This window comes from Equus przewalskii, chromosome 1 (genome assembly GCF_037783145.1).
Source record: "Equus przewalskii isolate Varuska chromosome 1, EquPr2, whole genome shotgun sequence".
NCBI classification, from domain to species: Eukaryota; Metazoa; Chordata; class Mammalia; order Perissodactyla; family Equidae; genus Equus; species Equus przewalskii.
The window spans coordinates 109676487-109748575 of record NC_091831.1 but is presented as its reverse complement, the minus strand read 5'-3'; positions in this window follow the sequence as shown (position 1 = coordinate 109748575).

The following is a 72089-nucleotide window of genomic DNA, read 5'->3' as shown; positions in this document are numbered from 1 at the left end:
TGATTTGATCACCCACATGGAACTTAGCTTCTTGTAACCCATGTTTCAGATTCCTGTCTCGATGAATTGCCTTCTCATCCTGATCTCTCCAATCACTGCCAGCTGTAATATGTTGCTCACTTCTGAGGACTGTGTAAGTGCATAGATGGGACTTGAATTCTGGCCCCTGAATTTTACCATTACAATAGTTACCAACATCGTATGACTCATCTTTCTTCCTCTTAGAGACAGGCTGCTAGGAAAGAACTGAGAGAATAGAAGGATCCATTTTTGTCTTTCTCTTCAGGACAGGTGCCTGATTGGCAGAGCATCTCGAAAGATGAGAGCTACAAAATGAGATTTGTATCACAGCTGATAACAAGCACAAAGCCACATTTATGTCAACATGGAGGAAACCATAAAAAGTGTCAGGTTTTGAAGACTTTCAGACTCAAACAAGCCATATTCTTGGGAAGCAACATATAAAAAGGCATGGAGAAAATGGAAGAACTCTCTAGTAATTGGAAAGTAGAAGACAATGTGAACTTGGACACAATCTCCCATGAGAATCAAGACAGGGTCAGTTTCTGGTTGGCTAAAATCCTCACACTTACCTAGAAGAGCTGCCCATCGTAGTGACACTAAAGCTCACATCCTAGCCCTGTGGCACACTGTGTGGCCTCAAGCCTAGAGGAGGATAAGTAATCAGCATCCAGGGCATCAACCACCAAGTGCTTGGCATATATTAAACAGATGGTCAATGGAGCTGTTCCTCCAAGGAGACCACAAGAGAACATTCTGGCAGTCACTCTCTGTTAAAAAGTAATGTCCATCTTAGAGTCTCCTGGTTCCACTGAGTCTTCTTTGCCCTTTCTGCTGGGAGAGCTGTGTCTTCCTGAATCCCAAGGAGAAACTACAAACCGTTTTTGTTTTTGTGTGTGATGAAAGCAAAGATTTCTTTCACAGAGGGGTTCAGAGACCCCCTCTTCTCAAGGACACCGGTCAGCCTAGGACACCCACTATCTTTGAGTGGAGCAGGAGGCAGGTGCTATTTGATCATGAGCAAGCCACTTAATCTTTATGGTCCTCAGTGTCCTCACCCGTAAGGAGATTTGGATCAACGGAGTAGTCTTGTGTCCAGTGACTGCTATGGGGCAGCCACTGGCTTTTGTGCAGGTGGGAGGGAGGATAAGAGCCCGGTGATCAAGAAAGATGTGGCCATTTTCTCACGGAGCTCAAAGTCAGCAAATGGGATGCTCTTTCTTTAGTTCTGAGTCAAAGTCCACATTTCACCCAATATGCAAGAGTCCTCTTGTAGAAATGATGCTACAGTGAGATGTTCACTCCACCTCTGGAAACACACTGACCCAAAACTGCCGCAGAGTGGGCAGGTGCAAAATGACACTAAATGGTTTTCTCTTAATCCTTACAACAAAGTTGTAAGCAAAGTTAATCCAGGAAAAGAAGACAATTGATACTGTTTTTGCACATTATATTTTTTGGGGGGGGGGAGATTAACCTGAGCTAACTGCTGCCAATCCTCCTCATTTTGCTGAGGAAGACCGGCCCTGAGCTAACATCCGTGCCTATCTTCCTCTACTTTATAAGTGGGATGCCTGCCATAGCATTACTTGCCAAGGGTGCCATGTCCACACCCGGGATCTGAAGCGGTGAACCCTGGGCCGCCGAAGTGGAATGTGTGCACTTAACGGCTATGCCACTGGGCCAGCCCCTGCACATTAATTTTTAAAAAGACATTTTGATTATTCAAATACCCCGTGTTAAGTGCAGAATAATTTTGAGGTACAGTTAAACAATAAGAAGAAAATGAAAATCATGAAATTACTGGTATCTGGGAATACGTACTTCTAAATATAGCTCTGTCTCTCCACATGCATTTTCTCAAAACTGGAATAATGACACCCATGTTACTCTGCAGCCTGCTTTGGACTTAAATGGATTTTCCACATTCATACGAATGAATAAATCCCAACAGTGTTTTGTGTGTGTGTGTGTGTGTGTGTGTTTAATTTTTGATGAGGGAGATTGGCCCTGAGCTAACATCTGTTGCCAATCCTCTTCTTTTTGCTTGAGGAAGATTGTCCTTGAGCTAACATCTATGCCAATTTACCGCTATTTTTTGTATGCTGGATTCTACCACTGCTACAGCATGTCCTGATGAGCGATGTGTAGGTCCGCACCTGGGATCAGAATCCACAAACCGTGGGCTGCTGAAGTAGAGTGTGGGAACTTAAACACTAGGCCACTGTGCAACCCCCTACGCCGTCATTTTATTGAAGGAAGAGTGATTCAGTTTGGGCACACCGTGCCTGGATTTTCCGAAAGAAACTATAATAACCATCTTTATATATAAATATCTGTATACATCCTTATTTATTTAGAATAAATTCTTATAAATTGAATGGCTGAATCAAGACATGTTTCATACATATTGCCAAACTGATTAAGTTTTTTTGGCAATCTACTTTGCTGAGAATAAACATCAGTATGGCTCACTGAAACTTATTTTTACACACCACATCTCTGATCTGCTCACACGTTACCATTCCAACTTCAAATGACCAGCTCACACAAACTCACATGCATGACATTGACCCACCCATATAATTGTACCACAAAAGCTATAAAGTATATCATGTTTTTACACTAATTAGCATGGATAGTGGTAATCTTTTTTTCTCATTTTCACCACATTGACTTTTCCATAACTTCCTTGCAATGTAACATGCATATGCCAATCTATGTGAACTATAATAACAGAGAGAGGAAACAGAATGGAGGAGGTGGGGGGAAGGAAAAGAATAATATTCATTAAGATGTCTGCCACCGTATGCTTTAAATTTTTAAAATCTTTAACAAAAAGCATTAAGTTTTTTAAACCTTTCACATCAATCAGAGTCTATTTCCTCTCTGCTGGTCCTCGGAAAGGGCATGTGACCCGGTGGTGAGGACTTGGATCCCAGGGGTAAAGGCAGGGCTCTGGGTCTTGTTCAACACCTTAAAGCTTTGTGAACAAATTTGAATGAATCAATCAAGTTTCCCATCTGGAGCATGATGAAAGAGCTTACAGGCCCCCTTCACGTGATATTATAATTCTCTGTAAAGATTGCTATTAATTAAGGAGTTTTGGTTAAGGCCAACTGGCATATCTGCTTGGGTTTGGTTATCTTCCAGAAATGATTAATGTTTTACATGTTTAATTAGTTTTTCTTTCAATTATTTGAAATCCTACTTTCACTAGGATGTTGGAATACGATTACACTTAATGTTTGCCTGTGAGCAGAGAAGTCCATATCATGATCCGTCCAGCTTCATATGCCCAGAGCATCATCCATCAGATCTATCCAGAAAAAAAGCCCAGTGGAAAAATGATCACTTGGCTTAGCTAATTCTCAAAGCATAGGCTAAAATGAATTTTCACTACATACATACAAACACACTGAATGCATTAGGTTATTTTAAAATTGCAAACATTCTCATTTTCCATTTGTTTCATGGCTACCTCTGTGGACTAGGGTCAATGGAGCTAACTCAGATCCACAGAATATTTGGGTGACAGTCCCTCACTAGGCACAATTGTTCCTCGAGTTTTCAATAGCAAAATTAACAAATTAACAATCTCTACACCTCCTCATGGAGCAGCCAATGACTAGGAGAAAGAGAGTCCTGCATAACCGGTGAGGGACATAAGATGTGAAGACAGGAGGAGCTGGGGTTGGTGCTACGAAAGTGGAAATCACAGGCTGGAGGAAAGAGAGGGCAGCAGGAATTGTTAGGTGCTGACCCCCTCAAGGCACTGCACTCACTGCTTTAGAGCCAAACTTCTCAGTCTTCACCCTTCCTCATTTTACAGATTAGGAAGTAAAGGCTCAGAGATGAGTCACTTTTAGATGCTTACTTAGTCAATAGGTGTTTGAAGGAGGGTTTTCTGTGCTTTTTTTAATGCTGGATATTAAACCCTTTCTTCCACAAGAATGTGGAGATCTTAAAATCATGACATTCAATATCAGCCTAGACATAGCTAGGCCAAGCTTGAGCTGTTGGAAATATCAATATTTTTTCATGTTCTGTGCATGTGCCACATATGGAAGTCCACAGATAGCAACTGCAGTTTTTCCTAACTCTAAGATTTAAGAGCATGGCAGTGGGAAAAATTAAATAGCAGTGTGTCATTAAGTTTGAGAAACTTAATTAAAACAACTTGACTACTCAAAAGAAATTTGTTTTTGTTAATGCATACCTCATTTTAAAAAAGAATAAATTATTTTAAAAGAATACCACCAAAAAAAGAAAGAAAAAAGAAGAGACTGCACACAAAGGCAATGGCCAGCCCATAATTCCCCTCCATGAGGATTAGAAAACGTCACTCTTTCCTCCACACACCTTCTATCTCTTGAAATACTGTCATAATGCATTGATCTTGTCAGAATAAGACCCTCTACTGCCATCTGCTAGGGAATCCTAGTAAAATACATGCACGTCTAAGGTAGCTATTATGTGTATGGTGCCCCTAATGATGCGCACTAAACTGTTGTGTTGTCTCTTGGTGGTTTCAATTTGCATTTCTCTCATGACTAACGATGTTGAGCAACTTTTTATATAAACTTTGATCATTTGAATACCCTCCATTTGTGAAGTGCTGGTTCAAATATTTTCCCAATTTTTTAAGTCTTTTTTTCTTAATGATTGGTAGAGCACATTATATTAATCTAGATAGGGGGTATTTGTTGTGTGATTGAAGTATACTCTCCCACTCTGTGACTTACAATTTCATTATATTAATGCTATTCAGTGTAAATATATTCACAATTTTAATTTAGTATGATTTATCAGTCTTTTTTATGTTTAAAGCTTTTTAGGAAATGTTTTCCTAAACTAATACCCTTTAATATGCTAAATAAGAATATACTCTAAAGTGTTTATTGTTTACTTTTCACATTTAGATTTAAGGTCCATGAGGACATTATTTTGTGTGTGTGTGTGTGTATAAGTTGTCTAATAAGGATCAAGTTTTATATTTTCTGCAAGAATATTTAAGTGAATCATCACTATTATTTAAACAACAGTTCTTTCTGCATTTCTATACACTAATAACAAACTAGCAGAAAGAGAAATTAATAAAACAATCCCATTTACAATTGCATCAAAAGGAATAAAATATCTATCAATAAATTTAACCAAGGAGGTGAAAAACCTGTACATTGAAAACTACAAGTCTTTGATGAAAATAATTGAGAGAGACACAAATAAATGGAAATACATTGCATGCTTATGGATGAGAAGAATTAATATTCTTAAAATGTCCATGATACCCAAAGTGATCTACAGATTCAATGCAATCCCTACAAAAATTCCAATGGCATTTTTCACAGAAATAGAACAAACAATCAGAAATTTTTTATGGAATCACGAAAGACGCCAAATAGTCAAAGAAATCTGGAGAAAGGAGAACAAAGCTAGAGTCATCACTCTCCCAGATTTCAAACTATATTACGCAGCTATAGTAATCAAAATAGCATTGTATTGACATAAAAACAGACCGTTAGATCAGTGGAACAGAAGAGAGAGCCCAGAAATAAATCCACATATATATGGTCAACTAATTTATAACAAAGGATCCAAGAATAAATAATGGAAAAGAAAGTCTCTTCAACAAATGGTGTTGAGAAAACTGGACAACCACATGCAAAAGAATGAAACCGGACCACTATCTTATACCATATACAAAGATTAATTCAAAATGGATTAAATACTTAAATATAAGACTGAAAGTATAAAACTCCTAGAAGAAAACATAGGGGGAAGCTCAATGACATTGTCTTAGTCATGAGTACTTTAGATCTGACTTCAAAAGCAAAGGCAAAAAAAGCCAAAATAAACAAATGGGACTATGTCATATTAAAAGACTTCTGCACAGCAGAGAAAATCATCAACAAAATAAAAAGTCAACTTACTGAATGGGAGAAAATATTTGCAAATTATGTATCTGATAAGAGGTTAATATCCAAAATATACAGAGCACTCATACATCAATAGCAAAAAGACGAACAATCTGAGTACAAATAGGCATAAGATCTGAGTAGGTATTTTTCAAAAAAACATACGGATGGCCAACAAGCAACTGAAAAGACGCTCTACGTCACTAATCATCAGGGAAATGCAAATCAAAACTACAATGAGATATCACCTCACATCCGTTAGAATGGCTATTATCAAAAAGACAAGAAATAACAAGTGTTGGTGAGGATGTGGTGAAAAGAGAACCCTTGTGCGCTGCTGGTAGGAATGTAAATTGGTGCAGCCACTATGGAAAATAGGACAGAGGATCCTCAAAATTTGAGAAACAGAACTACCATATGATCCACCAATTCCACTTCTGGGTATTAATTTAAAGAAAATGAAAATGCTAACTCAAAAAGATATGGGTTTTGCAGCATTATTTACAGTAGTCAAGCATGGAAATAACCTATGTGTTCATCAGTGAATGAATAGATAAAGGAAATGTGACAATGGAATAGTATTCATCCATAAAAAATAATAAAATTTGCACCAACGTGGATGGACCTTAAGGGCATTATGCTAAGTGAAATAAGACAGAGAAAGACAAATACCGTCTGATCTAACTTATATGTGGAATCAAACAAACCCAAAGATCATAGATTCAGAGGGCTGATTGGTGGCTGCCAGAAGCTGTGGTGGAGGGTGGGTAAGATGGGTGTAGGGAGTGAGAAGGCACAAATTCCAGTTATTAAAAAAATAAGCCACAGGCATGTAATTACAACATAGTGACTACAGATAATAATACTGTATTCCATATTTGAAGGTTGCTAAGAGAGTAAACTTAAAAGTTCTCATCACAAGAAAAAAAATATGTAATTATGTAAAATGACAGATGTTACCTAGACTTACTATGGTGATCATTTCTCAATATATACAAATATTGAAACATTACATTGTACACCTGAAACCAATGTAATGCTGTATGTCAATTATACCTCAATAAAAACAAAAAACAACCAAAAAATGACAGCACTTTCTTCACTAATTGCAGTGTCACCTTTGTTCCAATCAAGTGCACGTGTGACTATTTTTGTACTTTCATCATATTCTGTTGCTTTCTTTCTCTATACTTTGTCCCTACCAAAATACCCTGCTTATCCGTTATTATAACTCTTCATGTTTAGTATTGACGCGTTTAGTCAGGCTACTTGAATTTCCATATAAGTTTTAAAATCACCTTACCCATTTTCTCAAAATTAGCAAGCAAACATATAGGCGGTTTATTGTGATTACATTAAATCAATATACCAATTTTGGGAGAACTGATTTCTTTACGAAACTGAGTCATTAACTCTGTTGACCCATGAACACACACATTTTATGTTTTATAATTTTAAATGGGGAGGTTTTGCAAATTTTGTTTTTATTGACTTCTTGATATTTGATAGTTTTTGATATTGTTTTTTGTTTCTTTGTTTGTGTGCATGTGTGTCTGTGGGAAAGATTGGCACTGAGCTAACGTCTGTGCCAATCTTCCTCTATTTTACGTGGGATGCTGCCACAGCATGGCTTGACGAGCGTGCCAGGTCCACGCCTGTGATCTGAGCCAGTGAACCCTGTGCTGCCAAAGCAGAGCACACAAACTTAATGGAGCACACGAACTTAACAACTACACCACTGGCCCAGCCCCTGATAGTGTTTTTTAAGTGGAATCTTTTTAAAATTTCATTTTATAATTATTGCTAATGAAATGAAACATAAATGAGTTTTCCATACTGACTTTGCTTTTAGTAATTTTTTAAAATTTGTTATCTGTGAGTCTTTTGAATTTTTTATATGTGCAGTCATGTCCCCTGGGGATAATATAAGAGCTTTGTTAATACTTCTTTCCAACCCTTATGTACAATAAGCATTTTACTTATGGAATAATTTTAGATTTACAGAAAAGTTACAAACATAATAAAGAGATTTCCTATCCAGCTTCCTCTAAAGTTAACATCTTTCATAACCATGGTGCATTTGTGAAAATTAAGAAACCAATAGTACACTACAGTTGACTAAAATCCAGAGTTTAGTCAAATTCTGCCAGGTTGCATCAGTGTTCTTACAGTGCTCTTTTTAGGTTCCCAGATCCAATCCAGGATATCATATGACATTTGATCATAATGTTTCCTTGATGTCCTTTGGTCCGTGACAGTTTCTTAGTCTCTTATTGTCTTTCATGACCTTGACGGTTTTGAGTAGTACTGGTCAAGTATTTAGTAGAATGTTCCTCAATCTGGATTTATCTGAGTTTTTAATTTTTTTTCATTAGATTGGGCTTATGAGTTTTTGGAAAGAACTCCACAGAGGTAAAGTTCTTTGCTTGCCACATCATGTCAAGAGTGCATGATATCAACATGACCTACCACTGGTGATGTTAACCTTGATCTTTGGTTAAGGTAGTGTTTGCTAGGTTTCTCTGCTGTAAAGTTATATTTCTCCCCTTTCAAGACTCATTCATTGCACATGAATCACTGAGTCCAGTCTACACTCAGGGTGGAGGGTGAGGATGGACATTAGGTCCACCTCCTGGAGAAGACAATAACTATTTGTGTTATTTGGAACACTTAAATAAAGACTTATCCCTTCTTCCTTATTTAATTGTTTATTTATAACAGTATAGAACCATGTGATTATTTTATACTTTGAATTGTAATCCAATACTATGCTATTTCTTTAATTTCAGGTTGGCACTTAGGTTTCTTTGATATGTCCCCATTCCTTTATTGTTTGAGCATTTCCTTGCTTTCTGGGACTACCAGATACTGCATGCAATCCTTATATCTTTCATGGTTATCTCTTGCCTTCGTGCACAGGCTGGGACCTCCAGAATAATATTGAAGATCATTAGTAACAGTGAGCTTTTATTCTTAATCTCAGAGGAGGATTTTAAAACATTTTGCTATTCACTATGAAATAGCTTTCATTATATTAAGAAATTTTCCTCTATTTCTAGTTTGTTGACCATTTTTTAAAAAAAATCATGACTAGATGGTTCAGATTTTAAAAATTATATTAATAATTTTCTTTTAACATGTAGAATTATGTTAATTGGTTTCATTTATTAAATCAAGCTTGAATTCCTAAAGAAACCCAATTTAGTCATATGTTTTTCTTTATGTATATATCTCTAGATTCCGTTTGTCAGTTTCTTCATTTTTATTTGTTTTTCCATCATGTTCAAGAGAAAGATTTTTTCGATCAAAAATTCAGAGTAACTTTTAGCTGTGGTAAAATTTATTCAGTTTGGACCTGGAGTTTGTTTATGACAAAGTGCTTAATTACAGATTCAATTTCATTAAGAATCATAGGAGTGTGAAGACTTTTTATTTCATTTTGGGTTGGTTCTAAGAAGACACAATTTTTAATAACTTGTCTATTTTTTAAAATTTTGACATAAATTCATTCATAATATTTATTAGCTATCTTTGTTATACTTGTAGAAAAGGAACTGTGGTAATATCTCCTTTTCATTCCTAATATTTGTTATTTCTTCCTTCTCTCATAAATATATATGTATATGTGCATAATATTGCATAAAATTATATATTTGTGTATTTAATCACTTATACATGTATTATTGTATAAAGTTTTATATTTATTATGAAATTATAATTTTTATAATTCTATTTATAAATTTATGTGAAATATATGCTTAATTACCTTTTATTTTTAATTATATTTTTATATATGTAAAAGTTTATATATGTGTACATGTAGAGAGAGAGAGAAAGAAAGAGACAGAATAGTTTAATAAACTGCTATTAACACAGCACCCAACTTCAAAAATTATCAACTCAAGTCTAAATCTTTTCTTTGAAGTGCTGTACATCCTCTTAAGGTGAACACACATGCAAAATTATCTTTAAGTTAGTTGTAGAGATCTTTTGGCCATTTAGTTAATTCAGTTGAGAATATATTTTTCTATTGGGTTATTTTCATTCTATGCTGACTCGTAGTCTGTTGGGTTCAAAAATAATTTCTTTACATTGGTCCTCCCTGAATAGCCTATCTAAAATAGCATTTCCCATCTCTTGCCAAGCTAAGTATTTCCTCACTTGCTTTATTTCTCTCTATGACACTAACTAAAATCTGAGGTTTATTAATATATTTACTCATTTATTTATTATTGTCTGTCTTTCCTATGAAAGAAGGCTGTCATCTATTTTGTTTTCTATAGTTTTCCTAGTGAATAGAACAGTACCTGGAACATAACTGACAATCAATAAGGATTTGTTGGAGGAACTAATTTATTTGTAGTAGATGGACGTATAGTCTGGGTATACTAATCTGAATAAACTAAGCCCTTGTCAGTTATATCACATATATCTAATCTCTGTAGGCTTATGATGCCTTATGGTGTACAGCTGTGTTTAATTTTAATACTGTCAAATTAATAAATGTTTTATTTTATGATCGTTTACTTTAATAAATCCATCCTTATCCTGATAATACAAAAATGCCATTTTATATGTTCTTTTTAAGGATTTATTTTATTTTGCTTTTCACATTTAGATGTTTCTATCTGAAACATTTTTATAAATGGTGTCTGATAGAAATCTAAAGGTTTTTCCTGAATGGAAAAGTCTGGATCAATTTGTTCAGTAGTTCACCTTTTACCTGCTGATCTGCAATCCCATTTCTTCACATTTAAGACTAGATTCTCTTTTAGTCTATTTGCTGTCTCTATGCCATTGCAACACTCTTTTAATTTCCATGGCTTCATAATAGGTTTTGATAGGTTTCAGGTAGTGAGTGCCCACTCACTTTGGTTCCTGTGTCACATCCCAGGTGTAACGATGTGATAGAAAGATGCACAGGACTCAGACAAGCTGTTATACACACATTTACTATTTATTACAGTGAAAGGATAGAGATTAGAATCAACAAAGGAAAAAGGTACATATGACAGAGACCAGTGGCAACTAGGCCTGAGCTTCCAGGCGTGTTCTCCAAGTGGGGCTGTATGGACAGCACTAATTCTCCCAGCCATGATGTGTGATAACCTGTACACAGTATTGCCAACCAGGGAGTTTACCCAAGGCTTAGTGTCCAGAGGTTTTATTGAGGTCAGTTATATAGACATGAAGCACTCACATGACTGACCTTAGCTACTCAGTCTCCCGTGACCCCACACCCATCCCAGAGGTCTACGTGATAAAACATGGCCAAAGTTGCAGGCATACAAAAACACATTTTACCATGAATCACATAGTGAGCATATACCATCTGGAATAGTCCACGATCTTAGGTATACAAAGTCCCTCACATCAGCCAGCATATTCCAAGGTCTCAGAGATTGTGTCTTAGGAGCCCATCAGGGGTCAGTCCAGGAGACCTTAGACCATGCAGGTTTGGGTGGTCCAGGCCTGCTGAGGTAAGCTTTTACTGCAGTTCTTCTTTTTCTAAATTATTTTAATTCTTCTTGGTCCAATGCTTATTCATATGAATTTTAGATTTGTCTTGTTCAGTTCAATAAAATATCCTGTTGGTATTTATATATGAATTGTGTTGTATTTAATGATTAAATATCTTTGTGATATTTAGACCTCTGAAGCAAATCTTTGACTGTCTTCCTATTTATTTTGGTTGTTTTGTATTTGACAGAAAATAATGCATTCATTTCTCCACAGAAGTATTCCACATCTATGTTGGATTTATTTTTTAGGTATATCAATTTTGTGGTCATTATAAATCACATACTCTAACTTTTTATTTAGGACATTTGCATCCCACTTCATTGGTGATCTTGGTCTATATGCTTTGTTCTCGTACTTTGCTTGTATTTTTCCACCTTTATTTCTGCTTCTATGCTTTGGAACAGATAATACAAGAATAGAAGTAGCTATTCCCTGAATATAATTTATTAGCTACAAAGTTTTGGCACTTTTCTTGAAGTTCATTTTTAAGTATTGATTTAATTAATTTAATTCTAATAGTTTTATTAAAGTTTCCTATCTTACATATTTACTTTAAGTAGTATATTTTTCTAGGAAAGAGACTGCTGAAGCTTTCAAATTTGTTTCACCCATTTATATTTCTTTATAATTTAAATACTTTTTGGATGCATCTTTAGGTTTGCAAAGGTTTTTAATCCAAATATTATTCCAATTGAGCCCTTTGTCTTTATTATAAGAGGACGTGACTACGATTTTCCTAATATATTATTTTTTTAAATATACAACTTTGTGGTTTTGTTTACATTTACTTATGAATCTTTTATTGTCTTTCTTTTCTATTTCATTAATACCAGCTCTCTTATGCATTTCATTCATCTAATGTTTCTGCGCTTACTGGGTTTTATTTTTACCTATTCTGAGATATCTATTTTACATCCTCGATGTGATGACTTATTTCTGTTTTGTTCTAAAATACTACAGTAGTTTTAAAGTATGTCTACAAGGTATTTGTCACAACTTCATCAAAGGTTGGAATCTAACCTTCTTCCCCATAAATGTCGGCTGCTGAAATTAATGAAGATCGTCTAACAAATAGAATGTGGTGAAAATGATGCTAAGCGACTTTGATTACTAGGTCATAAAAGGGATGGCTTGTGCCTGGCGCTTTCTGGCTCTTGAACCTCCCTGTTTCTGGGGAAAACCAGCCACCATCCTGAGAGGACACTTAAGCAGCCCTGTGGAGAGGCCCATGTGGAGAGGAATCAATTTATCAGCATCCACTTTTCAGAAATGTGAGTGAACTGCCTTGGGCGTGTATTCATTAGCTCAGGTCAAGTCTTTAAATGACTGCAGCCCCAGACAGCATCTGACTACAGCCTTATGAAAGCCCCCAAGCCAGGACCACAGAATTGAGCTGCTTTCAAATTCCTGACACCTCCACTCCAAAATAATAGATAATAAAACATTATTGTTTTGAAATCACTAAGGTTGGGGGTGACTTATTATTCAACGATATATTGCTAATGTAAATCTGTTCTATCATTATTACAAAACTTTTTGATTAATGAATAATCTAGAAGTATTTTTTGAATATTAACATATCATCTTTCTTTATATTTTTTATTTTGATTTCTAATGCTATTGCATTGTGATTGAAGAATGTTAGATAATTATGACTGTATATCTCTTTTTGAAAATTGTGTTGTGCCTATAGAACAATTTTTATAAGCGTTCCATGAATGAATGAATGTGTTATGTACTTTCCAATTACTTGTTGCATGGTTAAATACTGGCCCACATGACAAACATATGACCAATCTAATTACATGCCCATTTCTTTTTGTAATTCTGACTATATGTAGTTGATACTTTGTTATTAGATGTAAACAAGCTTATTATTGTGTCTATTTTTGATAAGTTGTATACTCGCCCCTCAAGTAGTGAATTTACTAATTCCTAAAAATGCTTTTTACCTTATGGTTTAATTCGCTTGATGTTAACTTTACCACAGGGGCTTTATTTTGCTTAGAAAACGTTTGCTATATATTTTCCATCTATTACTTTAATATTTTTCTTTCTTTACATTATATTCATCTTTAGTCTTGACAAAATTATTTTCTGCTATATATATGCCAATCTGAATATTTCTATCTTTTTATTATCATCTGTTTGATGCACTTTTTCTTCCCCCGTGTTGGTGAGGGAGTGATGCCTGTACTAGGCTATGGAAATGGGCAGACACCTGAGGGCAGCACTCAGGAACAGAGTGAACAAGCAGGATTGTGGGAGGCAGACTATGTAGCAACAAGAGGATGAGTTGGCACCTGCTTCTTGTGCCTGGTGCCGGAATAAGGTGGGTTATTTGTCTGGAGGATCTTCCATGGAGGCAGAGTGGGTATAGGGCTTGCAGTTAGGTTATTTGAGATCCACCAGATTCTAGATGTTAAGGTGGCACATATTATTAGTTTTAGGCCTTTTTGTTTTTTTACATCTATTATATTCACCAACATATTTAGGTTTGTTTCAATCGTTTTATTGTATGGTATATAATAAAATAAATAAATAAAATAAAGCTTTTCTGTTTTGTATTTTTAATGTATTTTGCCAGATAACTATAGATTATATTGTCTATTTTTTTAAAAAAAAATCCCTATTTATATTTTAATAGATATAGTTAACTATATAGTCTTAAATCAATCAGTTAACCAGAGAAATTCAAGGTCAACAGAACTCATTACCTTTAGTCAGCTCTTGTACGACTCCCATATTTTTCACATCTGTTGTTCCAGCCCCACTGTTTTTTATATACCCAGATTAGTTATTGCTGCTCTTATGATAACTACCATTATTTGATATCTTCATCCTTCTAGGATGGATCTATTGCAATCCTGGCTGGAAGATCTTCCCCTTCACAGCTGCTTTGTGTGTGCTTCTGCTAGACACCTGTGGTGAACACAGTGATGTCCACCCTGATATATCTTCAGGAACAAAGAGCTTATTGTCCCTGAGACTGACAGTGCCACCAGCAGACAGTCCTCAGCTTCCAGCCCCCTTCTGACATTGCCCTGCCACCCAAGGTTAGCACACTCTCCCAGTGCATCTAGAGGCTGGTCATATTGATGTACTAAAGGCCGCACTTCTTGCCATACTCTGAATAACTTTTAAAGGCCATTTCATCTTTTTACCACCCTGCAGGATTGGCTGAGGTTTGACCTTTCCCTTTGCTGAGTCTTGCTTTCTACTTTGCCCTTCCAGGTGAAGATTCCAAGAGCACTCTCTAATAAAATTCCTGCATATTAATTTCCGTCTCAGAATCTGCTTCCCATGACAATACCTCGGTGGAATTACCAGGAAAGGAGCAATTTCTATCAGCATCTTAGCTGTGTACTCCAAGACACCACAAAGAGTATAAATTGAGGGAAAATACACTGGAGACACCAGCCTTTTCCTAAAAATGCTTAGGGGAGACCTTGTTTTATCACCTAGAACCTGGGATCAGACAAATAGGCTCTGTTGTTTTCTTACATCCATGATAGTTTGATTGCTTTTCTATCCTCTTGTTCTTTGTGTGTGTGATTGGAGGTGGTGGGCAGGTTAGACTACACTTACTAGGTATAATTTCTGCCTGATGTATACCAAAGCACCATCATCTGCCATAAGATGAAGGTATCAGTTGGCTCTACTTATCTGCTTACAGTTCTGGTTTGCAGTTTCCTTTTAAATTTTGGTCTTGAGGATTTACCTTCCTTTGTTTTGAGCTCAGCTATCCATTTGAAAGTATGTTTGCTGCAGTATCAAGCATTTCTAAATGTTTTCCACTAAAGGGATATTAAAGTGTCTGCTCTACCCTATTGCTGGAATGAACATATCCTTATAAAACGTATCAGCATTTATTTAAACCTTGTTTTTTTTTTTTTTTCCTGAGTTTGTTTTGCAAAAATCATCCTTGCAAAGGACCTTGCAAAAGACCTTTAGTAGAGGTCTAGCTTTGTATGAACTGGTGCAATGAGGGTCCAAATCTGAAAAATAACCATGAAAACTCTTCCAAATTCAGAGACAACCTTGTGGATAGTGCCTGAGTAGCTATTATACCCACCTCAAAGAGATCTGTTTAGCTGAACATGTTCTCTACTAGAGAAATCAGGTCATTGGGTTTATTCCATTAAGGAAGTCTCTCTAGATTGAAGATTTACACTTATTTTTTTTTACTCCTATAACTCTGGAACCTGGCTCCAGGGCCTGGAGTCCATGTGGCCTCAACATATACATTTTTATGAATAAATTCAAAAGTGATTTTCCTCTTTCTGTGCTTTCTTCCAAAGAGTGAAGAGCAAATAGACATTAGTATGATTGTAGGAATAAAATTGACTATGTCACATAAAATTTTCCCACCACATGGAGGAGTAAGAGAACAGCAGTCAGCATCAGGCTTATCACCTGATGGCTTCAGTGTCACCAGCAGAGGAATTTCAATCCTTGCAAACAGAAGAGCATCACAGTCCAGACTTGCTTCTGTCTCAGCCTTGGAGCAACACAAGTGGCTGCTCTGACCTAGGCAGGAACTCTCCAGGACATCCTCCTTGAGTAATGATTTTCCAGCTCATAATGAGTGACACTTCTCAAGTGGACCTTAGAATATGTTACTTTAACTTTAAAAAGACTTGAATGTAAAGTTCCCCTGAATTACTGCACTGTGTAATGAATGTCTTTCTCTGCTAGCTAAAGTGTCTTTTCACTAAAGAAGTTTGTTTTGCACTAAAAAATTGTTTTGAACTAAAGACTTATATTGGAGTAAATGTACATGCTTAGCCTAGATGCACGTCGGCTCACTTTAAGATAAAGAACTCATGTTTTAAAGATTAATCTTCCACTTTCTTTTAATGAGTGATGCAGAGTCCTCTCCATGTGTCCTTCAATGAAGAAGATTAGCAGGAAAGTGAGTATTATTTATCAAGCTGGAAGAATCCCTTGAGGTCACTGAAGAGAAACTCTCACTTTATATGACTGTTGACATTGTAATAGATGGGAAAGAATGGGCTTTGGAGGAGGAAGGCATGGCTAATTTGAAACCAGGGCCACCCCTCATCACTTTTCTTTATCCTTAGCCCAAGTCTACCAACATAGTTCCTTCTTTTTTTCGTCCATCAAGGTATACATGACCTGTCCTACGTTTCATGCTAAATTGTTGCTGGCTGATAATGCCTTGATCAGATACCACTTTCCTGCTGAATGTTCACATGACATTAGGAAATATAACTTTCTATCAAAAATACGCTAGTTTGTAATAGAGATTTCTGGGGCACTGTGTAGGATATTGCATAGGGTCAAAGCAGATGATTTGGTTTGATATACTTTTAAATGCTCCTAAAGTCAGAAAGCTTACCATCTATCCATGAGGTCACTCCCAAAAGGCCCCATAGATGGATTACCCCATGACTGATATCCTGGAAAAGTTTTATTTCATATCACCCACCAGTTATTTGAATCTCCCTCAGTTTTGGATGGAGATTGAGCATCACTAATGAGTGCACAGTCCTTTTGTATTGAACACAAGCAGCCTAGGTAAGCATTTAAAAATCTGATCTTGGCAACATTGGTAATTCTAGGAATAATGCCCAATGTTTATAAACTATAAAATTATTTTGAATTTATCAGATCGACTTGCTTTTCACCATAGCATTCTAGAACACAGACTGGATCAAGGCTTTTTCTCTGGTATAATCTACCAAATTTTAGGAAAGGGAATCCAGAGATGCAAAAAGAAAACACAAACCATTAGATAATCTGAAATTGGAAGGGCTGGACTGTCAATCTGGAGCTTGTATGTCCATGCCCATTGTCACCTCAGCAAATCCAGACTCTGTTCCCCTACTTTCCTTTGCTCATGAATGCCGCCTCTAGATGATAGAATAGCATCCGAACCTGTTTCTCTGTTCTGTCCCTTCTGTCTCTGGTCCCACAGGCTGTTCTCTCACTGCCTTCAGACACATGCCCCCATTCTCTTTACCTGGTCTAGCTCCCTTCACACGTCATTTCTGTACCTGTTTCCATTTGCCCTCTTAGTCCTTCGAATACGGATTTCACAGATATCTCTAACCCAATGGTCATTATTATTTATTACATGAAAATCAAGCTTCACAATGACCCCTCATTACTCTGATACCTCCTGCAGATACACCCTTCACTCTGCTATCAAGGCACATCCTTGACCTCTGAGGAAAGTTCATCCTTTTTGCATTTTCAGACTGCCCTTTTTCCTCCAACCAGATAAAAGAGGCTTCCTCCAACCCTTCCATCTTTTAAATGTCCTCCACCACATGGGATCCTCTGGGTTCATCTCTCTTGGTTTCCAGGAGGAGCTACAGGCTGATACATTTCAATCTTGTTCCCCAGCTGCAATTTATCATCCAAGTTTGAGATCTGGCTTCTAACATTTGTAATTCATCATACCCTCATTCTAATTCCACATCTCCACAGCAAAGCTGTCCCTAAAATACATTCAACGCCTTCTCCACACATTTTAGCCTTATTCTCTTAGAACAAATTTTAAATGTCTTAAATTATATTTATTAATCACATCCTTTTATTCTGGTATAAATTTTGGATTCTTCTTGTTGCTTTGATAAAATCAGCTGGTGATGGGAATCAAAACTTTAGCATATACTAACCATTCACTCTTAGGCAAGGCACTTGAGCTCTAGGTCTCATATTTCTTATCTATAAAATAGGTATTCAGAATTGCTATGGATCAATGACTTCTTCAATCCTCCCAAAGTCATGCTTTTTGAGCAAGAGAGTCTATAGCAGTTATCATATCCTGTCCCACAATTGTATGTTGAGTGTAGGTGTGGAGATAACTTGTTTCTTTACTTTCACAGATCTGCAGATCAAGAAAAACTGTACTGAAGGAGCTAGCTATATTTGAGGAATTACATCCAAGTATCCTCATCCACACATGGGACAGAGTTAGACAATGAGATCCTGGACTTTGAACTGATGCTATAATTGGATGAGACTTTGGAGGGATTTGAGAAGTGGTGAGTATATTCTTCATGTGAGAGGGACATGAATCCTGGGGATCCAAGAGCAGATTGTAGCAGGCAGCCTCTAACTTGGCCCCCTTTGATTCTTACCTCCTGGTGTTCATGTCCCTGTGTTATCCTCTTCCACGTGTATGAGCTGGACATGGTGACTCACTTCTAACATACAGAACACAGCAATAGAGAGATGTTGTTTCTGAGATTAGGTTACAAAAAGACTGCGGCTTCTGTCTCTCTCTCCTTCTCTTACTCTGTCTGAGGGAAACTATCTGCTATGTTGTGAGTTTCACTATGGGCAGGACCACAGGGGAAGCCTTGTAAAATAGCCAGCAAGGACCTGAGTCCCTCAGTCCAACAACCTGCAAGGAACTGAATCCTGCCTAGAGCTACATGAGTGAGTTTGGAAGTGGATCCTTGCTCAGCCAAGAATTGTGAGGAGACTATACTCCCAGCTGACAACTTGATTGTGGCCTTTTAAGAGACTGAGCTGGAAAATGCCTCTAAGCCATGTCCAGATGCCTGGCACACAGAAACGGTGAAACAACAGCTATTTTAAGCCACTAATTTTTGGGATGATATTTTATGCAGCAATAGACAACGAATATACAAGGTAAGTTAGATTAAATTAATCTAATCACTACTTCTGAATCTAAGCAAAGGGGGAAGTCAGTTCTGGTTGATAAGAAAGTTAAAAACTAGTGTGACAGCAATTGCTTTTTGGTATTTCTTTAAAATAATGCATTTTAAACATTATTACAGCAGCTGTGCTTATCTCAGTATGAGGCAAGATATGTTTACAATAGTGTTCACACTTCATTGCCAACATCCAGGTGCCATGGCCAATGATTGCAGTGGACTATTAATATTGAATGTTGTGCTTGCAAGTGCAGTGTTCTAAAATATCAAAATTGTGATGGGCACTACTGTTCTCCTAGGTTTCTAACTTGAAATTTGAGGCTTACCACGGATCCTCCTGCATCATTCTGTTTAAACATCTAAATGAATAATATCATCAATATTTTTCTAAAGTTATTTTAAAAAGTTCTTCTTAGTGATATTTGTAATAGACTTTCATCACCTGAACTCAAGTTAAAAAAAGAATCAAAAGAAAACTATGAACTGTGAACAATTGTCAACTAAAAGGCACTACTCCTCGTGTTTATAGAGGCAAAATGGAGTGGATTAGTCTCTGTGCTTGTGCAAATGGCAATAAATTAGGGATAAGAAGACGCTACACAAATGCATCTAATGTCAGGCAGAAGATGCCACATGCTACAGAGACATACCAGTAAGGTGACATGAGATTTGAAACCTGAGAGACTTCATAACTAGTGGAGAGGATCAGGGAAGATAACCCACAACAACTCAGAACCCTTATGAGCTCCTTCTCCACTAATGAATGGCTCTGCAATCTCAGGTGAAATGGATCCAGTACCTCAGGGGATGGCTCTCTTGAGGCCACGTCTTATTTCCTGCTGATTTGGCCCCAGGGTTCCTGTTCATTCATCTGGCCAAAATCCTTCTTTGGGTATGAAGTTCTGATTCTCATGCCCTTTGGGCCTGATCATATTTTATTCCCTATATATGATGTTGTGCTCATTCTCTGTGGCACATGTAGGCCACATTTCCCAAGCCAGCCCCAGCTGATTTCCCAGTCTTGAGTCTCTGCTTATTCTAGAAAGCAGTTCAGAATGAGGTGACATTTGTGATGTGTCTTGAAGCACAGTGTACATGGTGGGTGGCAGTGTAAAAGGAGGTGCTCAACAACACTGGAGTGAATTATGTCAGGTACACAGCTCAAAGGATACAGGTAAGTAATCACTGTACCTTCTTTTACTTTGTATTCAAATTAGGAAGCTTCCAGGGCCAAATAGCTTGGTTTACATAATTGCTTTTGCAATTGAAAGCTTTTTATAAGGAATAATATTTGTCTCTTGGAGAAGATCTGAGGAATCTGTCTATGACTGGTTTCATTCTCTGTAATTTAGGTGACACATCAGGAGTAACTGAAGGATGCACATTTTCAGTGTTTTTTTCATATAAAACCTACATAACCTTGGAATCGATGCATGTTATGAAGCAAAGAGGGGGTCTTACAATGGCTTGTAGAGTATGGGGCAGCAAAAGATGAGAAAAATACCAGAGGTTTCCCTCTTGTCCTCTTAGTAAATTCACTTCTTTGCAATGTGGGTTGCCATAGTAACAGGAAGGGATGTGGAGTTATGAGACTGGAGAAGATATTGTAATTTGGGGATCATTAAATTCATTATGAATTCTATTTCTTTCAGTTAAACAGGAGGAGGGGTATATTTGACTCCCAGGAGAAATTTGGGACATCACAAGGTTAATAAATTCTTCGAAGACCATTCTTTTATCTATTATGATGGAGTTTTAGGACAGGAGAAATGTGGGAATCCACAGTAGATGGATCGATTTGGGCAGCAGTGCAAATAATAGTGCCATGTTGGAAAAGAGTGAATTACAGTAAGGATGGGGATTTAAAGATATATTGAAGGACAATAAGACATTACAGTAGTTGGAGCAGGGTTGTGAGATGAATGGAATTGAGCCGAACATCAGAAAAAATCTTTGGACACAGTGCACCATAGAGAACGGATGAAAAAAAGATGGAGATGAGTCATTAGCAGGCTGCTGTAGTAGCTTATTATGAAGGAATAGAACATGTATTACTGTAAATTCCTGAGTCTAAGAAGAGCAATGATTTTAAGGAGCATTTAATGCACTAAATTGAGAATCCAGTAGGAGACTATTCCAAACTATCACTAAATTATTTGAACTATTATTATCACTAGTTATTTGAAATATAATTACTATAATTATTAAATTATGAGAAAGCATGCAACTCCTTTACTCAGGTTGTATTGGGATTTGAAATTTAGACAGAAGTATTTCTATATATCCCACAATCAATTCCAATTTTGCCAAGCTTCAAGGAGATGGCAATTCAATAAGGGCGTTAATCCTGCTGAGAATAAAGTGGAAACAGTCTACAGGAATTTAAGGCTGCTTTTCTGAATACTTGCAGACCTGTGTATAAGGTCTGTTAGCCTAGTGAGCTGCACAAAAACTCCTCAGACACCCAAAGGCAAGGAAAGGAATAAGCCACTGAAGAGACTAGAAAAGTATTTTTCGTGTAGCCACTGAGTATAAACCCAGTTCCTCAGCCCCGTGTGGCATGGTTGTCCATTTCCCCCCAACCTGTGCACATGCACACTTAAGGCCTCTGGTCCAGGGACCCTCTGCCCTGGGGAGCTCTCATTCTCCATGTGCTGCTGGGGCCTCTTGACATGGGTGTGTTCCAGAGAGCTATATCCATGCCATCATCTTTTTTTTTTTTTAAAGTTGACTTTTTTTTAACTTTTTGTTAAGATTATGATAGTTTACAAACTTGTGAAATTTCAGTTGTACATTATTGTTAAGCATGTTGTAGGTGCACCACTTCACCCTTTATGCCTTCCGCCCACCCCCCCTTCCCCCTGGTAACCCGCAATCAATTCTCTTTGTCTCTATGTTTAACTTCCACCTATGAGTGGAGTCATATAGAGCTCATCTTTCTCTGTCTGGCTTATTTCGCTTAACATAATACCTTCAAAGTCCATCCATGCTGTTGCAAATGGGACAATTTTGTCTTTTTATATGGATGAGTAGTATTCCATTGTACATATATACCGTATTTTCTTTATCCAATCATCAGTTGCTGGACACTTAGGTTGGTTCCACGTCTTGGCCATTGTAAATAATGCTGCAATGAACATAGGGGTGCATGGGACTTTTAGAATTGCTGATTTCAAGTTCTTTGAATACATACCCAGGAGTGGGATGGCTGGGTCATAAGGTATTTCTATTTTTAACTTTTTGAGAAATCTCCATAATGTTTTGCATAGTGGCTGCACCAGTTTGCATCCCCACCAACAATGCATGAGGGTTCATTTTTCTCCACAGCCTCTCCAACATTTCTCATTTTTTGGTGTGGTTATTTTTGCCATTCTAACAGGTGTAAGGTGAGATCTTAGTGTGGTTTTGATTTGCATTTCCCTGATGATTAGTGATGGTGAGCATCTTTTCATGTGTCTATTGGCCATCCATATATCTTCGTTGGAGAAATGTCTGTTCATGTCCCCTGCCCATTTTTTTATTGTGTTGTTTGATTTTTTGTTGTTGAGATGTGTGAATTCTTTATATATTAAGGAGATTTACCCTTTGTCAGATAAATAACTTGTAAATATTTTTCCCAATTAGTGGGTAGTTTTTTTTGTTTCAATCCTGTTTTCCCTTGCCTTGAAGGAGCTGTTAACTCTGATGAAGTCCCATTTGTTTATTCTTTCTATTGTTTCCCTCATCTGAGGAGTTATGCTATTTGAAAACATTCTTTTGAAACTGACGTCAGAGTGTACTGGTTATATTGTCTTCTAGAAGACTTATTGTTTCAGGCCTGATCTTTCGGTCTTTGATCCCTTTTGAGTTTATTTTTGTGAATGGTGAAAAAGAATGGTCAATTTTCATTCTTTTACATGTGGCTTTCCAGTTTTCCCAGCACCATTTGTTGAAGACACTTTCTTTTCTCCATGGTAAGCCCTCAGCTCCTTTGTCGAAGATGAACTGTCCATAGATATGTGGTTTTATTTCTTGGCTTTCAAGTCTGTTCTATTGATCTTTGCACCTGTTTTTGTACCAGTACTGTGCTGTTTTGATTAGTGTAGCTTTGTAGTATGCTTTGAATTCAGGGATTGTGATGCCTCTGGCTTTGTTCTTCTTTCTCAGGATTGCTTTAGCAATCCAGGGTCTTTTGTTGCCCCATATGAATTTTAGGATTCTTTGTTCAATTTCTGTAAAGAATGTCATTGGGATTCTGATTGGGATAGCGTTGAATCTGTAGATTGCTTTAGGTAGTATGGACAATTTAACTATGTTTATTCTTCCAGTCCATGTGCATGAAATGTCTGTCTTTCCATCTCTTTACGTCGTCATCAATTTCTTTCAGGAAAGTCTTGTAGTTTTCGTTGTATACATCTTTCACTTCCTTGGTTAAATTTATCCCAAGGTATTTCATTATTTCTGTTGCGATTGCGAATAGGATTGAGTTCTTGAGTTCTTTTTCTGTTAGTTCATTGTTAGCTTATAGAAATGCTACTGATTTATGTATGTTGATTTTATACCCTGCAACTTTGCTGTAGCTGTTGATTATTTCTAATAGTTTTCCTCTGGATTCTTTGGGGTTTTCTATATATAAGATCACGTCATCTGCAAACAGTGAGAGTTTTACTTCTTCATTGCCTATTTGGGTTCCTTTTATTTCTTTTTCCTGCTGAATTTCTCTAGCCAACACCTCCAGTACAACGTTGAATAAGAGTGATGACAGTGGGCACCCTTGTCTTGTTCCTGTTCTCAGAGGGATGGCTTCATTTTTTGTCCGTTGAGTATGATGTTGGCTGTGGCTTTGTCATATATGACCTTTATTATGTTGAGGTACTATCCTTCTATAGCCATTTTATTGAGGGTTTTTATCGTAAATGGATGTTGGATCTTGTTGAATGCTTTCTCTGCATATATTGAGATGATCATGTGGTTTTTGTTTCTCATTTTGTTAATGTAGTGTATCACGTTGATTGACTTGCAGATGTTGAATCATCCCCGTGTCCCTGGTATGAATCCAACTTGACTGTGGTGTATAATCTTTTTGATGTATTGCTGTATTCGATTTGCCAAAATTTTGTTGAGGATTTTTGCATCTATGTTCATCAGTGATATTGACCTGTAATTTTCCTTCTTTGTGTTGTCCTTATCAGGTTTTCGGATCAGGGTGATGTTGGCTTCATAGAATATGTTAGGGTGTTGTCCATCTTCCTCAATTTCCTGGAATAGTTTGAGAAGGATAGGTATTAAATCTTCTTTGAATGTTTGGTAGAATTCTCCAGAGAAGCCGTCTGGTCCTGGACTTTTATTTTTGGGGAGGTTTTGGGTTACTGTTTCAATTTCTTTACTTGTGATTGGTTTATTCAGATTCTCTATTTCTTCCTGCTTCAGTTTTGGGAGGTTGTAAGAGTCTAAGAAATTTTTCATGTCTTCTAGGTTGTCAAATTTGTTGACATATAGTTTTTCATAGTATTCTCTTATGATCCTTTGTATTTCTGTGGTATCCATTGTGATTTCTCCTCTCTCATTTCTAATTTTATTTATTTGAGTCTTCTTTCTTTTTTTCTTGGTGAGTCTGGCTATGAGTTTGTCAATTTTGTTTATTTTCTTGAGGAACCAACTCTTCATTTCATTGATCCTTTCTACTGTCTTTTTTGTTTCAATATCATTTATTTCTGCTCGAATTTTTACTGTTTATCTCCTTCTACTGACTTTGGGCTTGGTTTGTTCTTTTTCTAATTCTGTTATGTGTCATTTGAGATTGCTTACCTGAGATTTTTCTTGTTTATTGAGGTGAGCCTGTATTGCAATGAAGTTCCCTCTTAGGAACGCCTTTGCTGCGTCCCAAATGAGTTGGTACAGCATGTTTTCGTTTGCATTTGTCTCCAGATAATATTTGATTTCTTCTTTAATTTCTTCAATAATCCGTTTTTTGTTCAGTAGCATGTTGTTTAGTCTCCACATTTTTCCCCTTTCCCAGCTTTATTCTTGTAGTTGATTTCTAGTTTCATAGCATTATGGTTGGAAAAGATGCTTGATATTATTTTAACCCTCTTGAATTTGTTGAGGCTTGCTTTGTTTCCCAAGATATGGTCTATCCTTCAGGATGTTCCATGCGCACTTGAGAAGAATGTGTAGCCTGCTGTTTTTGGATGGAGTGTTCTATAAATATTTATTAGGTCCATCTGGTCTAGTTTTTCATTTAATTCTATAATTTCCTTGTGGACTTTCTGTCTGGATGATCTATCCATTGGTATTAATGGGGAGTTGAGGTTCCCTTACTATTATTTTATTGTTCTTGATGTCTCCTTTTAGTTTTGTTAATAGTTGCATTACAAATTTCGGTGCTCCTGTGTTGGGTGCGTATATATTTACAAGTGTTATGTCATCTTGGTTAAGTGTCCCTTTTATCATTATAAACTGCCCCTCTTGTCTTTCTTTATCTGTTTTGCTTCAAAGTCTACTTTGTCTGATATAAGTATAGTGACATCTCCTTTCTTATGTTCATTATTAGCTTGGAGTATCATGTTCCATCCCTTCACTCTGAGTCTGTGTTTGTCTTTGGGGCTGAGGTGTGTTTCCTGGAGGCAGCCTATTGTTGGATCTTGTTCTTTAATCCATCCTGCCACTCTGTGTCTTTTGATTGGAGAGTTCAATCCATGTACATTTAGAGTGATTATTGAAATGTGGGGGCCTAACACTGCCATTTTATCACTTGTTTTCTGGTTCTTTTGCATTTCCTTTGTTTCTCCTCTCATGATTTTTGGACTACTAATTCAGGTAGGTAGATTTCTGTATTGGTTTACTTCTTATTTGTAATTTGTGTGTTTATTCTTGTTATTTGTTTAGTGGTTACCAAGTGGTTTGTATAAAACATCTCATAGATGAGATAGTCCATTTTCTGATAGCCTCTTATTTCCTTGGATTCAGACTGTCCATCCTTTTCCTCTTCCCCTTCTAGGTTGTTATTGTCAGAATTTTTTTTCTTCCTTCTTGTGTTGTGAGTTTGTGGTTAAAATGACAAGATTATATTTATTCTTGGTGTTTCCAATCCTTTTATCTTTAATGTTTTACATAACTTTTGCTAACCTGTTCTGATGGAGAGCTGCAATTTTCTGATTTTGTCTTTCTACTTATCTCCTATGTTCTGGGTTTTGTAGCCCCTTTCCTTTTTTTAAGTATTTAAGTATGAGTGTCTTCCTGAGCATTTCTTGTAGAGGAGGTCTTGTGGCAATGAACTCCCTTAACTTCTGTTTATCTGGGAAAGTTTCTAGTTCTCCATCATATTTGAAGGATATTTTCACTGGATAGAGTATTCTTGGCTGCAAGTTTTTTCCTTCAGAGTTTTGAATATATCATTCCAATCTCTTCTAGCCTGTAAGGTATCTGCTGAGAAATCTGTCGACAGCCTTATGGGGGTTCCTTTCTAGGTTATATTCTTCTGCCTTGTTGCCCTTAGTATTTTCTCTTTGTCATTGACTTTTTCAAGCTTCACAACTATATGCCTTGGGGTTGGTCTTTTACCATTGATAAAGTTTGGAGATATATTAGCTTCTGTCACATGGAGTTCTACCTCTCTCCCCCGGTTTGGAAAGTTCTCAGCCATCATTTCTTTGAACAGGCATTCTGCCCCCTTCTCCTTCTCTTCTCTCTCTGGGATACCTATAATCCTTATGTTGCATCTCCTAATTGATTCGGATAATTCTCGGAGAGTTTCATCATTTCTTTTTAGTCTTAGTTCTCTCTCCTCTTCTATCTGCTGCATTTCTATATTCCTATCCTCCAAATTGCTAATTCTGTCCTCCATGTTATTGACCATACTGTTCAGAGAGTCCAGATTTTTCTTAATCCCTTCCATTGTCTTCTTCATCTCCAGTATTTCTGATAGGTTCTACTTTATGGTATGAAGATCTTTTGTGACATAGCTCCTGAAATCGTTGAGTTGTCTATCTGTATTATCTTTTAACTCATTGAGTTTTTTAATGATGGCTGTTGTGAATTCATTGTCATTTATGATATAGATTTCATTGTCTTTGGGATTGTTTTCTGGGTACTTGTCATTTTCCTTCTGTTCTGGAGATTTAATAAATTTTTTCATACTGCTTCATGGCATGGATTTGTGCCTCTAGAGATAGAGTTTAGTTACTGCTTCCACTTGCTTCTACTGGAGTTGGGGGGAGCTGTTTATTAATCTGCATTGACCAGGATCCCTGTCAGCTGTTGCTGCCCAGACCTGGGCCCCTCCTCATAGTCACAGTGGTCCTGTGGGGTCCCTCATCAGCTGTGGGGCAATCACAAGGCACCCTCAGGTTGCTGGTGCCTACTGTCACAGATCACCTAGATGCGCTCCCTCCTTAGGGTCTGCAGCAGTGTTATGGGCTTTCCCAGCAGCTGGGAGCAGGATCACCTATATTCGCAGCTCTGTCACTGTCAGGGCCCACAAGATCTCACTTGTCCACTCTGGGCCACAGCAGAGCTATGGGTATCTACTGCAGTCTGTGGTTGGCTCACGCAGCTTTGCTACTTCTGCCTCAGGGTCTTCCAGCCTTGTGATTCCTGGGCAGGGCCTCTCCACTAATGCTGCTCAGAGGCTTTCACTTTGGTTGCTGTAGGATGGTGGATTTTCCCCCTGGATCACAAAGCAGGGCGGCTGGGACTCCAAAACGCCCCCGCCCTCACACACATTCACACTCGGTACCCCTTGCCTTCTCTGGGACATAGCAAGAGTCCATGAGTCAGAGGCAGCTGGCAGACTGCTGCCCTGCCTGGGACCCTCCTCTCCCAGAGCCTCCCAGTGTTCTGAATGCTGGGAAGGGCCTCTCTGCTAATGACGAGTAGAGGCTTTCCCTGCTGCTGGTGCGGGACCCTGGATTTTCCCCCTGGGCTTAGGGGCAATCGCAGGGGTTTTAGGTAGGGCTGTAGTTACTTGTTTCCACCGTTGCTCCGCTGATACCTGCACATGCCTGCCCTTTGTGCATGGCGATTCTGTGAGCATGTCCGCTGGAAGAAAGTTGCTTGCAGGTACTAGGCTGTCCACGGGTTGGGGGTCGGAGAGTTTTCACCTATCTCCACCTCCTCCCAGGGGGAAGTCCACCCGCCTTCTGATGTATAGCAGCACAGGTCTCTCATGTGTCCTGAGATGCTGTGTGGATAGCCTTTGTTGACTGATGAATGTCCAATTAGTTGTAGATTTGAAGGGGGAGAGACAAAGAAAACTGCTCACTCTGCCTTTTTGCTGACGTCCATGCCATCATCTTTTACCTATGGTCTCCCTTTAAAAATTTTTATTGTGGTGAGAGCACTTAAAATGTAATCTATCCTCTTAATTATTTAAGTGTATGATGCAGCATTGTTAACTGTAGGCACAATGTTGTGTAGCAGATCTTTAGAACTTAATCAATTTGGAAAATTGAAGCTTTATGTTCAATGATTAGAAACTCCCCATTTCCTCCTCCTCTGACCCCCTGGTAACTACCATTCTATTCTGCTTCTATGACTCATTATTTTAGATACCTTACATAAGTGAAGTCACGCAGTATTTGTCCTTCTGTGACTGGTTTATTTCACTTAGAATAATGTCTTGCAGTTTCATCCGAGTTGTTACATATGTTAGGATTTCCTTCTTTTTAAAGGCTGGATAATATCGCATTGTATGTGTATATTGCATTTTCTTTATTTATTCATTGATGGGCATTTATATTGTCTCCATATCTTAGCTACTGTGAATAATGTTGTAATGAACAAAGGAGTGGTAAAATCACATTGAGATCATGATTCCAATTTTTTGGGATAAACAACCAGAAGCAGGATTGCTGTATTGTATGCTAGCTCTATTTTAAATTTTTTTGAGGAAGCTCCGTACTCTTTTCCATAGTAACTGCACCATTTTGCATCCCTGCCAACATTGCGAAAATTTTCCTTCTCTCCACATCCTCACTGACACTCATATTTCCTCTGTGGTCTCTTGTGATGACTTGACTTTTCTTGCTAGATTAAATGATTGGACAAAGGTGATGTAACCGCGATGAAGTCTGAGGTGTAATTTATTTGCACTGTCTCCTTGTTAGAACCATCAGAGAACTATCAGATCTCAGAGTTGGGCATCTGTTCATCTTTGGGTCTTTAGAACTCTGTGAACCACATGGACCATGATATTTTCCTCTTGCACTAACTACCAGGAAGCTCTGGATGGGATTTGTGTTCTTAATTCTGGCAAAATCTCTGGGACCTGAGTAGATATTTGTTGGTACTGCTTTTCCACTTTCTGACTTTAGTTTACTTTTCCCATATTTTTTTTGCTCTTTCACATAATCTTTCTTTAAATTTTTTTTCTATCTTCATTGAGATATAACTGACATATAACATTGTATAAGTTTAAGGTATACAATATCATGATCTGATACACATATATTGTGAAATGATTGCCACATTAAAGTTAGATAACACATCCTTCACCTCAGATAATTACCAATTGTTGTTGTTATGGTGAGAAAAATACCATTCATGATAGCATCAAAAACAATAAAATATTTGGGAATAAATTTAACTAAGGATGTGAAAGCTACATACCAAAATCTTTAAGACATCGAGGAAAGAAATTAAGGAAGACATAAATAAATGGAAAAATATCTATGTTCGTGGACTGAAAGAGTTAATATTGTTAAAAATGTAGAAAAAACCCAAAGCCATCTATAGAGTCAATGCAATCCCTATCAAAATTCCATGACTTTTCTTAGTTTTTTTCCGAATTTCAAATTCTTTTTGAAATAAACAAGTGGTATAAAATAATGTTTGCATAAAAAAGCACTATATCAATTTTATTGAGATAAGTTATTTTTGATTTCTTTTCTAATTTTGGACATCATTTTTCACGTATGATCATTGTTTTCAAGTTAAATAAACTATGTTTATTTATTGGCTTTATGACATGTCCCCCAAAGATAGTATTTCTTGGAAGAAATGCACATACATTTTCATGAAATGCATGTCTTTCATCAGTGTGTTATGACCTCCAGCAAATTCCCAGTTACCCCTTTGCCACTTCAGCTCCTCTGCACCAGCACCTCCCCTTACCATCTGTTGCCCAAATATACTCATCCTGCAAAGGCAGTCTGCTCACTGGCATTTCTCCCACCCAGTCTCCTACCCTCTCCCCTTCTGTTCAGTCACAATCTCTTAACGATATGGAATGCTAAGATAAGTATAGAAGTGTAGTCTGATCTCAGGTCCTGAAATGTCATATGAAGCCACAGAACACTGATTTCCACTCTTTCAAAACGAGGACAGCCAAGTTCACCACACCGGCATTTATATTTGTGAACAACAGGGTATGGAAATTAAGCCATCTCTGTATCATTAAAATCCCTCTGTGACTAGAAAAGCAAATCTCAGAGACCATCGGAAGCATCTGCCTGGTTCAGGGAGGGACAAACTCCTCCACTAGCCTCCCAGTAGGGCTGCTTCCAGATTCAGACACTTCTCCATAGGCATCTTTGGCAAAAGCCATTTTAGGATCATTTTTTTTCAGACATGCATGAAATTGGATTGAAAAAGAGTCACAACTGTTTACATTTAGTAAAGTAAAGAAGGAGCCATGCGTAAAGAAGAGAGAACGTGACATTGTGAAAACACAAGGGGCTTGGGTATCAACTGCCCCTGGAATCGGTGCTGGCCCAGTCGGAGCTGAGGGTCTCAGTTTCACCATGTGAAATTATGAATAATAATGTATTTGTATAATTATTTTTAAATTTAAAAGATATAATGCTAATGAAAATAATCATAAAATTTTACACAAAATTTAGATATAGTTTTTGATTCTTGTTTACATACTTGTTATTCCAAAAAGTGAATTATGCTCTGAAGTCTGGAGACGTGCTTCTAGCCTGGTTTCCCTGAACCTATTACTTTTATGAGATGATAAAACAGGAATGTATCTTATCTGTTAGGATCTAAATTTAAATGAGAAATTGATGCTCACAGGATTTAGTTATTCATATAAAAGGTGAATGTGAGCTTTAATGATAACCGTAAATGTAAACAAGTTCATCAGAAACATCCCAACATCCTGGCCCATTTATTGTGTATATTGATCTTTTTGTTTCTGTGATGGTTAATTTTATGTGTTAAATTGGCTACACCATGCTACCCAGACATTTGGTGACAAACTAGCCTGGATGTTGCTTTGAAGCTACTTTTTTAGATGAGATTAACATTTAAATAAGTAAACCTTGAAAAGCAGACTACCACTCATAGTGTGGGTGGGCCTCATCTCATCAGTCAAAGACCTTAAGAGAAAACACACTGAGGTTCCTGGGGAAAGAGAGAATATAGCTTCCAGAATGGTTTTGGACTGGAGCTGCAACTCCTCCCTGGGTCTCCAGCCTGCCAGCCTGCTCTGCAGATTTTGGACTCGCTAGCTTACACAACCATGTGATCCAATTCTTTAAATAAATTTCTCTGTTATATCTATGTACACATCCTATTGGTTGTGTTTCTCTTCAGAGTCTTGCCTAAAACAGTTTCCTTCCTTCCTATGTCCTCATTCCCAAGCACAGCACAGACTGGACTGAGGACAGTAAAGCCATTGGGAAACAAGAAATATTCTGCCTCTCTTTCTCTCTCTCTTTCTGGCACTCTACTCAGCTTCTCCCTCATGGTGGCAGATTTTCTCTGCTCTGCAGATGAGCTACTCATGCTGCCTGGTGAATGAAAGGGACTAGGATGCATTACACGTCTCTTTCTCCTCTATTTTTTTTTCCCAACCCCATCCAATTCCTAGTGGGAGACTGAATCATTTTGAGGCACGTAGTCAGGCAGATACCCTGTGACAATCACCTGTGAGATGAAGGGGTCCATGTACACACACACGTGGCACTGAGCTATGGGAGGGAAAGCAATTCCAACAGGAGAGATCAAGATCAGATACCACTCCAAGGCTGGCAACGCCCCCTGGCTGTGTCTCACAGACCTAAGCAGTGTTCAGTCTTCCTTTAGATGAAAATAAATTATTGACCTAATTTATATTTATTTTTTTAATTTTTCAGCTTAATCATTCTATTTTGAGGACAATGGACTATTGTTTCACTTATAATCACTATCATCCTGAAGTGAGAAAAGTAACTTGCCCTGAAATTCATGGTCAGACCTTCCTCTTCACCATTATAATGTCTTCCTGGTGCTGCAGGTCAAAAGGAGGTGGAAATAAGGGTATTAGCCCTAATACACATACCACTGACCACCCACTCAAAGATGACTTGATCATAAATTACCCTTAATTTGTTTTTCAATAGATTATATGTGAATAAATTGTGACCACCATTCACTTACACTGTTGCCCGTATAAGAAAATGAAAACTCCTCCTCCTTTTCTTTTTCTTTCTTCTTTTGAGGTATTTAAATGTTATATCATTCATTTGAGGTTCTACCTTGAACTAACTATCTACATTCCTTCACTCATTCACTCAGTAAATGTCTATGGAGAGCCTGCCCCTTTGCCAGGCACTGTTATAGCTCATGGTCTCCATCTCAGGGCCAAAAATGCCAAGGGTTCTTCCCTCTTACAACTGACATTTTAGCTGATCATGGGTGTGCTGTGTAGTCGGAGCAATACACCTAAAATAGAGCATGTAAGAAGGCAAGGTATGCTATGAAGGAAAGACAGAAAAGGCAGAATAAAGTAGTGTGGGGGATGAGTGTAAAATGATGGTCAGCGTGGGCCTCCCTGAGAAGGTGACATCAAGTCAAGACTTGCAGAAAGTCAAGAATGTTGGTGAAAGTTACCTGTAGAAGGGCAGTCTGGGAACAGAGAGCAGCAAGGGCAAAGCTTCTGAGGCTGGAGAGGAGGTTCCAGGAACTGTAAGGAGCAGGTGTGGCTCTGCTGTGGAGGGAGCACACTAAATAGGAAATGAAGTCAGAGAGGTGAGGGGAGGAGAACAGATCCTGAAGACCTTAGTGGATCTGTGGTTTTACCCACAGGGGACATAGAAGTCACTTTTTCAAGCGCTGGCAAAACCTTTGTCCAGAATGTGCATCTTTTTCTTTATTCCAAGAAAAGCAGAGAATTCTCTACATGTATGTGGAGAACACACATCCCAAGGCATTTTCCCAAATGAAATTGAGATTCCTGGCATGAGTTGAGAGTGGGAAGAGCTATTTCACTAAATTTGTATAAAACATTGGGTATCATTGTTTGGGAACTGTGGAATAGTATGTGAAACCAGTATCATTTTTTTCCCACCTGTGATTAGATCAGCAGAAGAAGGCAGCAGGGCCAGCCTTGAATCATGGGTGAGCATGCCTAGGTGTGTCAGAAAGGGAAAAATTAAAAAAAAAGAGAGAAAGCAGGAATCCCTACATTAAAACCAATCGTGATGTGAAGATTGTATTTGGATCCGGATTCAAACAAACTATGTAATAAAAAGTACGTTGAGAGTTATGCAGATGTAAACACTGGCTGGATATCTGATGGTATTCAGGAATTACTAACTATTTTAGTGATATGAGATGCTTATGTTTCTTATAAAAGAATCACTATCTTCTAAAGACTCATAATTAAATATCTACAAGTGAAAGTATGTGGTATCAAGAATTAGCTTCATAATAATCCAAGGAGGTTGGGAAGAAGAGAAAAGGGGATGCAGATTAAATACAACTGTCCATGAATTGATCATTGTTGAAAGTGGGTCTTGTGTATATGGAAATAATTTTATTATTATTATAATTATTCTTGGATATGTATGGCGTTTTCTATAATGACAAATCAAAAAAACCTATCCTTTCCTTGTACTTAAAATTTTTGGGTCCCTTTTGAGACCATTGCTAGCATGAAAACATCCTTCTGTATTATCTCACAGAAAGTTTATCTTTTTGCTTTCATTTGCATCTACATCCACCTATCACGGATTTTGTGTATGGAGTGAAGCACACGTTGAGTGCTGTTTTTCTATATATATGTTCAAGTGAAAAGCACCATTAATGGAAAAAATTGCGTTCCCCACTGTTCTACCACCATGTGTCACAGACCTTGTCCTTCTATACGCAAGTCTATTCTGGGCCCTCCAAACCATCCCATTCATCCACATTTAAAACCTTGGATCCCACTGTGTCAATTGCTATAGCTTTAAAATGTTTCAATATTCCCTTGAAGAACTCTTTCCATCTCGTTGATCTTTTTCAAAACTGTCTTGTCTACTCTCGATCCTGCTCACTTCCAGGTAAATTTTAGGCTCAGCTTCTCAAGTTCTACCAAAAGTCCCCTTGACAGCACACTGAATCAGTAGATTAGTCTGAGGAAAACTGACATTTTTAAGATAGTAAACAGAGTATATTCCTATATTTATTTAAATCTGCTCTAATATCTCTCAATGATGCCTCTTAGAAGGCATGCACATTTTTGGTATATTTATTCCTGAGTATTTGATATTGATTAGAATTTGACAAATACACTATCTTATTACTATTTATGGAATTACATAAATTTTCTTATTGTGTGGGCTTTGGTAGGCTTCATTTCTCTAGGAATTTGTCTTTTTCATCTACGTTTTCAAATGTAAGATGTAAAGTAATATGTAATATCATCCTACAATTTTAATGCTTTTAAAAACTGTACTGAAATCCTCATTTTTAAATTTTTGTATTGGTTCTTTGTTTCCTTGCTCCTTTTCTCTCGATCATGCCTACAGGGGATTTATCAATTTTGTTGTTAATAATGTTGGTATTATTCTTCCTTACATATTTCGTGGAATTTTCTGGTCAAGTCGTCTCGTGCTGGAGATTTTGCTAAAGTAATATTTTCAGTTAGTCTTTGGACTATTAAGTGTTTTTATTCTTATGCCAGTGTTGGTACATTACATTAAATTTTGAAAGACCCACTTATGTCCTTATTGAATCTCTCTGTTGTATGGCTGTTTTTTATTTCATTATTGTTTCTTGTCTTTTTCAGAGTACCAGCAGGAAATAGATGGAACATGAACATTAGAATAATTTGAGAATATTTTCATAAAAGGACTTTTGTCCAGGTGTGGGCCAGGGTGGGGAGTATGACAAAGATAGATAGTGCCATATCATGGGAGGTAATGTTGACATTATGGTTACTACTCCAGGCCTAAAATGGAAAGAGAGAGAGCTACTGCAGGATGCCAAGGTCAGAGGTCTGATGGAGAAGGATTCTTGAGCGGAGTTTAGTCCTTTGGTCAGGATGCAGTTGGCCTGGGCTCTCCCTGGGGTGAGAGGATCAGAGGAATCAGTATTGCAGCCTCAGAATCCCATCCTGCCTGCACTCCGAAGGAAGCAAGGCAAGGGAGCCCATCTGTGTGCTTAGCCTCGTGAAGGACAGATGCAAATTGAGAAGGCTGATGTGTAGATCTGGAGGAGGAGACAAAGTATCCAGCTCAGAAAGCTCCTCTTGCCCCTTGTTATGCACACCTTTTCCAGGTGAAAAATTGTTACTGAACCAGGTTTGTTTTTTCCCACCACCCAGAAAGCCAAACACCGAGATGATGAGACTGCAGCAGAGAATTTACTCACAAGGCAGCCGCATGAGGAAGCGAGAGCATGAGCCTCAAATTTGCTTCCCTGAAAAGAGGGACTCAGGGATATTTATGGGATGGGGGCAAGCAAGGTGGTCTGAAATGTGGAAATAGGTGATTGTAGATGGGGAGAGGTGAGGTAATTGATGACCTGTGCAAGCATAGTCAGACTTCATGCCTCTTTATAGGACCCATGTTCACAAAATAGCCACATTAGCATGATCTGAGGGTGGAGCTATTAGCCTCTTGACATCAAAAGTTCACCTATCAGACATCTGCATGGATCCTGTTGAATGAGTTGGTGTTCTCAATGGGCCTGAAGTGGACAAGGAGTTCTAATTCCTGGAAAATAGCTCGCACACCCATTACCATGATGACCCAGGTCCAGGGAGATGATATCTATAGGAGCCTAGTGGGAGTCAGATAGCATATTGCCTAAGCAGCAGAGTTAACAATGGAGGGGTTAAACAGCTAAAATTTATAACCAGTAATTGCAATAAGGAAAAAAAACTTTAGTACCTATATACTTAATTATCAATGGCTGTTTGCCAGTTTCAAAATCAGTATCCCCAATGCAAATGATATAGCATGACCATTTGACTGACACTGATTCTGTCATACAACCAAGTGAAACATAAACCCAGATCATAAAGCAACCCATTCTCCCCAGCACATCCAGATGGATAACCTTAAAATGTACTTCAGGCACTGAAAACACAAGAACAATGATTAAAGATCAAAAGAGAAAATCTACAGATTGACTAAAAAGAGTTCCCAAAGGAGAGAACAAAGAAAAATATGAAATGAGAGATATCAACCTTAAAATAAAAGTTGAAAACTCTTTGTTTATTTGAGAATAAAGAAACATAAGAAGGCAAAGCACCAAGTCTAGAGTAATTCCCACATTTATGGTCAGGTAGAGATGGAAGAGGTGTCAGTAAGGAAAACTAGAAAGGATGGGCTGTGTGGTGGTGGTTGGGGGGGAACTAGGAGAAGGCTGGGTGAAGGAAAATAAGAGAGAAAAGTGTTTCAACTGTGGTTTCAAAAGTGGTTGAATGTATCAAATACTGCTGTGTTATGTAACATAAGGAGAGAAGGGTCCTCTACATCTGGCTGTGTGGAGGTCGTTGATGACATAGATCTGAGCAGATTCAGAGGTATGGTGGCATGAAAGCCAAATTTCAGTGATCAAAGAGTGAAGGGAAGGTGAGAAAATGACAGCCACTCTTTATGGGAAATGAATGAATGAATGAATGAATGAATGGGAAGCATAAAAATGGGATAGTAGCTTGAGAAGGATAGATAGTAAAGGTTTTGGATTTGGGTGTTAATTGTTTTTTAACAGAAAATGGAGATAAGCAGATAAATGTGAGGGGAGGCCTTGACAATGCTCCAGCAGAAGAGACCCAGGACACATGTGGAGAGCACGGCCTTCAATGGAAGTGAAATATTGCTCCATCTTAGATTAGAAAGAATACAAGTCAAATATAGGTAGAGTGGTAGGTATTGCAGGGAAGATAAAAAACACTGAGTTTCACTACCGCTGTGTCTCAATGAAATAAGAGTTATGTGTGTGTATGTGGTTGTGTCAGTTGTGTACTGCACAACTACAGAGGAGGTCTACGTGACAAGCATTTCCTAGTATTTTGTAGTACACAACTTCTCCTGTCATCCATGGTGCCTCTAAATGAGGTCATTAGCTAAAAGATTGAAAGTATATCTCAGAATCTTTAACAATAGATTTCATACCATATGGCTACCTTACATACAATAAGACCGCTTCCTATGGCATTTTCCATTCCTTCACAAGCTCTGGGGGTAAAAATGAAGTTATTGGGCTGAGAGATGCAGAATTAAGAAAAGAAGACAAAGAGGGAGCTAATGAGCCAATATTGTTTTATTTTTCTGTCTCTGCATCCATTCTACTTTGAGTCAGGTCTTTTATCAACTTTCCCAGTAAGATGTGAGCCATAACATCCCTTTGGGTTCCTTGATCAAAGAAACAAAAGAAAACAATAAAAATAATAATCCTGTTTGATACATCTGTCTTCTGGAGGCCATGATGCTTTACTCCTCATCAGACTTATTTCATTGGCAATAATAAGTGTGTGTACATTTTCACACACACACCACACATCACCCATAATAACATTGGGGTCTTTAGGAGAATTCAGTTGACAATGGCTAAAAATTCATGGGTCAAAAATTATTTTGATGTCTAACTTATAACTCTTCCTCAGCTATACTTTAGGAGCTCCAATTTTATAAAGCAAAATCAGTGTTCTGACGCCTAGAAGAAAAATACACGTTTAAAAATACTTTTTGAAACTATCACTCATTACGCAATTAGTATAATCATGCCAGGAACCATGCTAAGTGTTATTCGTTTTTAACCCTTGCAATAACTCTTTCAATAGATATTTTTCTAGATTACAGAGAAGCAAACCAGAACACAGAAACATTCAGTAACTTGGTCACAGCCACCCAATTAGTAAATGGCAGGTGAAAAGATGTCTATATAAACCCCTCAATATTAGGATAACTAAAATAAATATAACCACTCAGTAACACATACTTCATTCACTAATTGTCGAATGTTGCCAAAGTTGATTTTGCTTTTCCCCAAGACCAGAAAAGTAAGTTACCTTGTTCTGGCTTGTCCATATCATTATTTAGGCATATTGATTGCTATCTTGATAGACATATATATGAGTTTACATAAATATAAACATATTTTGACTTTCTGATATAAAACAATCTTTCTATTAATGCTATGCAATGCTATGCTAAACTATGATTTTCTATCATAGTTCCAATGCACCCCAACAGTTAATTCCAAAAAGAGTGAAGCAGTTGACAAGATATATAGAATTCAGTATGGGCAAAACTGGCTACCAAACCTCTCAAAAGGTAAAAGATTTACATAAGCTTATTAATGAAAGCCTGGTGTTATTTCCAATCTAGAATGGTTCCATACTTTAGATTAGATTTATTTATATTTTCTATTTCAAGAAAGGTCATGTTTATGCTTGCTGTCACAACCAATTTGATATTTATTTTTGCTTATTGCTCATTTCAGAGTGTCCTTACTATCTCTGCAAAGATTCCCATAATAATAGGCCACAGGGCTAATATGACTTCTCCATTTGCATCCAAGAAAGAGAGTAAATGTATCATCCCGCAAGGTTATTCCACAGCTGACAAGGCCTTCCTCAAAGAACAACAGTTTACCCCAGAAGGGATATATCCCATGGGCTGTTATGTTTCCCATCAGCAATAACTAGGACTCAAAAGAGCAAATTTCAACACTTTACAAGATCAGTGTACAAGACAAGGTCCCTCAGAAATTTCACTTTAGCACAGTCATATTTCTTTTAATAACAATCAAAGCAGAGACAGACTGGTACAACTTCCACTATGAGGTAGTTTTGAATACTAAACTCAGTGTTTAGTAACATTTTATTCCAGGAACTACCTAGCTAGCCTCTACTGGGTCAGGAATCTGGGATGCAAAGATGAAACGGCACAGAATTGTGAGACAGATGGGCATGGAGACAGAAAAAGTGACATTGTAAAGTGACCAGTGCTCCTAGCAAGGCAACCAACCACACAATGGCATGAGCTCACCTGTGGCAATGCTCATGCCAGAAAGATCAACTATGATATTAGAAGATTGGGATTCTGAAGCATGTTCTATCAGCCCGACCTCCTGAGAGGTCCAGCTAAGGGAGGTGGAGATTGCGCTCAATAATGCGGGTAAAAAGTGAGTCACTTATGCAAGCAAAGACCAATAAAAACTCAGGACACTGAAGCTTAGGTGAGTTTTCCTCGTTAGTAATCTAAATATACAAAGACTCTTAAAACTCTGTGATAAGAAAACAAACAACCCAAATAAAAAATGGGCCAGAGACCTTAAAAGAAATCTCATCAAAAAATATATTCAGATGTTAAATAAGCATATAAAAAGATGCTCCACATCATATATCATCAGGCAAATACAAATTAAAACAACAATGAGATACCACTACATGTCTTTTAGAATGGCAAAATCCAGAACACTGACAACACATGCTGGAAAGGATGTGGAGCAACAATAACTCCACAAAATGATACAGCCATTCTGGAAGACAGTTTAGTCGTTTCTTACAACATTAAACATTCTCTTATCATAGCATCCATGCTCATTGGTATTTACACAAAGGACCTGAAAACTTATGTCCACACATAAACCTGCACATGGATGATTATAGCAACTTTATTCATAATTTCCAAAACTTGGAAACAACCAAGGTCTCCTTCAGTAGATGAATGGGTCAATAAACTGTGGTACCTCTAGACAATGAAACATTATTCATCACTAAAAAGAAATGAACTCTCAAATCATGAAAAGACATGAAGGAAACTTAAATAAATATCACCGAGTGATAAAAAAGTTTGAAAAGGCTATACTGTAAGATTCAAAACATATGACATTCTGGAAAGCGCAAAACAATGGAGACAATAAAAAGATCAGTGGTTCCCAGAAAGTTGAGGGAAGAGATGAATAGGCATATCACACAGGATTTTTAGGGCAGTGAAAATACTCTGCATGATATTATAACAATTAATACACCATTATATATTTATCCAAATCTATAGAATGCACAACACCAAGAGTGAACCCTGAGGTAAACTATGGACTTTAGGTGATTATAATGTGTTAATGTAGGTTCATCCTTGGTAAAAAGCAAAAGAACAGTACCACTCTGGGGTGTAATGTTGATGATGGGGGAGAATATGCATGTGTGGGTTCAGGAGTTTTATGAGTAATCTCCATACTTCCTTCTCAGTTTTGTGTTAAACCTAAAACTTTCCTAAAAACTAAAGTAAAAAAATACCCCAAAAGATGCCTAGACAGTTCCTGTAAAATTATCTTGATTAAAAGGTAACTGGCCCTATGGAAATCCATATTTCCTACGTCAATACTTCATTTTAAGTTCTCAATTTAACGTTGATATCATGGCTTGTCAAATGTGACCTTTACAAATTTGTTCTGTAAATTATTACACAGTAAATCTGAAAGTTCTTTTTAATGAACAGTTCTATTAAGCCGATGAATTTCAACAAATGTATGGATTTGTGTAATCCTCACACAATCAAGACAAAGAACAGTCTCATCACTCCCCAAACACCTCACATCATCCCTTTATAGTCACCTCCTCCTAACCCTGATGACCACTGATCTGTTCTACTCCACTGTACTTTTGTCTTCTCTTGAATGTCACATAAACAGAATCATACAGTATATAACCATTCCCTGAGCTGGATTGCCTGCTGTCTCTAAGTCGGTAGAGAAGTCTCTGGCCTGCAGGGATACAGAGCACCTCCCTGGCTGGGGGTTGGGGGTGGTGTGAATCCTCTTTCCTGTGTCACTGACTGCGCAGTTTCTTTGGGTTGGGAGGGGAGTCTGAGACCTGGAAGGAAAGGACTGAGCTTTCAGGGCTGGGCTGTGTTGTGGCAATTCCGCTTGCTAGTGCTCCAGAACCATGTGCTGGGGGAAGGCAGAGAAGGGTGGAGAGGTGGGTAGCAGGGGGAATCTCAGGCGTGCTGGAAATGGAGACCACTTAACCAGGCTGTTTACTATTAACAAAGCTTCAAATCTATTGATCCCACTTGATGGTGCCCCTGAGCTCGCTAGTGTTATAAGCAAGACCCCTATTTCATACTGAGGAGGAATGAGCCTACCTGGGCTACTTTCTGTTGCCATATTAGGGGTGGGGAAATGCTGGGCACGGATCACCTCTCCTATTAGATGGCAATTGTAGTTTGTTCTTCCAGACTTGGGGCCCCAGACTAACTCAACTCCTTTGTATCAACATTGAAAGTTCTGCTTTAGTTGTTCCTTTTATTATTTCCAGTGTTTATGACTGTACTTAGTAGGGAGAAGCAGAGACAGAGATGAGTCAATACCATTGTGTAAAGTCAAAGTCTTGAGTTCTCTATATAATTTCTTTTTTGAAATAGGAATAAAATCTCTGGGTCTGGGAAATAGATATCTGACAGTGATAGCATCTCCTCTATTTCTTAGTTCATTTTCAGTCCTGCATACCCCGAGATTATATAATGAAGGAGAATCCAAGTATATTTGAGGAATCAATCTGTGGTGGCACAAGTTCTTCATGTGAACTCCTTCTGTCAGTCTCCAAAGAAGTCACATCCTGTGGTTGATATACTGGAAAGGGAGCACCAACATCCTCTTACAATGATTACGTAGTAACTCTGAGTTAATGCTACTGCTTGGAGTCTCTGAATGCCATTTGTCTGTACTGGTCAGAGTGTGCACTCTTGGGGAGTCAGGTGATAAATGGAGTTTTGACTTGAATTTTCCTCATAGTATGCTCTGCAGGCATGTAGGGATGTCTTTTGCTTCAGAATTACTTAATGTTTATCAACTTAAATGATCATTCCTTCTTGTTTCATGGACTGCTTGCTGTGTATGTAGATGCTATTTTATGTTACCGTCTGGAAACTATATTTTATCTTTCATTTTTAGCTTTTTGTTCCATGTTGAATTGACTTAGGTTCCAGATTCCTTTTGTCCCAGGTGGATACCAAATGGACCCAGTGCAATTTATTGGAAAGGCCATTTTTCCTGTATTACATTGCGACAAAAATGATGACAGATAGATAGGTAGATTCATGTGTCTTTCGTAAAATTCTTTTTTTGCTACTTCAGTCTTTTTGCTTCTCTCTATGTCAAAATCATACTTTGTTAATTATAGTAGCTTTAAAATAAGACTTGATATCCAGTGGGATAAGTCCTCCAACTTTGTTGAAGATGTTCTTGGTTTTTCTCATGTCTTTACAAGAATCAGCTTATAGATTTCTACAAAATGTCTGCCATGATTTTGATGATTTAATTGAATCTATAGGTCAATTTAGAGAGAACTGACCTCTTTACAACATGATGTCATCCAGTTCCAAACCACGATGTATGACTAATGATTTAGGTCTTCCTTAATATTTTTCAGTAATGATTTTATGCTTACTGCTCAGTTTTCTTGCACATCTTTCTTTTTCTGATTTTATTAAAATATAACTAACATAGAATAGAGTTCACAAATCTGAAATGTACAAACTGATTACTTTTTAGATATGTATGTAGGTGTGTAATCATCATTTAGAACAAGCTAAGAATATTTTCAGCACCCCTGTGGACAATTTTGTCCTCACTCCTGTTTAATACCTCCCAAAAGGTAACCACTGTTCTGACCTCTATCGGCAGACATGGGATTGTTTTTGAATTTCATGGAAATGGAAGCACACAGAATATACCCTTTTGAGTACAGCTTTTTTTAATAAAATTTATAGCCATGATATTTGTTCACATTGTTGTGTGTTGCAGAGTTTAGTACTTCTTATTATCGTATTGCATTTCATGTTGTTAATATCTCTTTTATCCATTCTATCAATGGACATTAATGTTGTTTCTAGTTCGTGACTATTATGAATGATGTTGCTGTAAACACTGAACATGTCTTTTGGTTAGCATAAGCACTTCTACTCTTAGGTATGTACTGAAAAATTGCTGGACCATATTGTCTATCTATCTATCATCTATCTGGTATTGCCTACTATAGTGTGTATATATATTTGGTATATATAGTTGGTACCTATTACAAAGCAGTACCCCCACTTACACTCCCACCAGGGATACATGAATTTTAGCCATTATGGTGAATGCATAACGAAATGTCTGTTCAACAATTTTTCTCATTTTATATTGGATTATTTTTAAATGTATTATTTTATTATTATTTTTATTTGAGGAAGATTAGCCCTGAGCTAACATCTGCTGCCAATCCTCCTCTTTTTGCTGAGGAAGACTGGCCCTGAGCTAACAACCATGTCCATCTTCCTCTACTTTATATGTGGGACGCCTACCACAGCATGTCTTGCCAAGTGGTGCCATGTCCGCACCTGGGATCCAAACCAGCAAACGCCGGGCCACCGAAGTGGAATGTGCACACTTAACCGCTGTGCCACTGCACCGGACCCCTAAATTTATTATTATTTTTAAAGGTATTTGATACAATTTAGATCTGAGTACTGTGTCGACTTTATTTTATGGTAAATATCTTCTCCTTTTGTGGCTTGCATTTAAATTATCATACTGTTGTACTTTGCTAAATAGAAATTCTTAATTTTGGTAAAGTCAAATTTATATTTATTTTTCTAGTTAATGGTTTTGTCTCTTGCTTAAGAAATCTTCTTGTTCTAAGTCACAAGGATATTTTCCAGTATTTTCTTTTACAAATCTTAATGTTTTTACCTTTTACTTTTAGGTCCATGATCCATTTCATATGAACTTTTGTGTTTGGTGTGAGGTAGGCAACAAGATATTTTTATTATTACATATGGCTATCCAGTTGACAATGCGTTAGTTACTGAAATGATCATCATTATTTTTCCACTAAATCTCATCCATTCCTTTCTTGATTTTCAACAGTTTTACTTTTATGTGATTTAGTTTTTTTTTTCTTTTCTTTGGTTTTTATCCTGCATAAGATTCAGATTTTCTTGACCACATGACTTCATATACTTTATCTATTTTAGAAAATTTGTGGCCAGTATTATTTTATTTATTATGTTTATTTCACTATCTCTTTTCTCTTCTTCTACGATTCCTGCTCCCCGGACATGCCTCACCATAGATAACTCTGGTTATTGGTAGACTGTGAGGGTATTTTCACTATGTTCCATGTCCCTATGGTATTTATTTCTGTATTTGGCATCTTTTATTCTCTTTGAGCTTCCATCAGCATATATTTTACTGACATGTTAACCAGTTCATTAAACTGATGAAGGTTCTGCTTAGGTACTTAACCTCTTAATATCTTGTGCTCATTGATTGAATTGTCAGCTCCTCACCCTTGCATAGCTTTGACATGACAGCAAAAGCTACACAGAACTCAGGGCTCACTTATCTGTGGTGCCTTTTCTCTAGGATCTTAGCCCATCAAAGTCTGACTGACTAGGTGGCCCTGAGATAGCCTCAAGACCCAGTACTGAAAACCAACAAATTCATGAAGTGGAAAACATGGAGGGGAATCATTAACTCACATCCATATGTTTTCCTTCTCTACAGGATCCTGGATACTCACTTCTTGGATGCCTTAGTTGTGCTTCACTGCCTTCAAACAGCTGTGGATTATCATTGCTTATTTTTAAATAAAAAATAGATTTCTTGGAAAAAAGCTTTCTCTAATGAAAATTAATCATTGTCAGAATTATAAGTGTGCTTTTTGCTGATATTTCTGCATGGTGTGTGTGAGAGATATTCCAAGAAGATTTTGTTGAAACTAGAAAAGGAATAGCTACCAGATTTGTAGTTTGGTTGCTGGATGTAGCACTGATGAGCCTTCCTGACATTTCTCTTGGAGGAGAGAGTAAGTGTACTCCCCAAAATAGTCTAAGAAAATAAAGGCCTTCATTTTACAACAACCAACGAATGTTGAGACGACACAGGCCCCTAATGAAAGCAACTGGGACTCCTTATGACAAAGTCCCCAGCCAGACAAAGCCAAAGAGTGTGTCCTGGAACCACAGTCTACTTGACTGGCTATCAAGATGTGTCCTGGTACATGCATCCTCTGGATGGTAGAGACCAAAAAGGTCACAAAGCCAAGCTCTCAAGACACAGAACAAGAGAAAAGAAAAACCTCATCTGGTTAGACAACAGGCTAATAGAGATGCCTGTGTCTTAGGATAAAAACAAAAAAGACGGAGACAAGGAAAAGTACTGTCTCTGCGAGGAAAAGGATCTACAAAAAAATGAGTACTTGACCAAATCCTAGAGTTGCTGAGTCCAAGAATGTAGCTTCAACAATACATTCTCCTGATAACATAAATTTAGAGAGGAAAAAATCCTCACCACTCTATTGGATGCTGCAGGCAGAGATCCAGGAGACTGACCTGATAACTCTTACCTGCTGCTGGCTCTTGTCAGGGGTCTAGGAACTCTCAGCTGCAGTAGTCCAGGAGCGAGTAGGATCCAGCCAGTGAAGTTTTGTCTCATCCAAGTCACCAAACTGTAGAGGAGGAAGAATATTTCTTCCACTCTCTGGGTCCTTCTGGTGGGGCTACAAATTACATTTACAAGAGATGGAATAACAGGAGAAAATGAAACAAAGCTTTATAACCTGTATACATGGGAGAAACCCAGGAAAATGAGTAACTCACCAAAATGGCTGAGCTGCCAGCTTAAATATCATCTTCAGCTAAAGACAAAGGAGGATAATGGGCGTAGTGGTTGGGACTTCAAAGGGGAATAAGGCAAAACCCAAGGAAATGGAAAAGCAAATGTTTGGTAGACATAACTTTGAGAACAGTGGACTTAGCAAGGACCCTCACAGTCTACCAATAACCAGAGTTATCTACGGTGAGGCATGTCCTGGGAACAAGCATTTTATCTTAAGTTCTTTTAGGTATTTAGGTGTAATGTCAAAGTTTCTTTCAGAGTCTTTTGTTCTTAAAAAAAAAAAACAAGCCAAAGAGACACATTTTGAGGTGGCCAACTTCAATCCCTACAATACCATCCTACCTCATGCTCAGTCAAAAATATTTTTTGAATTTTTCTACAAATTTTCCTCTTTTAACTCCATCCCCAGGTGTTCCTGTTGGCCTGGCAGTCCTTCCACACCTTCTCCAATCTTACACATCATCATGAGTAGTAGGGATGCTTTTACCCAAAAGGAAATGGGGCCATGCTAGTATGTCCGTTGCTCTATAATTTGCTGTCCCGAAGAACACATCCCTGTGGCCCCTCCAGGTCGTCAGCTGGGGCATCACAGATCTGCACAACATTCCAGAAGGGAGACTGCTTACCACAGCGATTCAGTCCTTCACTTTGTGGGACCTTCTGTTGCCATTTCAACAGCGCTGCTCTGAACGTCCTACATCTCCTACTATCCTGCTCACTCCCACCCCAGGAAAAGGCTCTGTGTTCTCATCTCTACAATGGGCTGTTTTGTCAGAAATAACAGGGATGATGTTATTAATGCAGAGAGCTGCTGTCAACACTCAACTAACAAATTGACCTATTATACTCACGGGTTTAACCATTCCTAACCACAAATTATACTTTTAATGCCAAGAACCTTTTTCCAGCCATGGGCACACTTGTCCCACCTCTTGCCTCAAGTCACTGAGGGTTTTGGGATTTGGTCTGAGCTCCAGCGCCAACACCCCTGGTGGTCCATGGTGCTGTTGCTGACTGCATGACCCTCCTCTGTCCCAGCCCAGGGTGAAAATGCATCAACAGTTAACAGGAATGAGACCCGCATGGTGTGTACAGTCCAGACCACCAAGCTGGAGAAGCTAGTTGAGCACCTGGTGCCCGCCTTCCTGGTCAGTGGCCTTACCTACATCCCCACATTCCTGTGTACATATAGAGCTTTTCCTACTACCCAAGTGGTGCTGGACCTGCTGTTTAAAAGGTAAGTCCCCTGTCTCCCCCACGATACAGTGGTCCTTTGGACGCCTACAAGATGTGAGTCTTGGGGATACAACTACACCTCTCTCTGAGGCTCAGTTTGCTTCTCTGAAGAGTAGGGTGAATTGGGGTTCAACCTCATAGGGTTACTGTAAGGACTAAAGTGCTTCCAGGCCACTGGGTCCAGGGGATAGGTCTGCTGATGGGCTGTGGTTGTGCTAAGTGATCATTTTTCTCTTCCCCATGATGAAGCCTCTGCCTCATCCCCAACTGTCACTGTAGCCTTGTGCTGAGCTCTTTTCCCATTTGAAAAGTAGGTTTGATATTCTATCCAGGGGTTCCAGTCCTGGGAGAAGCCAGAGTTGGGATCCCTTGAGTGAGTGGCACGGCCCCAGGCCCAATGAAATATCTGTGATGGCACTGGGTGGAGCTCATTCATTCTTCAAGTTCATGGGAAGCCCCCCAAATGCTGGCGCTTTTCTAGGCACTGATCATAATCCAACACATACAGCATAAAACCACCTTTCCCTCCAGGGCTGCATTCTAGTCAGGAGTGAGACAGTCACACTCGACTTCACAAGCAGGTATTGTCCACAGTTCAGCCAGTGATACATCTTCCTGGTTACCTGTAGGTATGGATGTATCCTCTCTTCATCTGATGAGGTCAGTCGACCCCTGCACCAACTGAAAGAGTGAGTGGGCTTTGATCAAGTTGGTGGGCCTCCCCTCTGCACAGAACTGTGAGGGGTGCATGAGGTCTGTAAATCAGAGGTGCTGGGAAAATCTACCACCATACACATCCTGTGATTGCTTCAGGAGGGCAGAGGTCTGAGGGCTTCTCCTATAGCAGAAAAAAGCTGCCAAAGAGAGCTGTGGATGAGGTATGGCTGCTGTGGGAGAGTAGATCGTGGTGAGTGGAGGACAGAGTCAGCCCAAATGAATCCATACATGTCCCCTCCCCATATCAGCCCTGCCTCCACCCACTATTCTGGGACCCAGAACAGGTGGTGAGGGGAGTATCCTACTCACTAATCTGGTAGAACCTCAAAAAAGTGGGCGCTCATATGGTGCTTAGGGGACCCAGTGAGTGCTCAGGGGCCTGAAAAACCCCACCACGTTAGAGATTAGTGTTAGTGGGAGGGGAAGACCCATATGCGACACCTAGTGAAGCAGGCAGCACATAGGCACAGGAGCTAAAGTTTGAGCTGTTAGGAGGGTTCTGGGAAGCCATGACAAGACTGTCCCTTTGTTCCCTCATTGGTCAGATATTCATGTAGCACCTACTGAGTGCCAGTGAGTGCAATGAACAGGGCCCACTCCAGCACTCCCCGCCCTATGGAGTTGACATTCCAGTGGGCAGGGGACAGGGAGACAGACAGAGGAGTGTGTCAGGCTTCCCTGAGGAGGAGGAGTGGTAATCACACCATTGACCAAGGCCTCTCACCACAAAGGCTTTATTGCTAGCCCCTCCTTGGCGATGAGGCCTGTCTCTGCCAGGACAGCCAGATTGTAGGTGCATTATACTCCAGGTGGGACTAGCCTCTTGGCAGCCAGGAGCAGGAGGCACAGGAGCCCAGGCACCCACAGGGGAGCACTGGGAGGGCAGTGTGGAAGGAAAAGCCAGTCCTCTAACCCTGCTGTCCACTCATGTATCCTAAGGGCCATCTCCTCCATTCTGGGCACCTAGCTGGACAGTATTTGGAGGATTTCTTCCAGCCTCCAGATATTCTCTGCCTGAAGACGCTGTTGGCTTACTTAGGGCTCAATATGCCAGGTTTGGACCCAGAGCACCATGCCCTCCTTCTCCTTTCACAGCTGGAGCTCCTTGAGCCCACTGAGGCAGAGACTGAGGGTGAGGAGGACTTGGGGTGGGTGATGTGGGTGTGTGTGGAGGGGATGGGACTGGGCAAGACCACATAGCGCAGAGCCTCCACAGCCTGGGGTTGGGCCAGGAGCACTGAGGTGGCTCAGCTCACTATTCCCAGGGACTACCATCTGGCAAGAATTCCTGGGGTTTGGTTCTTACACTGAGACTTCAGTGATTGGGCTGAGAGTTTTCCTTTCTTTCATAGAGACATACAACGACAGTCATCTTGATGATATTTTCTTTTCTTGGAGCTACAGGAGGAGCCCTAGAGTAAGATCCAGAGCTACCTCAAGAACTAGTGCCAGCTCCATTCTAGTTCCCACCACAGCTAAGAGTCACAGACTCAGATTCAGAGCCTTAGCAGGCTCAGGCCACAGTTTCACTGAAGTTTAAGACCTGGAAAACCCACCTGCACCATCTCAGCAACTGATTTCAGCTCCTGAGCTGAAGGGCGTGCCAGCTGTAGCCCCAGAGAATCCCTTCCCTTCCCCTATAATTGCATGGTTTCAACTTTTTGTTTTTATCTTACATATACTTAATGGTTTCCTATATTGTATCTTATAATATACACTTAAATTAAATTGAACTCTTTGTTCCATTTTAGTTGTACTCTTAACTGTCATGAAGTACACTCACAATCATGCACAACCATCCCCATGATCTAGTTCAAGGACATTTTCATCACAGAGAAACGTTGTACCTATGAATCAGTCAGTCCTCCCTCCTCTCAGCCCCAATCCCTGGAAACCACTGATCTTCTTTCTGACTCCACAGATTTACCTGCTCTGGATATTCCATATAAGTGGAATCCTACAATATATGGCCTTCTATGTCTAGCATGTAAGGTAGGAAGAGTGTGATTAAAGGTTTTTTTTGGTTGTTTTTTTCAACAATACCAGTTTTTCTTAAGAATAAAAATTCCTGATAGACCAAAATTTTGTATAAAAATGAAGCCTCAATATTAAATACTTTCATCATCTTGGGATAGGGGCCACTTTTATAAGTGTGACAAGAGAGCTGGAAATCATAAGGCAAATGTCTGGAGCAGTAGGACACCTTTGAAATATTTCATTTTCTTGGATAGGTGATGATGAAATTTTTCTGATGCGTATATTACAAAAATATTAAAATTGCACATTAAACACTTCCATTTATTACTAATGTATAGTATAATAAAATACTTTATATGGTCCAAAGTCTTGACTGAATTAATGTATCTTTAGTAAAATAACGATTTATATATGAATAAGAAAATAAGATATTCCCCACCTGCCATGAAGTAGTCGCCCATAATAAGTGGATAACATCTTTGCAGGCCTTTCCCTTCAAGTGCAGTGGTGAGTGTGCGTGTGTGTGTGTCTGTGTGAGGGTGTGTAGGGAGGAGCCAAGGACTGCGCTCTCCTAATACTTGATGTCACCACAGGTGGACACGCACAGTCAGTTCTCTCCCCTTATGCATTCTCACTGGTCACACATCACAATTTACTCATTCGCCCCAGCTGGTGTACAACTGGACCACTGCCAAATTTTCACTCTTATAACTTTACAGTGAGTACACATGTCCACAAATCTCTATTTGTTCAGAACTCATCCCTAAAAAATAAAACACCTGGAACAAAATTTATACATCTCTTTTGGGTGTGGACTGCAGTTTTCCATATCTACACTCTCTTTATGAAGTTTGAGCCTTCCTTGGAGGAACAGGGACTCCAGGAGCACCTGAAGGAGGGAGGTACACAAGCCAGGAGTGAGGTCAGCAGGGTGCCTGGGAGTGACCCAAAGAGCAGGAAAGGGACAGCTCAAGCCCCCTCCTCCAGGTTCCTCACCCACAGCATCCCTGCTCCATGTCCTGGAACACACCTCACGCAGCTCCTTCTCATGACACACCCCAGAACCAGGCCCAGGCCCAGGCCACCCCAGCTCCACTTGCTCCTTAACTCAGCTTCTTCATAGGGTAGTCAGGCTCTGCTCCCAGGCTTGCAAAGGGGCAGGCAGGGCAACTCCTTTCTGCTTGACCCCCAATCCTTGCCTGGGACCCCTTCTCTCAGGAAGGAACCTCTAAGGGCAAGTAAATTAGTTATAGACATGACCTCGCATATGTTCATTCAGATGGAAGGTCTCAGTAACAACAGCAAGAACCAAGTGAACTTTGGGAGCAAAAAAGACCTTTAAAAAGACATGAAGTACTCACAGAGCCTGCAGGATGTGTAGAACCTCAGCGAGGGGCTTTGGCCCCAGCCATAGTCCCTGAACACCCCTCAGGCAACTCCAGTAGTGTCCGCTGGGCCCCAACCCTGCCAGCCCCCAACCTTGGCGTTCCTCACATTGTTTTTGTGAGGGAGGGCGTTCTGCATCCTGCTGAAGACCTCAATTGAGGAGAAGGGGGAAGGTCCTATCTCCTTGAAAGTAAGATCAGGGGAGTCTGAGAAAGGAAACTCAGGGCTCACTGATGAAGAAGAGCGAGAAGCTTCACTGAACAGCAAGCAGGTGGGAGTGGAGAGAAGTGAGGACCAAGCAAAAGGAACACCATGGGCTGGGGCAGTGCCGTATTGGAAAATGGCACAGACTTTGTGGGAAGTGGCCGGCATTCAACCCACCAATGTTTCCATCAAAAAAATTCTCCTCCAGGATATGCTTTCAATACTAACCACTAGTTAGACACTGGGAAACCCCATGGCCCTAGAAGCATAAGATGCTCTGTGATGATGATTGCACAGGTAGGGTGGGGAGGTCGGGTTCCATGGACCTCAGCGCAGCTCACCTTGTCTGCCTTGGAAGAAGGGAGCCAAATCACTGGACACTCCATCATTTGACCCAAGGTGGAGGTAATGCAATTCAGAAAGCTCCAAAGTGTATGGCTCCACACTCAGGAAAGTCGATGTCCTCAGGCACTGGACATGAGCTGTGGGTCATGTTCAGTCCCAGGGCTAGCATGGATCTGATTGAGTGAGCCCTACTGCTGTCTGTGTTAGCCCAACTGAGGGACACCCAACCCAAACTAGAGCATTATAAAAAGGCTTCTGGAGGAACAATTGAGTCAGAGGGAGTCAGGTCTCCCAGACAGAGGGAACAGAGTGAGCAGAGCCAGGGAGCCAATGGTGAGCAGGGCTCACAGGCAGGTAACATCAGCAGGTACAGCTCAGGATTACTGAGTCTCCACAGCTAAAGATTACCAGGGTCTCTTTTTCTGGACACGAATCATCTCACTGAATTCTCATAATAATTCCATGAGGGAGGTGGAAATACTTTCTCAGTTTGACTGATGAGGAACCTGAGGCGTAAAGAAACTGCCCCTTCTATGTCCTACAGAGAGTCAGAGGCAGGATTTGAATCCAGTACTTGTAAACTCCTGTGGGGCCCAGCTGACAAAATGGCTGCATCCAGATCCTCCAGAGGGACCTCTCACTTCTTACACCACATGAACTTTTGTTACTGGTGCCTAGAAAGAAACCTCCTCCTGCTCAGAGACTGGCTGGTCTGGTAGTTGGGAGAGCCCACAGTGCTCACTATCAGGTCTTCCCAGCCTTCCCAGGTCTTCCCAGACTTGCCAAGCGTCAGTCATAGGGGGTGACACTGCCCCCTGAGTGTAGAGTGGTCTCAAGGCCAGGAGATTGGATCTCTAGAATTCTGGATCCCTGGGCTCCAGGGAGGAGCAGTGTGGATGGAGCACAGAGTCTAAAGACAGAGACTGCAGTTCCAGCCGCTTCTCAGCCTCTCTGTACCTGAGTGACCCCAGCCAAGGCTCTGAGCCTCAGTGATCCCATCTCTAAATGGAGACAGACCTCATGGAACAATGGAAATGTTTTATGATTTTTTGGGAGAATTCCTTGAGAAATGCTTTGTGCAATTATTTTTTGGTGCCTGCAGTGCATTAAGAGCCAGTAGAGAGGCAGTTGTGTTGGTAGGAATTTATCCAGTGTATTCATTTTTTCTTTTGTTTTTTCTAGTGTTATCCTTAAAAGCAGATACCAAATCCAGGACCATATAGATTTTCTCCTACATTGTAGTCTATATGTTTTATAATCTTAGCTCTTAAATTTAGGCCTTTGACTCAATATTTGTTAATTTTATGTTATTTTAAATAAGGATCCACCTTTCTCCAGTCATTTGTAATTTTATGTCTTCACGTGTAAAGGACAACTTCCAGTTGCTGTATTAGCTACAGTTGTTGCATGTAGGGAATTTTCATTACATTCCAGTGAAAGTGAAGCAGAAAAGCAAATAACTACTCTTTCAGGAAATTCTCTTAGGTTATAAAACATGTTCTGAAGAAGGTTACCACGTAAACTGTTGAAGGAGGGTAGTGTCATTGTCACGAGCTGCCACGCACTGCCCTCTCGTGGGCACCGGAGAAACTGCAAGAGTGCTGCAGGGCTCCCTGGTTCTGTCCGTAGAAGCAGCCACATTCAAACTTAGACATCCTCAGGCGATTGCAGGTGAATCAAAGAAATTCTGTAAAGTTCATTGTTTTGGGGTGCCTTCTAGTGGAAATCATTGTCTTATCACTTCACACCGTGAAAAATCAGGCTTCCTCTCAAGTGCAGTATTGTGTTGGGAAATAGATTCAAAAGAGAATAACTAGGAGATCAAGTCCTGGAGATGCAAGAAGAAAGGAATAAGAAACATTTACAGCCCACTATCCAAGGAAATTAGAAAAAAATAAACAAATTGGAATACATCAAACTGAAAATTTCTCCACGGCCAAAAATACCATCCACCAAAGATAAATAAAACCTACCAGTAGGGAGAAGATAGTTGTAAATCATATATCCAAGAAGGGGTTAGCAGGCAAAATATTTAAAGAACTCATATAACTCAAAAACAAAAACCAAACAACAGGATTCTACAAAAGGCAGACACACATTTCTCCAAAGAAGATAGACAGAAAACCAACAGGCACATGGAACGATGTTCAAATTCACTAAAAATGAAGAATGAAGAAAAGGCGAACGGAAACCAAAATATGATATCACCTCATGCCCATCAGAGTGGCTATAATTAACAAGACAAGAAATAACAAGTGTTTCAGAGGATGTGAAGAAAGGGGAACCCTGTTAGACTGCTGATGGGAATGGAAATTGGTGCCGCCACTGTGGAAAACAGGATGGACAATCCTCAAAAAATTCAAAATAGAACTACCATGTGATTCAGCTGTTCCACTTTTGAATACTTATACAAAGAAGAGAAAAACAGTAATTCAAAAAGAGATGTGCACTTCCGTGTTCATTGCAGCATGGTCAACAACAGGCAAGACATAGCCACAATCTAAGTGTCTATCGACAGATGAATGGATAAAGAAGGTATATATAAATACACACACACACACACACACACACACACACACGTATACACACACACAAAATGCAAAGCTGCTCAGCCAATAAAATGACAAAATCTTGCCATTTGAAACAATATGGACGGACCTTAAGTGTATTATACTAAGTTGAATAAATCTGACAAAGAAACACAAATACTGTATGATTTTACTCATAAGTGGAAGATAAAGAGAAACAATAGGCAAAAACTTAGGTACAGAGAGAAGATTGGTGGTTGCCAGTGGGGAAGGGGGGTAGAAGTGAGGAAAAATGTGTAAAGGGGGAAATTTTCACACTGACAGATGACAACTAGACTTTCGGTGGTGCACATGATATAGGGTATACAGGAGTCTAAATAAAATGATGCACACCTGAAATTTACAAAAAGTTATACACCAATGTTACCTCCATAAAAAGAAAACAAAAAGAAACTTGCTTGTGGCAAGGACAATTTTTGGAATTAGTTTTGCACATGTTGAATTTGAGATGAAAAAGGACATGCAGTAATACATGTTCAACTGACAAAATCAGGACCAGAACTCATAATATATTTTTATTTATTTATTTATTTATTTATTTATTTATTTTTTTATTGCAGTAACATTGGATTATATCATTATATAGCTTTCAGATGTACATTGTAATATATTTTGAATTCTGTGTAGATTTCATCATGTTCCCCACCCAAAAACTAATTATAGTCCATCCCCTCACATGTGAGCCTAATCACCTCTTTTCCCTTCCCCCTACCTTCCCCTATGGTAACCACCAATCCAATCTCCGTTGCTATGTGTTTGTTGTTTTTATCTTCTACTGATGAGGGAGATCATATGGTATTTGACTTTCTCCCTCTGTCTTATTTCACTCAGCATAATACCCTCAAGCTCCATCCATATTGTCACAAATGGCCTGATTTCATCACTTCTTATGGCTGAGTAGTATTCCATTGTGTATATATACTACATCTTCTTTATCCATTCATCCCTTCATGGGCACCTAGGTTGCCTCCAAGTCTTGGCTATTGTGAATAATGCTGCAATGAACACAGGGGTGCATGTATCTTTATGCATTTGTGTTCTCAAGTTCTTTGGATAAATACCCAGCAGTGGAATAGCTGGATTATACGGTAGATCTATTCTTAATTTTCTGAGAATACTCCATACTGCTTTCCATAGTGGGTGCACCAGTGTGCACTCCCAACTGCAGTGTAGGAGTGTTTCCTTCTCTCCACATCCTCTCCAATACTTGTTTCCTGTCCTGTTAATTATATCCTGTTAATTATAGTTAATTATAGATTTTGATGGGAGTGAGGGGAGATCTCATTGTAGTTTTGATTTGCATTTCCCTGATAGCTAATGATGTTGAGCATTTTTTCATATGCTTCTTGGCCATCCATATATCTTCTCTGGAGAAATCTCTGTTCAGATCTTTTGCCCATTTTTTAATCGGTTTGTTGGTATTTTTGTTGTTGAGATTTATGAGTTCTTTGTATATTTTGGATATTAACCCCTTATATGATATATGGTTTGTAAATATCTTCTCCCAATCATTAGGTTGTCTTTTTGTTTTCTTGATGGTTTCCTTTGCTGTGGAGAAGTCTTTTAGTTTGATGTACTCCCATTTGTTTATTTATTTTTTTGTTTCCCTTGCCTGGTCAGACATGGTTCTTGAAAATATGCTGCTAATATTGATATCAAAGAGTGCCGTGCCTATGTTTTCTTCTAGAAGTTTCATGGTTTGGGTCTCACATTCAAGTCTTTAATCCATTTTGAGTTGATTTTTGTGCATGGTGTAAGGGAATGGTCTGCTTTCATTCTTTGGCATGTGGCTGTCCAATTTGCCCAACACCATTTATTGAAGAGACTCTCCTTTCTCCATTGTATGCTCTTAGCACCCTTGTCGAATATTAGCTGTCCATAGATGTGTGGGTTTATTTCTGGGTTCTCAATTCTGTTCCATTGATCTCTGTATCTGTTTTTGTCCCAGTACCATCCTGTTTTGGTTACTATGTCTTTGCAGTATATTTTATAATCAGGGAGTATGATACCTCCAGCTTTGTCCTTTCTTCTCAGGAATCCTTTGGCTATTCCGGGTGTTTTGTAGTCCCATATAAATTTTAGGATTCTTTGTTCTATTTCTGTGGAAAAATGTTATTGGATCTTTGATAGGGATTGCGTTGAATCTATAGATAGCTTTAGAAGTATGGACATTTTAACTATGTTAATTCTTCCAATCCAAGAGCACGGACTATCTTTCCATTTCTTTGTGTCTTCTTTGATTTCTTTCAACAAGGCTTTATAGTTTTTGGTGTACAGATCTTTCACCCCTTAGGTTAAGTTTCTTCCTAGGTATTTTATTCTTTTTGTTGCATTTGTAAATGGATTGTATTCTTTTTTTTTTTTTTTTTTTTTTTTTTTTTAAATATCTCTTAGTTTTACTTTTTTTTTTTTTTTTTTTTTTTTAAAGATTTTATTTTTTCCTTTTTCTCCCCCAAGCCCCCCGGTACATAGTTGTGTATTCTTCGTTGTGGGTTCCTCTAGTTGTGGCATGTGGGACGCTGCCTCAGCGTGGTCTGACGAGCAGTGCCATGTCCGCGCCCAGGATTCGAACCGACGAAACACTGGGCCGCCTGCAGCAGAGCGCGCGAACTTAACCACTCAGCCACGGGGCCAGCCCCTGGATTGTATTCTTAATTTCTCTTTCTGCTACTTCATTGTTAGTGTATAGAAAGGCATCTGATTTTTGTTTGTTGATTTTGTATCCTGTGACTTGACTGTATTCATTAATTATTTCTAAAAGTTTTTCAGTGGGTTCTTTAGGGTTTTCTATATATAAAATCATGTCTTCTGCAAAGAGTGACAGTTTCACTTCTTATTTTCTGATATGGATCCCTTTTATTTCTTTGTCTTGCCTGGTTGCTCTGGTTAGGACTTCCAATACTATGTTAAATAAGAGTGGTGAAAATCGACATCCTTGTCTGGTTCCTGTTCTTAGAGGGATAGTTTTCAGTTCTTCTCTGTTGAGTATGATATTTGCTGTGGGTTTTTCATATATGGCCTTTATTATGTTGACGTATTTTCCTTTTATACCCATTTTATTTAGAGTTTTTATCATAAATAAATGCTATATCTTGTCAAATGCTTTCTCTGCATTTATGGAGATGACCATGTGATTTTTATTCTTCATTTTGTTAATGTGGTGTATCACATTGCCATTTCCACAGATGTTGAACCATCGCTGCATCCCTGGAATGAAACCCACCTGATCATGATGTATCATCTTTTTAATGAATTATTGTATTTGATTGGCTAGCATTTTGTTGAGGATTTTTGCATCAACGTTCATCAGTAATATTGGCCTGTTTTTCCTTTTTTGTGTTGTTCTTGTCTGGTTTTGGTATCAGGATAATTTTGGCTTCATAGAATGAGTTAGGAAGGCTTCGCTCCTCTTCAATATTTTGAAAGAATTTGAGAAGGAGAGGTATTAAGTCTTCTTGAATGTTTGGTAGAATTCACCTGGGAAACCATCTGGTCCTGAACTTTTATGTTTTGGGAGGTTTTTGATTGGCGTTTCTATCGCATTACTGGTGATTGGTCTAATAAAGTTCTCTATTTCTTTTTGGTCCAGTTTTGGAAGGTTTTATATTTCTAAGAATTTATCCATTTCTTCTAGATTATCCAATTTGGTGGCATATAGCTTTCCATAGTTTTCTCTTATTATCTTTCCTATTTCTGAGGTATCCATTGTAATTTCTCCTCTTTCATTTCTGCTTTTACTTATTGAGCCTTCTCTCTTCTTTTCCTGGTAAGTCTAGCTAAGGGTTTGTCAATTTTGTTTATCATTTCAAAGAACCAGCTCTTGGTTTCATTAATTTTTTTCTATTGTCTTTTTAGTCTCCATTTTGTTTATGTCTGCTCTGATTTTTATTATTTCCTTCCTTGTACTGATTTTGGGTTTTGTTTGTCTTTCTTTTTCAAGTACCTTTAGATGTGCTTTTAGATTGTTTATTTGGGATTATTCTTTGTGGAGGTAGGCCTGAATTGCTATAAACTTCCCTCTTACAATCACTTTTTCTGTATCCCATAGATTTTCGGCATGTCATATTTTCATTTTCATTTGTCTCCAGGAATTTTTTAATTTCTGCATTGATTTCTTCATTGACCCAATCGGTGTTCAGTAGCATTTTGTTTAATCTCCACATTTTTGTGGCATTTCTGGTTTTCTTCCTGTAGTTGATTTCTAGTTTCATATCTTTGTGGTCAAGAAAGATGCATGGTATTATTTCAGTCTTCTTAAATTTATTGAGACTTGTTTTGTGGCCTAATATATGATCAATCCTGAAGAATGTTCCATGTGCATTTGAAAGGAATGTGTATTGTGTGGTTTTTAAATGGAATGTTCTATATATAGCCACTAAGTCCATCTGGTCAAATGTGTTGTTTAAGGCCAGTGTTTCCTTATTGATCTTCTGTTTGGATGATCTATCTATTGGTGTAAGTGGAGTATTAAAGTCCCCTACTATTATTGTGTTACAGTCTATTTCTCCTTTTATGTCTGTTAATAATGGCTTTACATATTTAGGTGCAGAGTTCATATTTTAAATAGATTCCATTCATCTATATATCATACTTTCTGTCTGTCTATGCATGTATGCATGCACATATGTATGTACATATATATGTATGTATATATCTAGGTATCCATGTTCCCATACATATCACAATAGGGGATATTTATGGAATCTTTTGATTATATTAAGCTAAAATGTCACATAAAATCAGGGACTATAAATCAACATATTTTAATATTTTCATCTAAATTTAGATATGGATTTTTCCAAATATGGGATCACCTACATTCCCAGTCACTGTTTATTTGAGATGAATAATCATACCTGCCCTAGGAATTCTAAGGTATAATTTTACTGGCTGCATAGTATTCCTAATCATGTCTTGTACAAAATTCACTGCTTCTCTAGTTCCTGCTGGCATCTACCTCCACCAACCATGTGTTGATTATATCTAAAAGTGGAGTTCAATTGATATGTGCTCATGGCAGCATCCAAATCTAGAATTATTCACTGAACTTCTAGACCACTTTCACTTTATCATTTTCTCTGAGGATGGCAGGCACTTCACAGCACGTCTAGTCTCCCTCTGTAGATTGGGAGCTACTCCCAGGACAAGAGGCTGCTCAATCAATTCTCCAGCGAGTCCTGAGCACCTTGCTTGGAATATGGTAAAAATCAAGAAAGTTTCAAAAAACACAATAAATCAAAATGAGTTACTTGTTGTTGAAGAGAACTTTCCTTGTCCATCAAATCCACATTCCTTTCTTGGGGCACACAGCTGGAATCTGCATTCCAGCCTCCCACACAGCCATGTGACCATGTGTCATGTGAGACCTGGCTGATAAAACCCTGCCGCTGCATTTCTTTATGTTCTTTCCCCTGATGCTGATGGATGTAGTTGTGTATAATATCCTAGGGATGGAGAAGGCCCATGATGGAAGAACAGTGTGTTCCTGAAGGACCACATGAAGGGGTGTGGTCTCTGTAACCTGAACACCCACTCAGCACTGTTACGTGGGAAGCTATACAGCAACGTGCTACTGAAATTTGGGGAGTTATTTGGTAAATCATCATAAACTAATATACTGACAGTTTAAATCACAAGATTGACCTAAATTCTTATCGACTTAGCTCATTTAAAATGATGCATGACAATTTGACTCTAATTATTGAAATGTTCAGTGGCAGGATGGATCTTCTTGTCTATTCATTCAGCAACTGTGCCCTGAGAACTCAAACAGTGCCAGTGCCAGAAAAATCCAACAAGATCCCTGCCTTCTAGGAGCTCATGGTCTGGAGGGGAAGATGGATAAAACCACAAAAACAAAAGCCTATGAATGAAAAGAGCAAATGCTCTATGGAAAAAAAGCAGGAGCTACACTAATGTGCCTGGCTCCTCTATGTGAGGGATCTGAAAAGGCTGTTCAGAGGTGACAATTATATTTCCAGCTGGGCCAGTGTTATGCTGAGCTCATATATATGCAGTTCTGAGTTTAATCCTTCATTGGATAATTTGGAAACTGAGGCCCAGAGAGAGACAGGAACTGTCCCACAGCACACTGCAGGCAGAGTACAGAGTTAAGGTGGGGGCCATTTTATTCTGGGTATCCAGAACTTGAGTGCTGCCAAGCATACACACTCGCCCACCCACCCATACACAACACACACACAAACACAAACACAGTGACATTAATTACATCTAAGGACTATGGGGTGGGATCAGAAGACAAGTAGACATAGAGGAGGTGACAAGAAGGAAAAAATTGATGTTGGAGGCATTACCTACATGTGACAACACTCCTCCAATTTTATAGATATGATCACACATATGCCTGAGGACATCCCTAGGAAGTACATGCTAGAATAATCGCTTTTGTGCAGACAGGAGACAAAAGGCCCTGAGAGGCACAATGGCTTATTGAGGATCAAGAATAGGTAATAATTAGAGGTGTGTCTTAAACCAGATCTGTCTCAAAGCTGGTACCCTGGCTGGACCCAGACCTTGCCAGAGGCCTGCAGAGACGGATGTGTTGGCCTAACTGGGTACAGATATGTTATTGCATCGAGAAGTGGGGGTGAGCAGTAAGCAGCCCAAAGGACTGTTTGGATAGGTGTTATCTGAGGAGGGGACGCAGGTAACGAGAGCCACGAAGTGAAGTCATTTCCTTGACAACATACCCCAACAGACTCTGAACCCTCATAACCAAGTGCCCACAGTTCAGCGATAGCTCCATACCCAGCTCAATTGGCAGGACACACTCAATAGTGAAAGATGTTCTCCTGCTGTTTTCCCACTAACCAGGGTTCTGGCTGCAGGAAACCACAGAGTTTGAACCTTTTCAGATGCTGCTGACAATGGCTCAATCGTTATCCCCAACATCTCTGGCCATTTGCCATGAGGTCACCTAAGTCAGTTCAAGATGGCCCCTATCAGACCAATCAAGGCCAGGCCACCCCTGTTAGCCCTTCCTGGGCTGATCCCATTCTCTTCCCATCTGTATGGGTTGGAGAGGGACATGTGGGGAGCATCTTCCCTTTGCAGAAACAGGTTGGCGGCCATATGATAACCTGGTGGTCCCAAAATTTTCCCACCCCAGTAAAGGGCTGGCATTGTGGGAAAGGGTTTCCTAAGGTGCTGTTATCTGTGCCAATGTTAATCCAGGCTGTCCTGTGTTTTCCCTCCTTGTTGGAGGTCCATGAAGTCTATGGTGTGTGTGCCTGGAGAGGAGAGAGTCATATGGGTATGAGATCCAGCAAAAACATCCAGACTCTGAAGCTTTCTGCCTGGCTACTGGGCACTGCCTCTACAGAGTTCCCCACAGGTGATGGGACAGGAGGTGATCAACAGGGTCCTCTACTCCATCTTCCTGCAGGACAGGAAGATGCCTGGCAATACCAACAGAGTCCAGTGCTTGTTCAAGGTGAGAGAAATGGCTGAGGAGACCCAACTCCCAGGGCCCTAGTACAGACAAACAGGGCCCATATCCCAGAAAGCCCTGATTATTTTGATGCTGAAGGAAGGACCTCTCACCTCTGACCTTACATGAATCTTTTTTCCTGGTTTCCTGAGAAAAACCTCATCATGTTCAGTGATTTTCTCTTCCTGGTACTGCGAGAACCCATGGTGCTCAGGGCCAGCTCTTCCCAGCCAACATGTCAAGTCCCAGTCATTGGGGGTCACACTGCCCCCTGAGTTTGGAAAAGTCTGGAGACTAGGGGACTCTATCTGGAGGAATTTTGGACCCCTGAGTTCCAAGGAGGAGAAATGTGCATGCAGCAGAGACTGCAAAGACAGAAACTGCAATTCTAGTCCCTACCCAGCCTCTCTCTACATGGGTAACCCCAGGGAAGGCTCTGAGCCTGAGTGACCCCATCTCTAAAACAGAGAAAGTAAATGGAGCTGTTTAATGTGTGTTTGGGAGATTACTTGAGAAACACCTTGTAATAGTCCTGCGTGATGCCTGGAGTCCATTAAGAGCCAAATGGAAAGGCAGTCATATTGGTGGTCATTTATCCAATATATTTATTTTTGCTCTTTTTGATTTTGGTGTCATTTTTAAAAAACAGATGCCAAATACAAGGTCATAAATATTTGCTCCTATACTTCCTTGTATGATTTTTAGTTTTAGCTCTTAAATTTTGGTTCTTGATCCACTTTTGGTTTTTTATATTATTTTAGGTAAAGATTCACCTTCATTTAGTCATTTGTAATTTTACATGATTCATGTGTAACAAGGGACATCTTCCAGTCAGTGCATTACCTATAGTTGTGACTCATAGGGAATTTTCATTACTTTCCAACGAAATTGAAGCAGAAATGCAAAACAAATGATCCATAAAGAAACTCTCTAAGGTTGTAAAACATGTTTCTAAAGAAGTTTAATAAACTATTGAAGTGGGACAGTGTCATTGTCATGAGCCCTCTGCTGGCCACATGAGAAACCGCAGGAGTGCTGCAGGGCTTCCTGATTCTGCCAGCAAAAGAAGCCACATTCAAATTTAGACATCTTCACAGGTTTGCAGGTAGGTCAAAATAAATTCTGTAAAACCCAACATTTTGGGGGTGCCTTCTAGTGGAAGTCACTGTCTTTTCATTTCATACTTTAAAAATTAGGCCTCCTCCCAAGTGCAGTATTTCAGGGCACCTGAAATGGAGCTCCTGAGTCAGGTACTGGGATCCAGAACAGAAAATAGAGACTAGGTTGCTGCCTCCTGGACACACAGAGAATGTGGTGGGAAAGTGTTGGGAGTAACTGGCCTCCATCACAGTTCTGTAAATTTAATTTAATGAAGGAGTATACAGGCATACCTTGCTTTATAATGCTTTGCTTTATCGTGTTTTGCAGATACAAAACCCTCAACCAGCAAAAAGATGACACTTGCTGAAGGTTCAGTTGATACTGAGCATCTTTTAGTAATAAAATATTTTGACTAAGGCATGTACATTGTGTTTTAGACATAAATTATTATACTCAATAGAGTACAGTATATTGTAAACACGACACTTATATGCACTAGGGAATACAAAAGGAAAACTACAGGCCAATATCATCGATGAACATAGATGTTTGCATCATCAACAAAATATTAGTAAATTGAATACAACAATTCATTAAAAGGTACATACACCATGATCAAGTGGGATTTATTCCAGGGTTGCAGGATGGTTCCAACCTCCACAAATCAATCAATGTGAGAAACCACGTTAACAGGTGAAGAATAAAAACCACATGATCATCTCAATAGATGCAGAGAAAGCATCTGACAAGATTAAACATCCATTTATAATAAAAACTCACAATAAAATGAGTATAGAAGGAAAGTACGTCAACATAATAAAGGCCATAAATGGCAATGCCACAGCCAACATCATACTCAAAGGTGGAAAATTGAAAGCCATCTCTCTAAGAACAAGAATAAGACAAGGATGCCCATTCTTGCCATGCTTCTTCAACATAGTATTGTAAGTCCTAACCAGAGTAATTAGGAAAGAAAAAGGAATAAAAGGTATCCAAATTGCAAAGGAAGGTTTGGACAGGAAAATCCGTCACTATTTTCAGATGACATGATTTTACATAGAAAACCCTAAAGAAGCCACCAAAAAACTATTAGAAATAATGAACGAATACAGTAAAGTTGCAGGCTGCAAAATCAACATACAAAAATCAGTTCCATTTCAATACTCTAACAAGAAACTACCAGAAAGAGAAAGCAAGAATAAATCCCACTTACAATTGCAACAAAAAGAATAAAACAAGTAGGAATAAATTTAACCAAAGAGCAGATACTGAATTTTTTACAAGACCCTCCACCAGCAAAGAGATTCCAGCTTGCTGAAGGCTCAGATGATGGTTAGCAGTTTTTATCAATAAAATATTTAAATTAAGATATTACTTTTTTAAAGACATAAGGCTATTGCACACTTAATAGACTACAGTATACTGTAAAAATAACTTTTATATTTACTGGGAAACAAAAATTTTGTGTGACTCACTTTATTGTGATATTCCCTTTATTGTTGTGTTTGGAACTGAACTGACAGTATCTCCAAGTTATGCCTACATATAATATAGATATAGATATAGATATAGATATAGACACCTTGAGTCAGAAATTCAAGAATTCATAATAGAAATGGACAAAATATATAAAAATATGAAACAAGAATTGATTGAACTTGTGTAAGAAATGGAAAGAAAGATTCATATCAGGAATGAAGACTAAATTACAAGGGGCCCAAGAAAGTAAAAACTAAAAGAAAAAAAAAGGAAAGGCAAGAAAACAACTAATGAGATAAAAATGATACAAACAGTAAACATTTTTTAAAAAATAGGGAGTCAGAGGGAAAATGGAAAAAATGCAAGATGTATTACAGGAATTCGAGATTCATTTTAGAAAGTCCACTTGTATAATATGGAGTTGATTCTCATTATTTGCAGAAGCCATATTGCAAATTAGCCCTCTTGGTAAAATGTATTTGTAACTCCCAAATCAATACTCACAGAGCTTTTATGATCATTTGCAGACATGCACAGAGCTGCAAACAATTTGAGTATCCCAACTGTGCTATCTCCTTCCAGCTCTAACACTGTAAACAAGTGACCTTTTCATCATCTCTTTAGTACCACGCTTTTTGCATTTTCGTGCTTTTGGTCAGTGTGTTGGCTCTTTAAAATGGCCTCCAAGTGTATGGCTGAAATGCTTCCACTTGAATGAGGGCCTTGAAAAGAAGGTCCTCACAGCCCTCAGAGGGAGCAAACCCTGCTGACACCTAGATACGGGACTTCCAGCCTCCAAAACGTGGAGACAATAAATCTCCGTTGTTTAAGCCACCCAGTTCGTGGTGCTTAATTATGGCAGCCCCAGCAAACTAACACAATACTTGATGCATGCTATGCTGTTATCGAAAGCAAATAATAAGCAAAGAAGATCTCATGGAATGAACACACAATGATTTCCAGGATATGCTGGTGAACAAGCAAAATGCAAAGAATATATATGAACATATAAACTATACAAGAATATATGCCATCTTTCATGTAAAACAGGGGAATAACAAAATATACACGTACTCGCTTATTTTTTGCAATTCAAGCAATTCAAGAAGGATAAGGTTGAATTTAGTGGCAGTGATTACCTCAAGCGATGGGTAAGATGAGGGGCAAACAGAAGAGGAAGGGGAAAAGATAATTCTTCAAGAATTATGTTTTTTATAATTCTGAATTGTGGAATCACGTTAATTTTACATACAGAAAAATAACAAGGATGGGGGAAATTTCTGAAATGGAATTGTATTAGTTTGTTAGGGCTACCATAATAAAATACCACTGACTGGGTAGCTTAGAAAACAGAAATGTATTTTCTCACAGTTCTGGAGGCTAGAAGTCCAAGATCGAGGTGTGGGCAGGTTTGCATTTCTTCCGAGGCCTCTCCCCTTGGCTTGCAGGTGGCTGCCTTCTCTCGTGTCCTCACATGGTCTTTCCTCTGTGCAAGCTCAACCCTGCTGTCTCTTTCTGTGGCCAACTTTCCTCTTCTTATAAGGACGCCAGTCAGACTGGATCCAGGTCCACCCTAACAGCATCATATTAACTTCATCACCCCTTTAAAGAACCTATCTCCAAATACAGTCACATTTTGAGATACTAGGGGTTAATGCCTCAACATGTAAGTTTTGGGGGGACACAATCCAGACCATCACAAGAATACAAACAAAACCAAATAAACATGACTGCATTTCAAATGAATAACATGTCCACACTGAATGGGAATAAAAAGAACTGATTCAAGTAATTTTTGAACCAGTATTTTCACTATGCAATCTCAGTCTTAAGATAATAAATGTAAGCTAATATTAAACTATAGTTAGTGGGTTTGGTTTTCTTAGGTGTATAGGCTGGAAAAACTACTCTCTGGTTATTCTAATATTGAGTAAATGAGTAAATATATTTAGGATAATGAGAGCCAGTTATCTCATTTTGGAGAAAGGAGTTACAAACAGGGCACAGAAGAAGATATGCATGAACTCTACGGTGTTGGACTAGAATCAGTACAAACTCATGATTTTTAATGCAAAAATATAGATCTGTGTGTGTACACATATGTGGATGTACAAATATGTGCATGTGTGTATGAATCTTTGTATATAGATTTGTCCACTGAGAGGATCTATGTGCATTGACACCTTAGTGTGATTGCAATGGGTACACCTAGCACCAAGATTTGGTTTCTACAATACCATTCTCCATTTAAAGGACCCAAAGCTTTTTGGAGAAATGGCTGATTCCAGGGCTGGGACAATGAAAGAATACGATGAACCTAAAACATTATGTTGTGTTAAAAAATAAGGAAATAAAAAAAAATGAAATACTAAAAAATATCCTGTGACAAAAGGATACAGAAGCTGGTTTGAAAGGACTCTTACAGCACAAATCTAGATAATTTCAGCATGAAAATCAAAAATGATAATTTATTCAAGAATGACACATTGAGCAAAATAAAGATCCATGACTTTCTCCGGATATAAATATATGAATAAATGAAGTAGCAGGGAAAGCTCTTCATTACATAAAAAAAGAGAAACATAAAAACAAAAAGTAATACAGTTGCAACATCACCATTTTTCAGCTATTGTAGTAATGACTGGTTTATGCAGGAATCATCAATGAGTGTTATAGGTATTGAATGAAATTTTGACAAACAACAAGAGATTTACATAGCCTCAAAATATTTTCCCAGAAAATGATTACTAATTATAATTTAACACTTTGTGACCATGAACACTTCCTTTGTTATCTCTGAGAGATTTTCCTCACCCTCATAATGGAAATACTCACATATGTTTGCAGGTCCTCTGAGATATAAATACAGGAACCACTAAAGCATCTAAAAGTAACTGACAGACATTAGACGCTCAATAAATGCTCATCTAGTTTCTCTTTTCTAAACAGGAGCAAAGATCAGACAACTCTGACTAATTAGAATTTCAGGAGAAAAAAAATCAACTCATCTGGAACTGGGTCAGGGTCTCCTTCTCTGGGGAAAGTGTGGAGAAGACAGAGAGCAAGTGGGGAAGAAAGAAGCCACAGTGAGCAGACTAGCCCACATCAGGCAGTCCAGGCTTCAGGAAGGAAGTGAACATTTGACTCCACCGAGACATTAGCCCCCTTACCTGAGCCATTGTTTTCTCTCTTACCCACCCAAAAAGGTCTGTTGCTCCTTTCCCACCCTCGACTCTTCCGTAACTGCCACCTCTTGACTCAACCTTTTGGCTTAAGCTCCCTCTACTGTCTCCCTCTGTCACTCTCTGTGTGGTTGTGGTAACTCCTCCCAAGTCACCCTCTTTCTGGGCCAGAAAGTCCTGGGAGAATGCAAACCCGGGAGTTCCAAAGTCTTCTCTCTTCCCAAACTCTCCAGGTTCTCACTTGAATTTGTTGAAAGAGGTCTCAGGTCAGAGGGGTTTCCTCTCAGAATCTATTCTTGCTGCTTAGGGTGCTTCCTCCTCCCCCACTCTCTAGAATCTGCGTTTTCCCTTAGCACAGGGAATGTGCATGCAGAGACAACACTACGTGGGGGGAAATTTACTCTGAGGACCAACATTCACTCTCTCTTCACCTGCCAAATGATGAGTGCTTACTCTACAAAATAAAGGGTCACAGCTCTGGTCATTTCAGATTCGGAAATTAACAGCCCAGTCTCCTCCACTGAGGCTCCAGCAAATGGCCTTGACAGGAGGGTCCTAGCAGGCTCTGCCCGCTGACAGACGCCCCGGAGGCTCTACAGAGGGCTGGGGACTCCTGACGACATGGCCTGAGGTGCAAGGAGGCTCTGGGAGTGGAAGTGGCTGGAAAAGGCTGTTCTGGGGACAGGTCAGTAGGACGCACCCCGGCCTCTAGGAGCTCAAGACTAATGCGTCACGTCACAGCGACATTCGCCTTCTGCGGATAGTAAAGATCTTATAAAGTTGTTTTGAACTTGGCTTATTAGTCTCTCTTCACCTTACACTTTGACAATCCCCTGAACAACAATAACGCGCCGCTCTCTCAAGACCCAGGATGGGTCTCAAGCGGGGAAAACGCGGAGAACGGGTAGTTACGGGACTTTCAACTGGCCAGGGAGCATGCGCAGTGCGCTCTTCTTGGCGCGTGCGCACACGCGGGCTCAGGTCCCCAGTCGCGCCGCGACCCTGCCGAGCTTTTCCTTCCGCTACCGCTGCACAGCGTCTCTCGCTTCGATGACTCAGGCCGGCTCGCATCCCCCGTGGTAGCTCGGTGGACTACAATCCCCAAATGCGCTCGCGCCTTCCGCTACCTCCGCCTGCTTATCCCGGTTCTGGGCTCTGGCTGTGGGGCGAGTCGGGGTTGCTGTGCTGTGGCAAAAAGGGGCTTGATACTGCCCCTTTCATGTTTCAAATCCTCTTATTTTGACTCTTGCCAACTACCGAAGGGAAAACTTGTGTTCTTTGTTGTGTAAACATATTGAGTATGCATTTATGTTCATACTGTTTATTTAAATATATTTTCACATTATTTGCCCGTTTTTCTGTCGGGGTTTTGCTTGCTGTATTTAAATACAAACTTTATATATTCAAATCTACTTTTTCTTTATTCCTTTTTATTTTATGGCTAAAAACCAGGAACCTTTTAATTTTAACTGATTACAAGGGTAAATATTCATTTCTTTTCTTTTTGTTGTTGCAGTTGATTTGAAATACCTCGTTCATGGGCTTTCTTTTCATAGCAGGCTGGCACAACTGCTGCCAATTACAGTGCATTTCTGAAAGTTACAGCTCTACCTTTTCCAAGGCAGCTTTTCTCCTTATATAATGGAGATAAGACAGGAAAGACAGAGTGGATCTCAAAGAAAATTGAAACGATAAAAGGGTGTGAAATGACAGACTAGACTTCTTAACGTTTATGCACAAATTTTTCCCATAGTATCTCCATCATTGCCCACTCCAATTCCATTCCATTTCCACTCTTTCTCAGTGACGAGAATATAAAAACTAAACACTTTCTCTTCTCATGCCTGTGTGTCCAGCCATCTTGTTAACCTACATCTGTTTTGCTGGCCAATTCATATTTAATTTCTTATGATTTAGCACAATGATTTTTACTGACACGATTTATTTAACAAAGGATATTCAAGAACATTTGATCTTTACAAAATATAGTACCTTATACTTCTTTGTATTTTTTTCTGTTTAATCTAATAAAATCCCTTATGTTATAACAACGAATTTTCTTCCAGATCAAAATTACTCATTAAGAATCTTTGGCACTGTTCTTCTCAGAAGAAACTGACATTACCAGTCCCAGCCAATGAGACTTACAACTAACAAATTCTAGTAATATTCCAGTGCAGATGTGGATGGCTTCATGAAGTAGATTTCTAAACTTAGGTCAGGGAACAAACAGGTGACTTTAAGATAGATTCTTATTCGGCATCCCACATGGCACAACTGGAAGGACCCACAGCTAAAAAAGTAAAAAATAATAAAAAAATAAAAGAGATAGATTCTTATTAATGATTATGTGACTGGATGGGTATATTGGCTAATGCTATGGTGGTAATCATTTTGCAATATATGTGTATCAAATCAGCATGCTGTACACCTTAAACTTACGTAATGTTATATGTCAATTATATGTCAATAAATCTAGGGAAAAAAGATAGATCTTTACCCTATGGCTAGTGAGAAAGAACAAGTGACATTTTTGTATTTATCGTCTGTCTCCCTAAACTAGAATGTTATCTCTATGAGATTTTATTTATTCACTACTGCTCTCCTGTACCTGAAACTGTGCCTTGCCCCTTGTAGGCTCTTAATAAATAATTTAGAATAAATGGACTTTACCTTTGCTGTATATAAAAAAGTGTCAACCCAAGCTTAGTGGCTTAAAATAAAGCAATAGCTATCATTTTATTATTATCTCTCGTGGTTCTAGAAGTTTGTTGGGCTTGGTTCTAGAAGTTGTTCTTGCTCCAGGTCTCTCATGTGATTGCAGTCAGATTGGTGGCTGCAGCTGAAGTCATCGGGACGTCTTCCTCAATCACATGTCTGAAAGTTGATGCTGGATATCAGCAGATCAGCAGCATTGTCAGCCAGAAGAATCATATAAGGCCCTCCTATGTTGCCTGCACTTTCCAATAGCTGGTGATTAGGTTCCAAGAGCAAACATCTCTAGGAAACTAGGAGGAAGTATGTGCATTTTCATGAAGTAGCCTTAGGAGTCACATAGCATCACTTCTATAATGAAGTACCATCCATGTTGAAGGGGAGAGGTCATAATCCCTATCACTTGATGGAAGGCGTCTCGATTCCATATTTTATGAGTATATGGGATAAAATATATTGTTACAGCCATCTTAGGAAAATTCAGTCAGCCACAAGGGCTGACCACCAACAAACTACAGTTCATAATCACGTATGAGACTCTCTCAGATACTCTGAAAAATAAGTTAGAGAAGCTTTAAAGTGGGATGACAATGCTCTGATAGCTCATGAGTCATGTGGTAAAGATGGAGAACCATATTATAGATGTTTTATAAATGTTGTCATGGTCGTGCAGAGATACTGACTTCTCTAGTGTCTGTAGAGATCATCCAGGTGGATGGGGGCAATCAGGACATGGAGCAAGCAGATGTCTGGTTCCCCTCCCTCTACTTTAATCAGAGCACCTGCACTTTTAATTTGTTTGTGTAAACACAGAACTCTGGTTCTGTGTAGTGATTCACCTGAAGGGAACCATTCTGCTGCTTAACAGGTTGGTATAGACATGCAAATATACTGCATTTGTGTTGATTTCGGCTGCTGCCAATATTTTTTGTTTGTTTTTGTCATTTTCAGAGAATTTGACGGGAAATATTGAGGGAGAATTTTAAAAAAATGAATCACAATTACATGACATTCATGCAACCACATACCCTTTCAGATATGTTCCCTCTGATCCCTCTTCTCCACGTATCCTTCTGGCTGCCACTGTCAGTTGGATTTAGCACATTAAAAAATAACTGTTGCGGCCGGCCTGGTGGTGTAGTTGTCAAGTTCACATGCTCTGCTTTGGTAGCTTAGAGTTCACAGTTGCAGAACCCAGGCAGACCTAGCACTGCTCTCAAGCTACACTGTAGCAGCATCCCACATAAAATAGAGGAAGACTGCACAGATGTTAGCTCAGGGCCAATCTTCCTCAAACAAAACAAAACAAAAACTTCTGTTTACATGAATGTCATTGTTTATTAAGGTCTCTGTCTCCTAGAACCACCTAACATTCATACAAATCATCACATGCCACATTCCTGTTAGTCTCTCATTTCTGAGAAGGAGGCAAAGGATCCATTCATTTTTCTTATTGGATGCTGCTTCAGCAAAGATTTATGAATAATTTCTTTATTATTGACCACATAAGTATGAATAACAAAGAATTGTGTTATAGGCCAAAGAAGCAAAACAATACTAAGCATCAGTCCTGTATTAAGACAGAGTAAACTTATGCATGGTAATACATGTCATCTAAATATCAGTGACTTAAGACAGGAATTATTTCTTTTCATGCAGTGTTAGCCTAGCTCAGACCAGACATTAGGTCTACTCTCTTCCACATGGGAACTCAACCATGCAGGCTTCTTTGATCTTGTGCCTCCAGCATCTCAGTATATAGCCTCAACATGGGGAAGAAAGAGACTAAAATCTGAATAAGAGCTATT